Source organism: Triticum urartu, chromosome 3 (assembly GCF_003073215.2).
Source record: "Triticum urartu cultivar G1812 chromosome 3, Tu2.1, whole genome shotgun sequence".
Lineage (NCBI taxonomy): Eukaryota > Viridiplantae > Streptophyta > Magnoliopsida > Poales > Poaceae > Triticum > Triticum urartu.
Window position 1 is genome coordinate 326,385,657 of NC_053024.1, and position 71,830 is coordinate 326,457,486.

At 47.0% G+C, this 71,830-nt stretch overlaps 2 protein-coding genes across 9 annotated transcripts; one reads left to right on the forward strand and one right to left on the reverse strand.

The window, feature by feature from the left end:
* The first annotated feature begins 1,112 nt into the window (after positions 1-1,112).
* Positions 1,113-31,445, forward strand: LOC125543931 (metal transporter Nramp4-like). 4 transcript variants are annotated; one of them, XM_048707434.1, is made up of 13 exons: positions 1,116-1,521; positions 1,914-1,992; positions 2,197-2,237; positions 2,323-2,401; positions 2,653-2,757; positions 15,279-15,388; positions 15,878-16,059; positions 17,390-17,459; positions 17,892-18,062; positions 18,303-18,407; positions 19,215-19,340; positions 19,427-19,522; positions 30,888-31,445. In XM_048707434.1, the coding sequence occupies exons 1-13, from the start codon at positions 1,351-1,353 to the stop codon at positions 31,182-31,184; spliced, it is 1,632 nt and encodes a 543-aa protein (XP_048563391.1). In that variant the 5' UTR covers positions 1,116-1,350; the 3' UTR covers positions 31,185-31,445. The 4 variants fall into 4 exon arrangements, 3 of the variants coding, with proteins under 3 accessions (XP_048563394.1, XP_048563391.1, XP_048563392.1); XR_007299074.1 differs by lacking the exon at positions 30,888-31,445 and having other exon boundaries at positions 1,113-1,521; positions 19,225-19,340; positions 19,427-19,509; XM_048707437.1 differs by lacking the exon at positions 17,892-18,062 and having other exon boundaries at positions 1,114-1,521.
* On the reverse strand, positions 3,808-15,000 carry LOC125543932. Of its 5 annotated transcripts, none has more exons than XR_007299076.1 (5): positions 14,668-14,993; positions 14,434-14,595; positions 13,978-14,357; positions 13,668-13,758; positions 13,365-13,538 (listed from the first exon to the last, which is right to left on the reverse strand). XR_007299076.1 is itself a non-coding variant. In XM_048707438.1 (4 exons), exons 1-4 carry the CDS (start codon positions 14,456-14,458, stop codon positions 13,684-13,686), a joined length of 375 nt encoding a protein of 124 aa, XP_048563395.1. In that variant the 5' UTR covers positions 14,459-14,986; the 3' UTR covers positions 13,365-13,683. The 5 variants fall into 5 exon arrangements, 1 of the variants encoding a protein (XP_048563395.1); XR_007299078.1 differs by having other exon boundaries at positions 13,978-14,082; positions 14,182-14,357; positions 14,434-14,993; XR_007299077.1 differs by lacking the exon at positions 13,365-13,538 and adding an exon at positions 3,808-5,874 and having other exon boundaries at positions 14,434-15,000.
* Positions 31,446-71,830: the final 40,385 nt, after the last annotated feature.

Genomic DNA, 71,830 nt, shown 5'->3' on the forward strand with positions numbered 1-71,830 from the left:
ATTTGCTATGAAACATCAGCAACAACATCAAAAAAATGCACAACACTGCATTCAGTTGCTCAAACACACACCAAAATGCATCAGTTGCACACATCACTGCATCTCATGACCGAACAAAAAAACTCAAACCTATCAATCTTCATCATGGAAGCATGTTCTGAATAAATGCCTGGCATAACAGCCTACTATCCATCTACTATCATAACCTATGAAATGATCTCTGAACCATGATCTAAAAAAAGCATGCTAAATTAGATGTTGTATATACATGAAAAGAATTAAAACTACTATGTAGTGTGATGTTGCTGCATTGAATCATAACTACAAAAAGCTACACCATTTCTTGACAGTAGCACCACCCCTGAACCCACCCCCTCACCTGTCTTTGGCACACTGACAGCAGCACGAAACCTAAAAACACCCTCCAAAATCCATCCCACCCAAACACCATCAACCATATTGATGTTTCCTATGAAGCACGAAGAAACACCAACATCGTCCCCCTACTGATGCAAATGTATCAGCTCTCACTCCATCAACCCACCCTCGCAGCAGATCCGGACGAGCCTCACCGCACAAATCACACACCTCCCACCCCCCTCCCCCCACAACAGATCCAACGACACATGAGCTCAATCAACCACCATCATGCCCCAGAACCAAAAAACCTCCAAAAATCCCCTCTATGAACCCTAACGCAACACTATGGAGAGGAAAAATGGAGGGGCTTCGATTGCTTACTTCGCCGGAGGAGCAGTCCATCGCTTCTGTTGGGTCTGCGCGAGGGACTTCCCTCCCTGCAACCTTCGGCGCCGCCGCCTGCCCACCTTGCACCCGAGAAGATCGTCGCATCCAGTCTGAATCTCGTCCGACGCGCACGGAGAAGGAAAGGGAAGAAGGCCGAGAGAAGCAGACACAGATGCGAGATCGGGATGTTGCAATTATTGCTCAGGTGGGAGCTCAGGTACGACCTGGTCCACTCGCGTCCCACGCGCAACCAGAAGCGTTCGATCTGTCCCGATCGGACGGCGCGCGAGGCGGTTTTCTTTCGCCAGAAATCATCCGGATTAAGTTAAACGTTTTCCATGTCCGAAACAACAGCGATCACGGCATTATACTAGACTAGAGGAGCTGCCTGCCCGAGAGACGACCTTGATCTTAGATGCGTGCCCACCGAATTCATCCATATCGCATTATATATGTACATCTTTGTGTAAACAAAACGGAGAGTTGACCTTGAGTGCAGCTTGCATCTGGGATTGGAATGGATACAAAGCCAGCCTCGATGAGAAAAGTCAAAGTCAAGCCTATGTTAGCACACGGAGTGCATCCGAGAAGACGAGAAGAGAAATGGAAGAGAGGGGAAGCATCGGAAGGGACCGAGGGCAGCAGCAGGACGGGAATGGGAGGGCCGTGGCCATCGCCGACGGCGACGTGATAGAGATGGAGGCAGCGGCAGCGTCGACGGTCGCTTCTTCTGGGCAACAAGGCGATGATGCGGCCGGCGGCGTCCACGTCCAGGTACTGTTCGCTCCCCATCGCTCCCCTATGCGGTTTCTCTGACGGATAATTAGTGATTTTCTTTAGTTATTATCTGATGGATAATTCCTTTGGATTTGTAATGTTTTTCTTGCTGGCAGAGGCGCGCTAATTAGTGATCAATTAGTTCTCTGACGGATAGTTTATTCATTTTTGTGTAGTCTCATTTGACGATAGGCAGAAGGCCTTCGGTTTTGCGAATTTGAGTCGTTAGTTTTTTTATACCGAAAAGGCTTTCGCCCCGTTCTATATATAAAGCAACGATCAACAACATGGAAACTCTGCCGAATGTTTCAGGTGGAATTGAATTTAGACGTTAGTGATGCAGTACACAAAATAAACTAAACTTTGCGTTCACTTGTACTATTGAGCAGGGGCCTAGGTGGAAGAGATTTCTAGCATACGTTGGACCAGGATTTCTCATCTCCATGGCTTACCTGGATCCTAGCAACTGTAAGCCCAACCAGCCTTGTCTCCTTCCGTCGTCTCTCCATTGGACTTTAAAATGTTCTCATGTTTATGCCAACTTATCTTGCTAAAAAGATGATGAACAGATGTAATTCATCGCCACTAAACAATATGAAAACACTACTGTATATTTCCTTTCCATTGTTTGTTTATTGCATTCTGACAGTTTAAACTTTGCAAAACCAACAGTGCAAACTGATTTGCAGGCTGGATACAGTCACAGATATGAGGTATAAATAAATTATCCAAAATGTTAAAACTATTTCACCCGTCGTGCTGGAATAACTGGGGCCTGAACATTGTAATTTCTTTCAGTTATTATGGGTACTCTTATTAGGGTTCATCTTTGTGTTGATTATTCAGTCGTTGGCAGCAAAGCTTGGCATCGTTACAGGTGAGATAGTCAATGTGCTCTTGATGCAAAATATACTGTTTTGTACTCCCTCCGTTCCTAAATACTTGTCTTTCTAGACATTTCAAATGACTACTACATACGGATGTATGTAGACATATTTTAGAGTGTAGATTCACTCATTTTGCTCCGTATGTAGTCACTTGTTGAAATGCCTAGAAAGACAAGTATTTAGGAACGGAGGGAGTATTTAGTATGAAGCTTAGCATATATTTTCACATAATCTACTTTAGGAAGGCACCTCGCGGAGCTGTGTATGAGTGAATACCCCAAGCCTGTCAGGTACGGCCTATGGTTTTTCGCCGAGCTAGGTGTGATTGCTGCCACTATACCAGGAGGTATTGAATTTAGTGTTCCTAGTTTTTCCTTCTGTTTTTTAACTTGTAAAATTATATTTACTTACTGCCCCCTCATTTTCAGTTTATTAAGCTCATCGGTTTATGTTGACTTATAGGAGTAATTGTTAGGCGATAGTTCGAAAGCGATATTCCCCCTTTTGCATTCAATCCACACGGTAGGTACTCACGTGAAAGGGATAGGTAAACTATAGCATAAGGGCAACTCTAACCGACCCTAATAAAGGAGGATCCGGCCGAGTAAACCCTTACTGGAGTATTTTTACTCCACTAAGTTTTGGCAGGACCTAACCGATCCCCTATATATAACGGAGTAATTTTTGTTTTTTCTAAACTTTTGCAATTCTAGTATACATTGCAACTACATATTAGCACACGTATAGAAACTGAATGTTCAACCAAATCACGAATATAGTTTACAAACCAAATGCAAAGTTTACAAACCGAATTATTCAAATTTAAACACGTCGAATGGTCCAATGTAGCAAATAACATGTGACAGAACAACTAGGAAGCGCTATGACATTGCCAGTGATGTTCAATAATATCATCTTGGAGCTGAGCATGAACTTGTCGGTTCTCGATCTTGCGATGCTCTTCAAGGAATGTCAGGATCCTATTTGGATCATACTCTGGTTCAATCGGAGTCCCGTTGATGATGTACCGAAAGTTCTCAGGCATCTCCCTCTCGTCTTCGATGATCATGTTATGCAATATGATGCAACAAGTCATGATCTACCATAGAACCTTGAAGCTCCAGTACTTGGCAGGGCCACGAACAATTGCAAAGCGCTTCTGGAGCACACCTAAGGCTCTCTCCACATCTTTCCTAGCAGCCTCTTGACATTGGGTAAAGTGAATATTTTTGTTACCTTTTGGACGCGGAATTGTTTTGACTAATGCAGCCCATGGTGGATAGTTGCTATCCGCAAGGTAGTAATCCATCGAGTAGTTGTGCCCATTGACCGAGTAGTTGCAAGCAGGAGCATCTCTTGTAATAAGCCTAGAAAACAGTGCTGATCTTGAAAGTCATTGTGAGAGCCAGACAAACCAAAGAATGAATGCCATATCCAAAGATCCTTCGATGCAACTGCCTCAAGAATGATCGTTGGATCGTTGCAGTGGCCTTTGTACTGACCCTTCCACTCTGCAGGACAATTTTTCCATGTCCAGTGCATACAGTCAAGTGATCCAAGCATCCCTGGCCATCCTCTTTCTTCACTCTCGGTCATCAGCCTCTGGGTGTCTTCCTCGGTGGGTGCTCTCAAGTACTCGGGTCCAAAAACATCGATCACTGCTTTAGTGAACCTTCGAACAGCCTCCAAGATTGTGTCTTCAGCAATGCGGACATAGTCGCCAACGGCATCGGCTGAACACCCATATGCCAAGACTCAAACAACCGCAACACACTTCGTTAGAGGATTTGCACTCATCTCTCCACTTGCATTTCTCCGGAGCTTGAACCAGTCATCATACTTCTCAACGGCTTTTGCAATCGTTAGAAAAAGACTTCTGTGCGTCCGAAAGTGCCGACGAAAGTACTTCCCTGGATAGGTTGGCTTCGAAGTAAAATAGTCCCTCATGATCTTGGCATGACCCTCTGCTCTATCACGTTTGATGTGCATGCGGCCAAACCGCGATCCCCTCCTAGGGCGCCGAATATCATCATTGAAAATCATGCCTAAAAGGGTTTCAAAGTCTTCGTCGTCTTCTTCCTCTTCGGATGACGACGAGTCTTCGAAGACCATCTCCCTCAACCTCTTCATCTACAATTCAAACGGCTATGGCTCGGTTAAAAAAGAAACGAGCAAAAAAACTCACCTAGGCAATTCGTCGAACACTTGCGGTGCGGTGGTGATGCACTGGCCAGCCGCCGTCATTTCGGACAAACCGGTGGGTGGCGAAGCGTGAAAATGACCTGCAGCGGCGTGGAATCAAGGCCTGGAGCGGCGCCCGCCAAAGAGGAAGAAAAAACGAATCAATCCGACGAATCGGTTATGGCAAGGCGGTGGCGTTTCACCTGATTCCGGCGACGGTGGACGAACGGGCTTGGTTTCGGGCAGATGGGCGGCAAGGGCCAAGGGAGGCAACGCGATAGCAGCGGGGGTCGGCGAAGAGGTAGTGGTGAGGGAGAGGCCCAAGAGTTATGTTTTGTGCGGTAGCGGCGGAGTAAAAATAGGGGTGGGATAGGCGCCGGAGTATAATTTATCCTCTGCTAACGGTTAATGGGGATCGGCTAGGTGCACGTTAGAGGAGAAAAGCCGAAATTATCCTCCTCTAACGCCGGATAGGGGATCGGTTGGAGTTGCCCTAAGTAGAAAATTTGAATCATGTTACTAGAGAAATCAGTGCAGCTTTAGACCCATTGTATTACTGCTAGACGAGCAAGGTAGCAGAAGAATAAGGGGGAAATGCGTTGGAGCACCCGGGTACACACACCCCTATATGAAAATGCATTAAAAAATATTAGGAAATTTCAAAAAATTCTAAATTTTTGGGATATGAAACATGAGCGCCCATGGTACACCTGTGTTCATTTTTGTGGGGAATGGGTGCCTGTGGTATCCGCGGCACAGGAATTATGGTTGGACATACGTTACATCTAGTTATTTTCCACGCATATGAATTTTTTGTCTTCTTTCCTAATATGTCTTTTAATTCTATATTCATATAGGGTTGTGTGGCACTCGAGAGTCACAAATCCTCTTCCAAGAATCAGGGTACTACTGTAGTAGGACTATGAAATATGGCGTGTAGTCCATTTGGTCCGGCAGCGGCATCCACCGTCCCCGACACCATATGCTAGCAATGGATTCAGCTCAGCTCAGGCTACCTTGTGCTCTTCTCGAAATAGGCTCGCCCCGCTTTGTAGATAAAGCAAACATCCCAATACATAGTGACAAAGCAACACGTATGGCTGGCTAGGGCAACAACAAAATCATGCCCAAAGAAAGCATAAAAGAAATAAGAAAAAAGCCACCTAGTGGCAGTAGGCATATTGGCACTATGGAGAAGCGAGCCATCGCGTGGTAGTCAGCGCGCATCCAGCATGAGCCCAAGACAGACGTGGTCCCGCTATCTAGTGAGCGGGTGCCAGTGCTGCAAAAAAGCAAGGAATTAGAAGAACTAGTCAGAGGCCTGCCGTTGAAAGACCCGCTCAATCACCATTTTATTACGCGTCGTCCATAAAGTCCATGACATCGCTGCAAATATAAGCTAGGAATAGGATAGGCGGCATTTTCGCCCGGCCTGGTTAGCCCCGGCTTCAAGAAACTCCCCAAGGTCTAGGGCCTCACAATCAGGCCCCAGAGCCTCGCGGGCGAAACTCTAGAGACACGTGCTGCAGTGCACGAGAGCAGGATGTGGTACCCGGTCTTCGGGACGCCACACAAGGGGCATAAGCCATTGCCCGGCCAGTGCCGCTTAAGCACCTCCGTCCCAGAGGGCAGGCGGTCTCACAACAGTTGCCACACAAAGATCTTGATCTTTAGGGGCAACGAGGCCTTCCACAAAGGCTTAGTCCATGGAAGAATGGGCGCACGACATAAAGCCCGATAGACCGAGCTCATAGAGAATACCTCGAAAGGGGAAATACTCCAGGACACGGTATCCGGATAATCTAATAGCATTGGCGGGAGGGTAGCCCGCAATCTAGCCGACTCTACAGTCTCTGCCTGCCCAAAAGTGCGTCGGAACACAATGTTCCAATGTCCATTCTAGACGGCCAAGGAAACCAAGGGCAACGGATCCATCCAGGCACCATACTGACAGCTCACTGTCAAGTTCTTGGCAGAATCGATGTTGGACCGTCATATGCCCGGCGTGGTCTCTCCCCAACCAACTATTTGCCATGTAACTCACGGCATCAACATTGTGCTAGAACCCACAACGCTAATTTTGCACGAGTCTGGCCACCACCTGCACAACACGGGTGAGAACAAATGTTTTCCAAGACACGTTTGTTTCACTCGATCCAGATGAACTCAAGCCAAGGCCGATGATGATCACCGAGTTGATCTCCCCCAGGCGCCGACTCCCTGCCAGCTGACGGAATCCAAGCCCACGAGGCGGTGCCACACGCAGAATTTATCGAGAGGCTAAAATATGTGGCATTCCTCCGCCATACAAAACATGGCCCCGAGCACGTCCGCGATGAGGATGAATAGTGGTGCCCCCTGCGGTGACCCGAGGGCTCAACCCTAGCCACCGGGCACCCTCTCCCTCTTCTCTAGCCCCTCGCCTCCGCAGGCAACAGTCGTCGGGCTAAGACCGCGTGGCACTGGCGGCGGCGGGGGGCGGGGGGGCTTCTCTCCCTTTTGCTTGGTTTGGCGGCACACGGGCCACGAGAACTAGCGTAGGCCCGGCCGGCATGGCGCGCGATGGCTGCGGGGCTGAGCGGTGACGGGTCTGCCAGGTGCGGTGGCTCGCACGTGCTGCATGGGGTCTCCTCTCCTCTCCGTGGGCGTGTGGGGGCGGACAGGCTATGCGTGGCGTGTGCAGATCTGAGGTGACGGCCTTAGTCGATGAACGTGCCTCCCTCTCGGTGGCGGGTGGCCGATGCGGATGCTGGGGGCAGCCCTCCTTGGCTGTTCGAGCAGCAAGATGGCGGCGGACGTGGGGCTCGGTGATGGGGCTTCCCCGGTGGCCCGATGCATCGATCCGAAGACGGTGTCCTTTGCTCTAGTTCCACACTTGCCCTGCTAGCCCAAGATGACAACGACTTCCGGGTGTTGCTGTTGCTGCAGTGTGGGGCGATGGGGGGCTTTGGATTTGGATTGTGGGTATCTCTTGGCTGGCGACGGTGGCCACGATGTCGGCAATGTTTCGGGCATTGCTACCCTTCCTGAAGGCGCGTTGTGATCCTTCCCTTGCCCTCGACCTCTGTGGCCCGGGTGAAAGCCCAAAATCTCCTGTGTTGGTACTGAAACCGACATACCTCGGGGTAGGGAGTCCCGAGTTGTGGATCTCGGATCTATGGATAACAGGGGACGAAGGAGACAGTATTTACCCAGGTTCAGGCCCTCTCGAAGAGGTAATACCCTACGTCCTGCTTGATTATATTGATGATAATGTATCGAGTACAGCTGTACAGGCGTGATCTACCTCAAGATTGTAAGTAATGTTCTAACCCTAAGGCTAGGTGGTTGCAATTGTGATCCTCCCCCTATGGACAAGACCTCCCAGTTTATATAGACACTGGGGGTACCTAGGATTACACATGGTCGGTTGTCAATCTAGGGTTACATGCGCTGCCAAGCTGTTGCATGTCTTGGAGTACACTTCAAGTCTTTGGTAGAATCCTTCTTCATTACGCTGAGATATGAGGCTTTTGGAGTCCTTCTAGAGAAATGGTGGGGCTCATGGACTGTGGGTCGACTAGGTCGGTACCCCCTAGTCCAGGACACCGTCAGTAGCCCCCGAACTGGTCTTCAATGCCAAGGATAACATCAGACACGTGATTTCGGCTCCAGAGTCTTCGGCTTGACAGGTTAATTCCTTCAAATAATTTCGGTATGAGATCCTCTCCCGCCAACAGGCTCTAACCAGATTAATTCCCAAAGGGAACAACTCTTCAACCATGTGTTAGCCAATCCCCCTAGCATCCGAGGACGCGAGCTAACTTAGCCTCGAAGGCCATCCACCTAGGTGTGAATGGTGCCCGTAGCTTGACAACTTTTTCTGAAGCATCACTTCTTATAGCAAAGTGGGTCGGTAACTCCTTGCTCGATTCGCGGCCCGAGGCGATTTTTCATTGGCACGTCTTATCAAAACAGAGATCGTCCTCGTATTTTGGGGTATCATCAAGATTTTGTTTCACCCCACGCGCATAATGGCGTTTCTGTATTGAGGCATTGCGATTTTAACGGCGTAGTAAGGGGACTCTTGGCCTTTCACAGGCCTATAAGAGTGAAAAGGGAGCCCTTGACAATCCACGCTTCCATTCGTCCCTTGCCTACTGCCTCCTGAGCTCCAGCGCCCAGATCCAATCCTCAATCCACTCGCCTCTCTCACGTCCACAGCTTCCCTTTTCGGCCATGGCCGACGCCACCTTGAAGGGGCACCGGGCTGGCTCCATCGTCATGGATGGCACCATCCTGGAGCTGCGGAGTGCGCGGTACATCCCCACCAACGTTCCGACCCGGCCACCGGAGAAGGACCAGCGAGCACCCACCCCCAAGCCGTGGGAGAGGGTCGTTTTCGTTCCCCACCTCATCGGAGGTATGGGGTTCCCGTTGCACCCCTTTGTGCACGGGACCCTCTACTATTATGGGCTGGATTTCCACCATCTGGCCCCAAACTCCATCCTCCACCTCGCATCCTTCTTAATCGTTTGCGAGGCCTTCCTCCGCGTCGAGCCTTACTTCGGGCTGTGGCTGAAAACCTTCGGCATTAAGCCGAAGTCCAGTGGCTACAAGATCGTGGAGTGCGGGTGGCCATGATCAACAACAACCAGAAGGCCACCTGGTTCAAAGGAACCTTTGTCGAAACCATCAAGGAGTGGTAACGTGACTGGTTCTACGTCATCGAGCCAGTCGCCGGTGGTAAGGCCGAAGTCCCAGCCTTCTTGGCTGACCCTTCGAGGAGGCTGGTTTCCTGGAAGAGGAAGGGTATCGACTGGGGCAACTTCGATGACGTGACCTTGTTGCAGCAGAAGATCCAGTTTCTGGCAGACAAGAAGATCAAGCTGACGTCATGCTCCATCGCTGCATCTTGCCACTCCAACTTCGGGTGAGTCCGATGTGGGCTCACAAGTCCGCAGACAAGCCGCCCATGAAGTATTTTTTCGCACATCCCTATCTGGGATGTGGACGACGCTTTTCAGGCCGTCCGCAAACAATTAAACTTTGATTTGTTTAGATCCCCCCCCCCCAGCAGCTGGTTCCGTAAGATGAATAGGGTGAGATTATCAAGGTCAGGTAAACACTAGATAATGCCCCGCGCGTTGCTGCGGGAACTCTTAGTCCTATGAATGTGATAATACATAAATTGAATAATTTTGTTTGCACAGTAGATATATGATCTTAGGAGGATTCGCTTAGGTAGCTGGAACGTAGGGTCTCTGACAGGGAAGCTTCGGGAGCTAGTTGATGCAGCGGTGAGGAGAGGTGTTGATATCCTTTGCGTCCAAGAAACCAAATGGAGAGGACAGAAGGCGAAGGAGGTGGAGGATACCGGCTTCAAGCTGTGGTACACAGGGACGGCTGCAAACAGAAATGGCGTAGGCATCTTGATCAACAAGAGCCTCAAGTATGGAGTGGTAGACGTCAAGAGACGTGGGGACCGGATTATCCTGGTCAAGCTGGTAGTTGAGGACTTGGTTCTCAATGTTATCAGCGCGTATGCCCCGCAAGTAGGCCACACTGAGAACACCAAGAGGGAGTTCTGGGAAGGCCTGGAAGACATGGTTAGGAGTGTACCGATTGGTGAGAAGCTCTTCATAGGAGGAGACCTCAATGGCCACGTGGGTACATCTAACACAGGTTTTGAAGGGGCACACGGGGGCTTTGGCTATGGCATCAGGAATCAAGAAGGAGAAGATGTCTTAAGCTTTGCTCTAGCCTACAACATGATTGTAGCTAACACCCTCTTTAGAAAGAGAGAATCACATCTGGTGACTTTTAGTAGTGGCCAACACTCTAGCCAGATTGATTTCATCCTCTCGAGAAGAGAAGATAGGCGTGCGTGCCTAGACTGTAAGGTGATACCTGGAGAGAGTGTTGTACCCCAGCATAAGCCGGTGGTTGCTGACTTCCGCTTTCGGATTCGTGTCCAGCGGGATAAGCGTGCCAAAGTCGCTAGAACGAAGTGGTGGAAGCTCAAGGGGGAGGTAGCTCTAGCGTTCAAGGAAAGGGTCATTAAGGAGGGCCCTTGGGAGGAAGGAGGAGATGCGAACAATGTGTGGACGAAGATGGCGACTTGCATTCGTAAGGTGGCCTCGGAGGAGCTTGGAGTGTCCAGGGGAAGGAGAAGCGAAGATAAGGATACCTGGTGGTGGAATGATGATGTCCAGAAGGCGATTAAAGAGAAGAAAGATTGCTTCAAACGCCTATACCTGGATAGGAGTCCAGACAACATAGAGAAGTACAAGATGGCGAAGAAGGCCGCAAAGTGAGCTGTTGGTGAAGCAAGGGGTCGGGCATATGAGGACCTCTACCAACGGTTAGGCACGAAGGAAGGTGAAAGGGACATCTATAAGATGGCCAAACGAGGGATATTGGCCAAGTCAAATGCATCAAGGACGGAGCAGGCCAACTCTTGGTGAAGGACGAGGAGATTAAGCATAGATGGCGGGAGTACTTCGACAAGCTGTTCAATAGGGAGAATGAGAGTTCTACCATTGAACTGGACGACTCCTTTGATGAGACCAGCATGCGTTTTGTGCGGCGAATCCAGGAGTCTGAGGTCAAGGAGGCTTTAAAAAGGATGAAAGGAGGCAAGGCGATGGGCCCTGATTGTATCCCCATTGAGGTGTGGAAAGGTCTCGGGGACATAGCGATAGTATGGCTAACCAAGCTTTTCAACCTCATTTTTCGGGCAAACAAGATGCCAGAAGAATGGAGACGGAGTATATTAGTACCAATCTTCAAGAACAAGGGGGATGTTCAGAGTTGTACTAATTACCGTGGAATTAAGCTGATGAGCCATACAATGAAGCTATGGGAGAGAGTCATTGAGCACCGCTTAAGAAGAATGACAAGCGTGACCAAAAATCAGTTTGGTTTCATGCCTGGGAGGTCGACCATGGAAGCCATTTTCTTGGTACGACAACTTATGGAGAGATATAGGGAGCAAAAGAAGGACTTGCATATGGTGTTCATTGACTTGGAGAAGGCCTATGATAAGATACCGCAGAATGTCATGTGGTGGGCCTTGGAGAAACACAAAGTCCCAGCAAAGTACATTACCCTCATCAAGGACATGTACGATAATGTTGTGACAAGTGTTCGAACAAGTGATGTCGACACTGATGACTTCCCGATTAAGATAGGACTGCATCAGGGGTCAGCTTTGAGCCCTTATCTTTTCTGCATTGGTGATGGATGAGGTCACAAGGGATATACAAGGAGATATCCCATGGTGTATGCTCTTTGCGGATGATGTGGTGCTAGTTGACGATAGTCGGACGGGGGTAAATAGGAAGTTAGAGTTATGGAGACAAACCTTGGAATCGAAAGGGTTTAGGCTTAGTAGAACTAAAACCGAGTACATGATGTGCGGTTTCAGTACTACTAGGTGTGAGGAGGTTAGCCTTGATGGCCAGGTGGTACCTCAGAAGGACACCTTTCGGTATTTGGGGTCAATGCTGCAAAAGGATGGGGGTATTGATGAAGATGTGAACCATCGAATCAAAGCCGGATGGATGAAGTGGCGCCGAGCTTCTGGCATTCTCTGTGACAAGAGAGTGCCACAAAAGCTAAAAGGCAAGTTCTACAGGACGGCGGTTCGACCCGCAATGTTGTATGGCGCTGAGTGTTGGCCGACTAAAAGGCGACATGTTCAACAGTTAGGTGTGGCGGAGATGCGTATGTTGAGATGGATGTGTGGCCACACGAGGAAGGATCGAGTCCGGAATGATGATATACGAGATAGAGTTGGGGTAGCACCAATTGAAGAGAAGCTTGTCCAACATCGTCTGAGATGGTTTGGGCATATTCAGCGCAGGCCTCCAGAAGCTCTGGTGCATAGTGGACGGCTAAAGCGTGCGGAGAATGTCAAGAGAGGGCGGGGTAGACCGAATTTGACATGGGAGGAGTCCGTTAAGAGAGACCTGAAGGATTGGAGTATCACCAAAGAGCTAGCTATGGACAGGGGTGCGTGGAAGCTTGCTATCCATGTGCCAGAGCCATGAGTTGGTTGCGAGATCTTATGGTTTTCACCTCTAGCCTACCCCAACTTGTAGGGACTAAAGGCTTTGTTGTTGTTGTTGTTGTTGTAGTAGTAGATATATGATCTTAAGATGAAATAGCTGAAATGAACACAATTCTTGGAGTATAATTATAAAGATAGCAGAATGTGTATTATGTGATGTTTTTATTAAATATAGTGGCATGGCATAATTATCTCATCTGATTTACATATAAACCAATGCTATATATACACATCAAGAACCGAGATTCTAAAATGGAGACAACATGAAAGGTTATCTACAAATTGTAGTTTTTGAGATACTTATTGTGTATTGTTTGTGACTCTTGTTGTAAATCAATCTTCTGCATTTTAGTATATAAGTCCTACAATATATAGCCAGGTAGGTGTTACATAAGCAAATGCCAGCAAGTGTAGACATAGGTGTTACAACAGATAATTGTATCTACTCATCAACATAATATGAGATAACAAATGGTAGAAACGATGCTTAGGAAGCATCAATAGTAGGAGGTCCTTGTCTTTGTAAATCAAAGAACATCTACAATAATGTATAACTGACCATTAATGAGATCTCTGTACTTGCTCTGTCAAAGTGCAATAAGGGATATGTTCTGGGGCAAAGCTAATGCAAATAGTAGCGGCCAATACTTGGAAGGAAGGGATGATAGTGCCCTCATACTTAGTCATGCAAATGATAATATGTAAGCTATTAAAAAATATTGGAATGAGCTAATGAATCTGGGACTATGCAAGCTATACAAAATTCAAATGGCATACTGAGATTGGACACAAAACAGTACAATTGTGCCTGTAGAGGATAAGTAGAGAAGATGGCATTTCACAATTGAGAGATCCAATTTATATTGCAATTAAAAGAAGAAAGAAGAAGGTGCCTGCAAGATACGATGATCTAAGTGAGCAACATATCAATCACTTGCTACTTGAGCAGGAAGCATTAATAAAATCAGCAAGGGCGCCTTCAAAAATTTTTAAAGTCAAGTGGAAATAGGTTATAGGACCACCTTCACTATCAAATCCTTAATAGAGAAAACTAATTTGCACTCCTAGTTCCAATCCACAAAGCTTGTGTGGAGACATTTGGTAAGAACCTCCCTACAAAGCAACATGAGTACTATATTAGATAGCACAATTTGATAGCAATCCAAAAGAACAACCAATTGCCATGCATCATTGGGATAACAAATAATACAAACAATCATTCATTTATGTGCCTGGCCACAAAACAATCAGCAAACCATGTAGGATAACCTCACAGTTAGTACGATAGTAGAGAAGGATTATGAATGGAGCCATGGAGGAACCAGAAACAACCTGACATGAATCGGATGGCGTGAGCGTGGGAGGCACATAAGGAACTCCAAATTTCGCCCAATACTTAATAACTTGTAGGAACTCCAAATTTCGCCAATACTATAACTTGTATGAGAGGAAACATACATGCAGGAAGCGAAATTAACAGCCCCTCGAGGTAAATTTTAGATATTTAATTAGGGATTAAGGTAAACGATTAGTTACCGGCTCGTAGGCGAGGTCAACGGCGCCATCGAAGGAAAGGTCTTCCCGGACGACACCAAGATACGTGTCGGTGGATGATGAATTACTGCCCAACTCCATGGGGCGGATGGAGTACAACTGGGCCCCAAGACAGCCAGATTCTGGCCTGAGCGGTGGATCGGCGATGACTGCACGTTCTGCAACACGGCGTCGTTCAAGTTAACGGCGTTCCAGACGGGGCCGCGGCTGTTCCCAGGCAAGGGCTCAACGTACCTGCAGATGAAGATGGTGCTGCCATCCTGTGCAGGTTCTTCAGGTTTGGGCTTGTGGAGGGCCACTTCGTCAAGTAACCATGTTGACCATCCTCTCCATGGCGCAGGGCCTCAAGGTCTGCATCTCCAGGTTGTGTTTGTTTGGTGGAAGGATGGAGATAATCTGCCGTAGAAGATAAAGAGATCCATGAAAAATCAATTGGCAGGAGAGTTTATTGGGGAGATGATGACCTACCGTGGAAGATAAAGAGAGCCACGGCAAATCAATTAGTGGGAGAGTAAATTAGGGAGAGATAGGGACACCAAAACGCTGGGACTAAATTATGGTTGGCCGCGTGGAGCAAGGAGTAAGTAATCAATCGGTGATTATCATAAAAGAAAACTAAATATTTTTCTGAGCTGGCAAATACGTGGATGGTCTGCATGTGGTGAGACCTGAAGAGGTCAGCTATGTGGGACTGCATGAGGTGTCACGTAACTGGATGCTGATGTGTCTATGCTGCATGTTGAGATAAACCAAGTAGTGGGGGTGAACTTCTTAAGTACTCCTCTGTAAACTAATATAAGAGCGTTTAGATCACTAAAGTAGTGTTCTAAATGCTCTTATATTAGTTTACGGAGGGAGTATATAGGATGTGTATACGTCAGTCCAAATTACCTATAATCCAGCTTAGTTGTGTAAAATGACATAATTTCCGCACGTCATTAGTGTCCTTTTTTGTAGTGTTTAGGACGGGGATGGTAACTTTTGCTGGAGTACATAGTTGAAAAATTGAATGCTTTATCAGTTATTTTACTTTGATATATACTTAGGTCTTATTATTATTTTTCATTATGTTTATACAGTTCTTGGAACTGCTTTAGCATACAACATGGTGCTTGATCTTCCTTTCTGGGCTGGTGTACTGATTTGTGCAGCAACTGTTATACTGCTTCTCGGATTACAAAGCTATGGGGTAAGACATTTCATCCCGCTATAAAACAGAAGGGAAAAATATTTTTGGAACTTGCAGTAACCAAAATCTCGTCCCTTTCATAAGTATAACAGTAATAACTGAGAAAGTTTTGCTGTGAGAAATCATCAGAGACCTTGATCTCTGTTTATACACAGCTGTACATGGAATAGATACAAAGGTTGTTAGGGTTACAAAGGATGTGCTAGATCCACTTTGGACTATTTAGTACCAGGAGCTGAAATTTCGTAGATGAGACACTTACGAGCTGGGATTTCCCATTAGCCTTTATATCATAGAAAAAACTAATAAATAATTTTTTTGATGGTTATCTTCACTAATGGCCCACCCTGGCCCATTGTGCTAGATCCTTCACTGCTTGCAAGAGACTTCCTATGTAACAATACCTAAGATAGCAAGAACACATTCATTGTTTCGTATATATGATGTTAATAAATGCAGTGATATTTATAAAGTCCCTTTTCTCTTAAGGTCCGGAAATTGGAGTTCATGATTGCAGTGTTTATGCTCATCATGGCCTCTTGCTTCTTTATAGAGCTGAGCCATGTCAATCCTCCAATGAATGAGTTAATTGAAGGGTTATTTATCCCAAGACTTAAAGGACACTATGCTATCTCAGATGCAGTCGCACTGATCAGTGCCCTTGTTGTACCGTAAGTATGGCACATATTTGTTGCTTCGTTGGTCATCAACATGAACACTGTATTCTTATGGAAATATAAATAAGAACATGTATTTGCAATATTTATTCCTGATAGACATTCTATGTTTGCGAATTGCATGCTGATAATAAATTAAGGGCACATGAGAAACTAGTCGATTTGGTATTTATGGTTACAAATCAGCTATTCAGTTGTACATCATTGTTTCCGGCTACATAAATATTCTCGTTCACTCTTGCACCTATTAACAAGACTATCCACTAAGGTTATTTTATACTCTTGGATGATGGATGAGGTCACAAGGGATATACAAGGAGATATCCCATGGTGTATGCTCTTTGCGGATGATGTGGTGCTAGTTGACGATAGTCGGACGGGGGTAAATAGGAAGTTAGAGTTATGGAGACAAACCTTGGAATCGAAAGGGTTTAGGCTTAGTAGAACTAAGACCGAGTACATGATGTGCGGTTTCAGTACTACTAGGTGTGAGGAGGAGGAGGTTAGCCTTGATGGCCAGGTGGTACCTCGGAAGGACACCTTTCGGTATTTGGGGTCAATGTTGCAGGAGGATGGGGGTATTGATGAAGATGTGAACCATCGAATCAAAGCCGGATGGATGAAGTGGCGCCAAGCTTCTGGCATTCTCTGTGACAAGAGAGTGCCACAAAAGCTAAAAGGCAAGTTCTACAGGACGGCGGTTCGACCCGCAATGTTGTATGGCGCGGAGTGTTGGCCGACTAAAAGGCGACATGTTCAACAGTTAGGTGTGGCGGAGATGCGTATGTTGAGATGGATGTGTGGCCACACGAGGAAGGATCGAGTCCGGAATGATGATATATGAGATAGAGTTGGGGTAGCACCAATTGAAGAGAAGCTTGTCCAACATCGTCTGAGATGGTTTGGGCATATTCAGCGCAGGCCTCCAGAAGCTCCAGCGCATAGCGGACGGCTAAAGCGTGCGGAGAATGTCAAGAGGGCGGGGTAGACCGAATTTGACATGGGAGGAGTCCGTTAAGAGAGACCTGAAGGATTGGAGTATCACCAAAGAGCTAGCTATGGACAGGGGTGCGTGGAAGCTTGCTATCCATGTGCCAGAGCCATGAGTTGGTTGCGAGATCTTATGGGTTTCACCTCTAGCCTACCCCAACTTGTTTGGGACTAAAGGCTTTGTTGTTGTTGTTGTTGTTGATGATTGGTTGAAAACTTTCAGTCCCTATTCCACAAATGAACTTTTATCACCAAAAAGCATAGGGGGTTTTGTCTAGTGTGTAAACTAAAAAGAAATAGCTTCCACTAATTTCAATTGTTTTTGAAATACTAGGCACAATCTCTTCCTACATTCTTCTCTTGTTTCATCAAGAAAATTACCATCATCCTCTGAAGCAGTTAAGGTAAATATCCAAATTCAGTATTTTTGTTCTATTTTGAATATTCTACTTAGACTTCCTTTTTCTATGTGCTTACAATACTATATGTCCCCATACACAATATAGCCCTTAAATGCAGTTGGCCATAGTGATTAATATCTTATTGCTTTCAAGAAACATGCAACATTTGAAATAGTATCTGTAGTAAACCACAAAATACTAGGCTAGCAAAGTGTACGAATCGCCAAGATTTTTGGAAATAAAAGAAGCCAAAAGGGGGGAAAAGATCTACACAAACATAAGCTAATTACACCATGCATTAAAGCTGACATGATTGTACAACATATATATAACAAGGTCATAGTATTTGCAGCTATTGCTAGATCTATGGTACCCACTTCTTTGGTTCTAGTTGCAGAAGTACCAGCAGATATAATTTTAGTAAATTTTTTGCAGGATGCATCTGTGTTCTTCTTGCTAGAGAATGCATTCGCTTTGTTTCTTGCGCTCGTCATAAATGTTGCCATTGTATCACTCTCTGGAACTATATGTGCTGATAATCTTTCACTGGATGATACGAACACATGCAGCAGTCTCACTTTAAAGTCAGCATCCGTACTATTCAAGGTTAATATTTCCCCAAACATAATTGGGAGGTCATTCGCCTTACATTTCAGAAGTATAATACTCCCTCCGATCCATAATAAGTGTCGCAGTCTTGAACACTTGTTCAAAACTGCAACACTTATTATGGATCGGAGGGAGTAGGATTCACCATAAAGAATAGACCATACATATTATGTACTAAAAATTCATAGAAGTAAATTATCATGTATACTCTCAGTTGAAATCATTTTTATTTTATAGAATATTTTGGGACGGTCAAGATCAATTTTTTATGGTTTGGCATTATTAGCTTCTGGACAAAGCTGTGCAGTGGTTACCACCTACTCTGGGCAATACATTATGCAGGTAAAGTTGTAACATTGTTAACATTTTATTGGACTCACAAATTCGTGTTGTGCACGTTTAATTTATATTACATAATACAATGTTATTCTAAAATTGAACTTATTATAAGGGAGTAAAGGGGAAAACTTATATGCCAGCACTAATTCTCGCAGACTAGAAATTTTATTACCATACATGCTAAAGGGGAAAACTTATATAAGTCACATTACTAACATACTTACGGGAAATACAATGGTGCACATGGTTCCACGCGCACCCATTATTAATAGTAAAATCTAAAAATAAAAAAAATCAGACAATTCAAAAAATTTAGCTAATCAAACTTAGTTGACGGTTCTATTCATATATGAAGTTTTGCAAGGAAATGACACACGTCGTATTCTTAGCGAAGAAAATGAAATCTGATCTCCAAATTACTTCAAACATAGTCCTTTTTATAGCACCGATATTATTATTATTTTTGCCTAGAATACCACGGATGTCATTTCTTCATGAAACTTCACATGTAAGTAGAACAATCGATCATGTATGTTACAAAAAAAAACAACAGAATAGTCTATTTTTTCTGATTTTACTATTCATAATAGGCGCACATGGAGCATGTTCCAAAAATCCATGTCCCATGCTTGCTCATTATTAAATTACATTTTCCATTTTTTATATTAAAAAATCATCTATTAAATATTTCAAAATTTAGAATAACGTTCAAGCCCTAGTTTTGCATTAAAAGTACATACAGTGTTTTTTGTACATGATTCCCTCGCCCAATGCCCCTCGGTATAATTTATCTAACATGAACATTCACAGGGATTCTCAGGGATGAGGGTATTCATCATATACCTTTTTGCTCCTTGTCTCACCATGGTGCCTACTTTGATAATTTGCGGCATTGGTGGTGCTTTACGAGTTCGTCAACTTATCAATATAGCAGCGGTCACCTTTCCATCTCAATGCACCATAAAGTAAATGAGTATACAGGCTATGCGCATGTTTAATGACGATTTATTTGTGTGCTGCAGGTCATATTGTCGTTTGTGCTGCCATTTGCTCTCGTTCCTCTCCTCAAATTCAGTAGTTGTTGCTCAATGATAGGACCATACAAGAACTCAACATGGGTAAGCTCACTCATACTATGGTTATTACCATGATACATAATAACTTGTGAGGTGAGAATAACATAAAAATTGATATATATTTTAGTATTGTACAACCTAATAATTTCATAGTATTATCTCTCAACTGTCCTTCGATGAAATGGGAGAATCAACTCATCGAGGACTATTCCCTTGTGTAACATGAGAAACATTCCGAGTTTCTCCATGAGCTTACTCGAGTGTAGAGTGTGGGCCTACGTAGGCATCCTAAGATCTGAACCATCTACGCCCTGAGCAGGGAGGGGGCAGTGGCAAGGTCATCCCCCCCCCCCCCGGCGCGCACGGGGTGTCGACATCTAACTTGCTCGATCATCAAGGTCTAGCAAGGATTATTTTGTTGCAAAGGGTAACGAAAAGTTTGTATACCCCGAAACGACATACCCCCTGTCACAATTGCACACCCCTGACGCACCGTAGCTCCCCCTTGCGGCATCAGGATTGCATCGATGAGAAGAATGCATTCAGACAAAAAGGGGATTGAAGCATGCATCATGGAGGACGAATTTCGTCGTTCAATCTACACTGATCGCCACAAGCGTACATCGCGTGCACTGAGAAGTTTTCCATTAGTTGCACCCATCTACTCATATTGATGCCACCAACCGCCTAGACACTGTCACTTGTCCTATTATTGTCGTTGGCCGCCCGCACCATGATCTATGCCAATCCGGTTCATGCCCGCGGATAGTCATGTTCCGCGCAGCCAATGGCGGATTATGTTTAGGAGGTTGGCGGCATCTAGATGATTAGATGGGTGCGAGTAACTGGAGAAAAATTCACTGAGCGCGACGTACACTTGCGGTGGTTGGTGTAGACTGAACGACGAAATTCGTCCCCCACGATGCATGGTTCGAGCTCTTTTTTGTTTGAGCGGTTTTTTCTCGGTGATGTAGCCGTGATGGCGCGAGGGTTCGAGTAGGGGAACTACGGTGCCTCAAGGATGTGAAGTTGTGATGCTTTTGGTTGCCCATTGCAACTAACCTCTGTTGGTTGCCGTTACCAACAATAAGTATATTTTTTTAACAGGGTAGTACTTTTGCATTTTTTTAATTTAGAGATATAAATCTAATATTTCTTATAAAATATATATATTTTTAAGTATTCATAGTTTGGCGGTGTGTGCTCTGTCTCCTGTTTCTATGTATAGATGCAATCATATGGTACATGGTTTTTAGTAAAATGGTCAGATGAAGTTTACCGAAAAAGGCTTTCACCCCGCTTTATATATAAAGCAAACCACCGAGCCAAACATCCAACAAGGTTCAAACATCCACACACATAGGTCTTACACACAAATAAAAGGTGAGAGGGGTTAATGCTGAGGGCACAACTCAACAAGCCCTAGAAACAAAGAACACACATAGATCCTGCAACACGAGGAGCAGGTCTAGTCAGGCTCCGGTGGAGGTGGCGGAAGTAGAGGCGCCAAGCGGAAGGCCATCGATCGAAGGTCGGGGTGTTGATGACGTCCCGGTCCTATGGGCGGCTAAGCGGCCGCCAGAGCTGCAAATAGCCACACATTTTGAAGATCGCGTCAGTCGCACGTCGCAGAGGCACTTTTTGAATAACAAGTTTGTTGCGAATGGTCCATAGCGTCCAGGCGAGGACCCTGATGCACAACCATCTAATATGGCGGTAGCGAGGGGGGGGGTGTATCTCAGCGAGTAAGTCGGGGAAGTTGGTATTGCACCACTGTCCGCCGACCGTCTCTCGGAAGCAGGACCACAGGAACTGGGCTGTGGAGCAGGAGAAGAAAATGTGGTTTGAATCCTCCACCGTGTCGCATAGGGGACACATCCCGTCGCCGGGGCCATTGCGCTTGCGGACTTCAACCCCAGAGGGGAGGCGTCCCCGGATCCACTGCCACAGGAATATCCTGATCTTGAGGGGGAGGCGAATGTCCCAAATCAGGCTAAAAGGCTCAGGGTCCAGCGAAGGGGCAATGGCCGCATAGAGAGATTTCGTGGAGAAGCGGCCAGAGGGCTCCAGACGCCAAGAGATGGAGTCCGGGGCGCCCTCAACGTCCATCGGCAGGAGAGCGATATCCTGGAGAAGGGAGTCCCACTCATCCACCTCAAGGGGGCCAAAGGGGCGCCGGAAGGCGAGACACCCTAAGTCAATAAGGGCCGTCTCGACGGAGATCCAAGGGTCAGCCGCAATGGCAAAAAGGCCTGGGAAGCGGGCGGCCAAGGGGGAGTCCCCTAGCCAGCGGTTGAACCAAAACAGGGTTGAGGACCCGGAGCCCACAGAGATGGAGGTGCCAATACGGAGCACGGGGAGAAGCTGGATCACCGCCTGCCAGAACTAGGATCTACCCGAGCGCTGGCAAAAAGCAAGAGGCTGGCCCCGAAGGTACTTATTTCAGAGGATGGTGAGCCAGAGGCCGCCCTCCTCGTTGGCGATACGCCAGAGCCAACAGGTCAGGAGAGCGATGCTCATGCGCCGAGAAGACATGATCCCAAGACCGCCCTGGTCCTTGGGTTTGCAAATGTCGGGCCAGCTCACCATATGGTACTTCTGCTTGTCTCCCTCGCCTGCCCAGAAAAACTTGGACTGGTCCTTGGCGATCTCCTGATGGAGCATCTCATGCAAGCTGTAGAAGCTCATGAGGAACCAGAGGAGGCTGGCAAGCGAGGAGTTGATGAGCATTACCCTCGTCGCCTTCGAGAGCCACCGCCCCTTCCAGGGCTCAACCCGGTGTTGCATCCGGGTCACGGTTGGGCGGAGGTCCGCCACGGTGAGTCGCGAGTCACTAATGGGTATCCCCAAATATGTCGTGGGGAAAGTACCCAGGCGGCAATTAAGCCGGTCAGCAATGCCCAGGGCCTCGTCCGGTGTGTATCCCAGAACCATCACTTCGCTTTTGTCAAAGTTGATAGTGAGCCCTGACATCTGTTGGAAGCATAGGAGGAGAAACTTCAGGTTGGCAATATCGGACGCGGAGCCCTCGACCATTATTATGGTGTCGTCGGCATATTGTAGGAGGGAAACCCCTCCCCCTCCTACTAGGTGGGGAACCACGCCGTGGATATGGCCCGCCAACTTGGCCTTGTCTAGGATGGCCGCAAGGGCGTCCACCACCATGTTAAACAAGAATGGGGAGAATGGGTCGCCTTGTCGGACCCCACAAAGCGTGGGGAAGAAGGGACCAATCTCATCGTTAATGTTAACAGCGGTCCGGCCGCAGGAGACGAGCTGCATAACTTGGGTCACCCAGCGGTCATCGAAGCCCTTGCGGATCAAAACTTCTCGAAGGAAGGGCCAATGAACCGTGTCATAGGCTTTATGGAAGTCAAGCTTCAGGAAGACCGCCCGGTGGTGTTTGGAGCGGACTTCATGAAGGACCTCGTGGAAGACCAACACCTCATCCAAAATGAATCGCCCCTGAATGAAGGCCGATTGATTGGGATGGGTGATGGTGTCAGCTAAAAGGGTCACCCTATTGGCGTACCCTTTGGCCTGGATCCGGAATATCACATTGATCACGGTGATAGGTCGGAACTGGCGGATGTCAGCTGCGTCCGGGACTTTGGGGATGAGTGTGATGACCCCATAGTTAAGCCGCCCGAGGTCCATAGTCCCCAAGAAGAATTCGTCGAAGAGAGCCAAGAAATTGAATATTAAGACTACATACATCTGCCCTCACATGTAATTCCGAATCTTGGTTGGACCATGAAACATACAGAAAGTAAGAGTAGACAAGCTCCGATGTGAATAATAGGTAGTGACAATCACAAGAAAAGTCTTATTGATGGCATACTTTGTGTTCATTTTCTTATTTGAAGGTCGAATTTAACTTTAAAGTTATGTATCTTGTGTCCATACGTCAAAACAAATCTCATTTTGCTAAACATTTGGATCTCAATCAGATGTCATGTTGCTTGTGACTACCTAAACACAAACAAGATGGCATACAAGATGCTACATATCAAAGTAGTCGTTTACCAGGAAACTAGGAATCGGTTCCAGCACATGCATTTTGTTCAACAGAGAGTAATATTTTACCCAAAAGGCTTTCGCCCCGCTTTATAAATAAAGCAAACCACCACAGCCACAAAGTATCACAGAGGTTCACCCCCCCACACACACAGAAAGTCGCACAACATAGAGTAAAGAGGGTTCTGCTGAGGGCACAACTTAACAAGCCCTGAAAACGAAAACAAAGGTTGTTACACCGCAGCTAGAAGCTAATCCGGCTCAGGTGGCGGCGCCAAGCGAAGAGCCATCGCGCGAAGGTCAGCAATGATGATGTTGATGGCGTCCCAGTCCTGGTGGCGGCTAAGCGGCCGCCAGAGCTGCAAATAACCACACATTTTGAATACTGCGTCAGTGGCACGTCGAAGAGGCACTTACTGGATGACAAGCTTATTACGCACGATCCAGAGCGTCCAAGTAAGGACCCCAATGAGCAGTCACCTAATGTGGCGGCCCGACGGGGTAGATGCCTGGACCTCGGTGAGGAGGTCCGGGAAGTTGGTGTTGCACCAACTACCCCTGACTACCTCACAGAGGCAGCTCCAGAGGAACTGGGCGGAGACGCATGAGAAGAAAATGTGATTCAAGGTTTACTCAGTCCCACTAGGGGACACATCCCATCGCCCGGGCCATTCCATTTTAACACCTCTGCGCCGGAGGGAAGCCGACAACAGATCCATTGCGATAGGAAGATCCTGATCCTGAGGGGCACACGGATAGCCAAGATCAACTTGAGGAGCGCCAGGCCTGGGGTGGGGGCGATGGCCTGGTATAGGAACTTCGTGGAGAATCGGCCCGAGGGCTCTAGGCGCTAGGATAAGCGGTCATGAGGCTGCGCCAGATTAGGCTCGTGAAGCGCAACGGCCTCCAGGAGCTCATGCCAGGCGGCAATTTCTGGGGGCCCAAATGGCCACCGGAATGCGAGACGCCCTAAGTCAATAAGGGCCATCTCGACGGAGATCCTAGACTCCACCGCAATGGAGAAGAGATCCGGGAACCAGGCAGTGAAGGGGGAGTCCCCTGTCCACCAGTCGAACCAAAACAAAGTGGTTGTCCTAGAGCCGACCGTGATGGAGGTCCCGATGCGGAGAACCGGGAGCAGCTGGATGACGGACTGCCAAAACTGGGATCCCCCTGCCCTAAGGCAGAAGGCAAGAGGTTGGCCGCACAAGTATTTGTTTCAGATGATTTGCAACCACAGACCACCCTCGCCATTCGCAATGCGCCAGAGCCACCTCATCAGGAGTGCCGGGTTCATGTGTTTGGAGGACATGATGCCGATGCCGCCTTGGTCCCTAGGTTTGCAGATGTCGGTCCAACGAACGATATGGTATTTCTGCTTATCACCATCACCGACCCGGTAAAAGCGCGCCTGGACTGAACCGATCTCATGGTGCAACATTTCGGGCAGGCTGTAGAAACTCATGATGAACAGGAAGAGGCTGGACAAGGACGAGCTGATGAGGATCGTCTGAGCCGCCTTAGACAACCATCGCCCCTGCCATGGCTCGATACGGTGCTGAAGCTTGAGCACCGAGGGCCGCAGGTCCGCCACGGAGAGCCGAGAGTCGCTAATGGGGATCCCTAGGTCAGTGGTGGGGAAAGAACCAAGCCGACAGTTGAGTCGGTTAGCAATACTCTGGCTCTCGGAGGGGGATAGCCTAAAACCATTACCTCGCTCTTATCAAAGTTTATTTTGAGACGTGACAACTGCTGGAAGCACAACAACAGAAATTTCAGGTTCAGATATCGGTCGTCGAGCCTTCCACCATGATAATGGTGTCGTCGGCATATTGGAGGAGGGAGACACCACCTCCCTCCATTAGGTGCAGGACTATGCCGTGGATGTGGCCCACGGTCTTCGCCTTATCAAGGATCGTCGCCAGGGTGTCAACCACCATGTTGAACAGAAACGGAGAGAAGGGGTCACCCTGCCTAACCCCACATAAGGTGGGGAAATAGGGCCCGATCTCCCCATTAATGTTAACCGCGGTGTGCCCAGAGGCCACCATCTGCATGACTCGGGTGACCCAACGATCGTCGAACCCTTTCCTGAGCAACACTTCCCGAAGGAAGGACCAGCTAACCGTGTTGTAGGCTTTGTGGAAGTCAATTTTCAGGAAGACTGCTTTGAGGTTTTTGGACCAGACCTCATGCAGAACTTCATGGAAGACAAGGACCCCATCCAGAATATACCGGCCTTGGATGAAGGCGGACTGGTCAGGGTGGGTGATGTGGTCAGCCAAAGGGGCCACCCTATTGGCGTACCGCTTTGCCAGAATGCGGAAGATCACATTGATCACTGTGATTGGCCGGAACTGACGAATGTCCGAGGCTCCAGGCACCTTGGGAATCAATGTGATGATCCCGTAGTTAAGGCCCACATAGAACTCCTCAAAGAGGGCCATGACCTCTGGCTTGACGGCAGTCCAGAAGGTCTGGAAGAACTTCACCGGCAGATCGTCGGGGCTAGGGGCGGACGATGGATTCATTCCGTTAATCGCCTCCCAGACTTCCTCCTCAGTGAACGGAGCCGTGAGGGCAGCATTTTCCGCGAGCAAGATGCACTGTGGACCAACCCAGAAGTCCGTAGCTAGGGCCAAGCCTCCCCTAGGGGGCGGAAAAAAGGGCTTTATAGAAGCCATCGACATGAGCACGGATCTCGGCCAGGCGCTGCAGGAGGGTTTCCCCATCCCAAAGCAAGGGGATGTTATTTCGCCTCCTACGACCATTGGCGATGACCTGGAAATAGGCCGTATTGGCGTCACCCTTGAGGACCCACTTTTGGGTCCCCTAGAGTCGCCAATACGCCTCGTCGGTGTAAATGACCGTGAGCTGATCCTCAAGGTCATAACGAAGCAACCACTCATTGGGGGCTAGTCCCACCGAGTCAGCCTGGAGGTCCAGCGCTTGGATGGAGGCGAGGAGGGCCTTCTTGCGATCCCATAGGTCCCGTCCGAGGTTTGCGCCCCAACCCTTCATAAACTGACGAGAGCGCTTGGCACAGAAGTGCCAATCATCCACCGCCGAGATGGACCGGTGAGGGGCGAGCCGGGCCTCCATCCAGCAGTCCCGAACGGCCTCAGCGAAACAACGTCTCGAAGCAAAACCTAGGCGCAGTGGGTGGGCAATCATCCTGAGAAGACAGGAGCAGAGGGACATGGTCCGAGCCAATCCGGGTGATGGCACAGAGGGAGGCAAGGGGGCAGCGATGCTCCCACTCCGGCGAGACCAAGACGCGGTCCAGAACGGAGCGGGTCGGGTTTGCTTGGCGGTTGGTCTAGGTGAATCTGGCACCAACCCTGTCTAATTCCCGCAGACCGAGCTCGGCGATGCAATCATTGAACATCTACATCCGAGGAAAGTTTACTAGATCGTTGCTCTTATCCTCCACAAAACGGAGGAGGTTGAAGTCACCACCCACTACGACCGGCAAGCACGCGGCCGGCACCTTCGTCTTGAGTTCATCAAGGAAGGACGCAGATCGGTGGTGGTTAGCGGGGCCATAGACAATGATGATATCCCACTTGAAGTTGAGAGCACGCTCGAATAACTCCATTCTGACAAAGAACTCTCCCCTATCCATACCACCCACCTCAAAGCTGGCATCCTTGACACCTAGCAGGATGCCACCCGAGTGCCCGGTGATCCCACTACAAGGGAGACAATGTCAGGCAAACATGTGGGTGCTCAGCCACTCAAGCTGAGACAAGGAGAACTCTGTGCGCATGGTCTCTTGGATTGCCACGATGTCTATCCGCTCATCTCACTTGTACTCGATGAGTTGACGGCGCCGGCCTTGGCCGAAACCGTGAATGTTCCAAAAATGGGTCCGCATTAAGCTGCCATCGGGGGGCCGCTTGACCCCAGGACACGTGAGGTGCTTTGGGCACGGAGGGTGGCGGTGCGGGAGCGGGTGCGGCCACGGATCTCCAGGGCCGCTTGCGGGGCTTGGCTATCTGACTGGGTGGACGTGTGAGGTCCATTGGCCACGGGGGGAGGGGGCGTGGCCATGCGAGCACGAGCCTCAACCAACCTCAATCCAGGATTTCCCGGGCCCGGATTGCCTTGATCTGGACTAAGGAGGGAGTCACCTCCCCCCCCTGGAAACTATAGCGGAGTCGGCCGCGACCTTAGCTAAGTGCCCAAGCGGAGCCGACTCCAAGGCAGAAAACGGGCATGTAGAAGAACTAGCTGGGATGACTGGGGTACCTGGCTCGAGGTTGCGGGCCGCGGCCTAAAGCTCTGCCCGCTCCGGGATGGGCAGAGCAGGGCTGCCAGCCGGCCGAGCAGCATCGATCCAGGCGCTGCGCCATGAGGACGTTACCGGAGTCGAGGTCGAGTGCCCACGCCTAGAGTAGACAGCAATCCGTGGCGGGTGGGGAGGCGCAGCCACATGCATAGACAGGACAGAGGCCACCCCACTCCCCATGGCTGATAGGGGAGAGGTGGGGGTGGTGGGCAGGCGAGACTAGGCTGGAGGAGACACGTCGGTCCTCACCCCAGTCGGCGGAGCACACACCAGCAGCTCGAGCCGGGGCAGTGGGGGGCCGCGGCCAGAGCAGCGGCAGGGGGAGTCCTCCGGGCTGGGAGCATCGATGGGACCGGTGGCGAGGAGCCGAGGGGAGGCATCAGGACCGTCACCGGGGTCGGGGAGGTGGAGGAAAGCGGCGTCCAAGGTGGGGGAGCGCGGAGATGTCATCGGAAGGACAAGCATTCCTACACTGGAAGTGCCGGAGGAGTCGGCCGGACCGGCAGGAGAAATAGTGCCCAACGGAACCAGAGAGCCGGCCCCAAGGGTGTCGCGCGCACTCGGCATGGGGGAGGCCGACGGGTCCCCGAAGAGGGGCATAAGCCCATGGGAACGACCGGTTGAAGCTCCTCTCCGAGCAGTCATGGGAGCAGGAGGATCAAGCGGAGGGGATGGGGAGCGGCAGTTGTCTGAGCCCTCCTCATCGTCGGAGCGGTGAGAGCGCCGATGGCGACCACGGTAGTCATCATCACCACCCGGACCGCCACCCAAGTGCGAGTCGTCGGAGAAGTGGGGGCAGCCCACATGTTTGGGTGGCATAGGTGCAATCTTGAGGTCGAAGCCTTTGTCGTTGAAGAACACGCGGACCGTGGCGCGAAGTTTGGAGGACTCGAGGGCCTTGACTTTGACGCGGACCTCCTCCTCCTTGCGGAGCAAGAGCTCATCCACCATGACCACCTTGCCCAGGATCCTGGACATGTTGCGAATCACTCGCTCCGACCTTGCAATATTGGGCAGGCCGGAGATGAGGATCCACGCCGTGTTAAGGGTCGCTACTGGCTTATGGTCACGTATCAACGCAGAGATGTTCACCACGAGCTTGTTGAGGGCGAGGGTGATGTTGGCGCTCCGGGTGACGTAGCCCTGGCCCCGCCTTTTCTTCTTCTTTGTCGTGCCCTGACGGCCTCGGGATGGACCGGCGCCATTGCCTGTGCCGGCCGCCGGGGGAGCTATGGGTTGATCTGAGGCAGCTGGTAGCGACGCGGAGGAGCCGGGGATGGCAGGGGCTGGGACCGGCGGGGCAACGTCCGACTAGTGCGGCCCAGGGACAAGCTGCAGTCGCGCCTGCGAGGCAGGGAGGGGGAACGGCGGCGCGCCCCGCACCAGTCTTGAGGCGGTAGGGGGGAGGGCGATCGGCCCCGGCGGTCGGAGCGGCCAGACAAGCGCTGGTCGGGGGAGCGGCGACCGACGACCGTCCCACGCGGACAGCTGGCGACAGAGGGCGTCTTCGTGCCGGAGAGCGTCAAGAGAGGGCGCGGGGGGTCGCGGTAGTCGTCGAGGCGACGCTTGCCGCGGGCGCAGTCGTCCTCCCACTCCCGAGTCATCACGGGATCCGCTGTCAGAGGGGGCGGGGCCAGAGGAGGTAGGGATCGGGGCGGCGGCGGCGCTGTTCGGGGAGAGGGGAGGGAGTTCGAGAGCAGACGAGGGGGACTGGAGACGCGATGAGGATGGGAGCGACAACAAAGCCCCAAGGGGTCTAGATTGATTCCCCCACGGCGGCGGTCTAGGTCGAGGTTGGGCCTGGGAAACCCTAGGCAGGGTGGGCCGGCCCAATGCCCGAAGGCCCACGTGGGGCGAGCGGCCGCAGCCGAAGGGCACATGCGGGGCCAGCCCAGATGCGCGCGGCCCAGGGGCGGAGATGGGAGCCATCCCGAGGGGAAACCTCCTCCCGAGCGGGCGCTGCCGCTGCCGATGATGCCAATGGGGGCAGAGCCAGGGCCAACCACGGGTGGCGCAGGTGCAGGGACGTGTGGACTTGGAGGCTAGATGAACAGAGCGACGCGATGAACAGACGGAAGGGGAGCGGTGGGCGACGGCAGGCCGGAGCAGCATGGGGGAGCCGGTGGTCAACGCCGGCGCCGGAGCATGTGCGGAAGGGAATCCTGTTGGAGCGCCACAACGACCTGGCGGAGCCTATGTCGGAATGGCCGGCCACACCCCAAGAGTGGCGACGGCGACCCCCACCCCTCTGTAAGGACGGGCCTTGTCCCACTGGCGGCCGAGCAGGGCTCGGTGGCCGAGCGCTCCGGCGAGACCGCGAGACGGCGACGGAGCCGCCATCCACACTGGTTAGCACCGGGAGGCTACGGGGAGGAGGTGGGGCGCGGTCGCGGCGTTGGATGGGGAGGCCAGCCGCCCGATCCGCATCCTCGGCGAGGACGGCCCAGCGAGCCGGCATGGGCAGCGACGAGGCCTCCAGAGGAGTCGGTGGGCGGAGGGCGACGCTAGGGGGCTCGCCGGCGGGCGCCGGGGCGGCGGAGGGGCAGTCGCCTGGGTCGTCGCCAGATCCCGATTCAAACGCCATCGCCTCTTGGTTTCTCATTCTCCTCGGAGTAATATTTTCGTATCAAAATGATGTCAAATTACACCTGGCCTTCGGAATGACACAATATCAAGACCATCAAGATTTTGAGGATGCAGAAAGTCAGAAAGATTAAGGAGGAAAAACAAAGAGAGACGACGCGGCCAAAGACTTGCAACAGATAAGCAGCATCACCATCCACCGTACCTGAAAGCACATGAACTACAAGAAAGGTTCTCCGAAAGCAACGCCTTGGAAAAGGAAATGATGCGCAGGCTCCACCGTTGTCGGGTCCAACCACTGAGGGTCGGATCTTGGGTTTCACCCCTAGAGCACGTCTAAGAGAGACTACAAACCAATGCCTTCAGCAAATTCATACAAGGCCCTTTTCTTATTCATCGATGATGCCATAAAATAATTCGTTTGTTTAGGTTGTGCTATTTCTATTTGTTTTAAAATAAACTTTTGCAACATGGATTTGAATTTATTCGTTCTTGTTGCACCTTAAATTTGTGCAGATCACGAGAATATCATGGATCCTGTCGTTGGTGATCATCGGCATCAATACTTATTTCTTTTGTACTAGCTTCGTCAGTTGGCTTGTATATAGTGACCTACCAAGATTTGCTAAAGCAATAATTAGCACCCTCGTCTTCCCTTTCATGGCGGCCTATATTGCAGCGGTCATTTACTTGGCTTTCAGAAAAGTTAGTACTAATGCCGTACTCCCCTCCAGTTCAGTTTCTTGTGAGATTGAAGTGGCAGAGGTGCCAAGACAAGACAACAAGGATGAAGTTTTGGCTCTACATTGCTAGATTGAAAGATTGGATCCAGACCTTGTTTTGGAGACGGTAATATCTCGATTTCTTCAAGAATGAAGCCGTTTTCGGTGCAATTAGTGCGATCCAAAAAGTCCCTTGTAACTCTTCGATGAACAAAGCATCAACTAGTTCATGTATAGCATATCATCACTCAATGGATGGCATATATAGTGGGAAATCATTTACTGGTCTTTTAGTTACTCAATTGTTTGTCATGCACGTTCAAATAGGCACCTAATATAAGGTATTTCTTGTAATGGCCTACTTGTGCATATATTGTATACTGAAAACTGCTATATGGTCTCTTCAGAAATATTTATATTGTGGAGAAATGCTACCTTCCAGCTGGTCTGTTTTTTCAGAAAACTTACTAGATAGATAGCCACTAGAATAGAAGAGCTTGCCTCACCCATGAGTAAATATTTCATTGTAGCCTCATTAGACCGTAGATCTCTCTTGGTATATCCATACAATAGATAGGTAGGAACATAAGCTGAAACATTCTAGAGCTATAAAGATAGTTATTAAATGTTAGCACCACATAAAAACATTTCCCCTAGAGTAGTTGTTAATATGAATAAGAGAAACTCTGTTATAGCCATTTCTGTACATCCAATGTACTCTAAAGATAGAGGAATACATAAGTTGAACATAATAAAATGAGAAATTGAAAGATTTTGTTGAAATTGTTTGTTTGGAATTTTTTTGAAAAGCTAATTGTAGGTTCTTCTCTCAATCGGAACAATAGGGCCGTTGTGCTTTTTACTCCCTCCTTTCCAAAATATAAGGCGTCAATTGACTTTCTTGGTCTTCATTGCACAACTTCGACTATGATTTTCACGTATTGTATATCTATAGAATTAAAATACATGTATATGAAAAAAGCTGTTTTGCAAGACAAATATGATGATGCCATTTATACATGTTCAATCTAGGTACTTTGACATATATTAGTGGTCAAAGTCGTGCATCAAAGACCGTGCAAAGTCAATCACGCCTTATATTTGGGAAGGAGGGAGTACTAAACTTGTTTTTTTCTGCGGGGGTATTACTAAATTTGGTTGAAGAGATGAAATAGAACCAAGGTCTATCTTTTCTATGAGAGGTTGAATTGATCATCAGAAGAAAGTTAATTGCAAAAAAAGACATCACAACAACCAGAATAATTTCAAAACCTCTCGCCGTTTTCGTTTTTCTTTAAAGAAATTGAAACTGATCTTATGTAATGCATTTTTGAAATAGCACGGACCGGCAGCTATATGGCCACCTAGTATATATCTAATAATAGCCCATCAACCCGTTGTATGGAGTTGTGATGTTACTTATAATCAACCTAATAGCCTATTCATATAATAGTACTCCCTCCGTCCGAAAATACTTGTCATCAAAATGGATAAGATGGGATGTATCCAGAACTAAAATACATCTAGATACATCTTCTTTGATCCATTTTGATGACAAGTATTTTCGAATGGAGGGAATAAGTCATATTTTGTGCTATGTCATTAATATATGAATCATAGGGATTAGGGAACTGAACGTAGTTCAGATTATTAGGTTCCTGCTGGTGGAGCCAATCCATCGGGGTTCAAGCCCTAGACTTGGCACTGGTACTTGTATTATTTGGATTTATTTCAGATCTTTCGACGATATTCGTTCAACTTCTAGACTTGGAACTCATGCTCTCATTTTTTGATTTATTTCAGACTTTACGGTGACATTTGTTTAGTGAGGGAGTTGTGGTGCTCATAGGAGCATGGTGGGTGTAGGGATGAGTCTATGTAAGCATCTGCGACTGTATTTGAACCCATTACATGTGAAGTGAATCATATTTTTCTCTTAGGAAGGATGTTGAAGCCCGTGTTACCATCAACTATAAATATATAGCCTGCTTCTCTTCTCTTCTCTCAAGTCTGATGTGGCATCTCTTAGAGCATCTACAACCCGGCTTCTCAAATGCCCATGTACGTCCGAGGGACGGCCCAGTGAGTGACTTATCACGAAGTTGTGACCAGTCGACCCCTTCAAACCGGACCTATTCGTCTGGGCTGACCGACGCCGCTCATATCCAACCCATATCTGGGGCGGATATGGGGAGGTCGAACACGCCCGTGTGCGTCCACCACACCGGACCAGACAGGCCGGACCCACCCCAAATTCCACCAAATTGACCAAGTCCACCAAAACGTCTGCCTTCCTCTCGCATCCGTCATCTATTATCCGTGTCCGGGCCATCGTCATCCTCCACCCTTGCTCCCCCATACGCGACGCCACCCTTGTCCGCCGTCGTAGATATCATCGCTGAGTACTCCGTCCCCCACCGCCAAGATGGATGATGCCTCAGCGGAGTCCATTTCCGCCCTGCATGTGGCAGTCAGCTGGAAGGCGAAGAATGTCGACCGGAGGGAGCGGCATGCCCACCAACGCGAGATGCAGTGGAAGTTGTCCAAGGAGGTGGTCAACATCGACATCGATGTGTCCCCTCCGCTGCGGCCGCCCGCCTCGCACGCATCCGCCCTGCTGCCGACAAGGAACCCACCACCCACCCCGCCCATGACCGATAATAGTCTACCGCCTAAAGTGGCTTAAGGCGATGAAGAAGGAGATCAACCTGCGCAGGGAGTACAAAGGGGCGAAGGCGGCCATAGCAGCAGCAAACGCTACTCGGTTAGTGCCTGACGAGTGATTCATCATGTTGGCCAGACGTGACCCGAATGTTGAATTTCATTTTGGCGTGTTTGAATTGTGGTTTATTTTGCTTTGTGCTATGCGACCGACATCAACGTGCATGGATTTGCAAAGAATTTTGACATGAGCAGTTTGGTTATCCAACAAGGATTTTGAGGGGCCATCCCACGCTCTCCTAGGTCACGCTTGGATGCGTCCGCGGGCGTTAGGGGGGGGCGCTGATTTTCCAAATCATAGATGCTCTTACAACCTGCCTAATGTAAGACCCAACTGCAAATTACAATATGGCATAAGTTTTAACATGGCAAGGAAATACAACCTGCCTAATGTCACTTACTATACTTCCTCTAAGCATGAGTTGACACTACTTGACCAATAAGACCCAGCTGCAAATTATGATATGGCAAAAGTTTTAACATGGCAAGGAGCCAACGTTAAAGATGGACAAACTTGAACGTTGAGGCTTCATTTGGTTGCTAAGGCATCTCCAACGCCGATCGTAAAAGCAAAGACGCTATTTGTCAGTGGACTGATCCGGACTCGTCTGTGGACATAGATATGGGAGCCGGCCATCCAACCCTATCCCCTAAACGTCTGCCCCTGTTTTTTTTCTGAAGTCCGCGACACTCAAAATAATAGTATATCAAATCTTCGAGTGAAAATATTAAAATGCGACAGTAGTTCAAATGCAAATATTAGAATCCAACTAGGTTTTGAAATAAAATAGTTCAATCTTGAATTCAACTCGCACATATGTTCTACTTGTTCTCTTTTAGGATCCACAGATGCTCGATTAGATCTTTCTTAAGTTGTTCATGAGTTGCTCAATGCCGAATTTGTTGATGCATTTCGACAAAATCATCAAACATGGACGGATTCTAATTTGGAAGTTGGATAGGATCACACATGTTCTTGAATTCTAGACCTCCGGTGGCATCTTCACCCTCATTCTCCACGATCATGTTGCGCATGATCACACAACATGTCATCACCTCCCAAAAGGTCTATGGTTCCCATTGTTTAGCGGGTTCACAGACAATAGCAAAATGGGCTTGGAGCACTCCAAATGCCCTCTCCACAATTTGTTAATGCTTTCGACAAAATCATCAAACATGGACGGATTCTGATTTGGAAGTTGGATAGGACCGCACATGTTCTTGAATTCTAGACCTCCGGTGACATCTTCACCCTCATCCTCCATGATCATGTTGTGCACGATCACACAACATGTCATCACCTTCCAAAAGGTCTATGGATCCCATTGTTTAGCGGGTCCACAAACAACAGCAAAATGGGCTTGGAGCACTCCAAATGCCCTCTCCACATCCATTCTAGCTCCTTGATGTCTTTGGGAAAAGTGAGTTCTTTTCTGACCAACTGGCTTGGAGATAGTCTTGACGAAGGTCATCCATGAGGATGGATACCGTCAATTAGATAGTATTCCATCTTGTAGTCATGCCCATTGACAATATAGTTGCACGGAAGAGCTTGTCCTTAAGTCAACCTAGCAAGCAATGGAGATCGGTGTAGCACATTGATGTCATTATGAGACCCGGGCATGCCAAACAAAGTGTGCCCAATCCAGAGATCATGTGATCCAATAGGTTCAAGAATGATGGTGGTAACATGGCCCTGATATTGCCCTTGTAAATATTTTGGGCAATTCTTCCATCTCCAGTGCATGCAATCAAGAGATCCGGGGATACCTGGTCACCCTCTTGCTTCAGACATTGTCATGAGGCTTTTGGTGTTTGCGGCAATTGGTGCTCTCAAGTAATGAGGTCCAAACACCTTGACCACTATAATAGCAAACCTTAGCATGGCATCTCCACATGTGTGCTCTTAGACATCTGGATGTACTCTGTCGGTGTACAAAAGTAGGGGCTCCCCTTTTGCACCCCTTTACTTGTGCACGGGCAGTTAGAGCCGCGCCCACGGCTACACTAAGCAAGGCAGAGGAGGGAAGTCGGAGCACAAGACGACCAAAGCAACGCCAAGACCAGAGACGCAAAGAGAGCAAGAGGGCGAGGTGGACTCCCGCGGCAAGACCCTTGCCGGGGTGGCTTCCGCAGCCTTGGCAAGATCCTTACCGGGGCAACTTGCCTGACACTAGCAGGGCGCGCCACCCTTGAGCCCAAGGGGTTCCAACACCATCAACCATATTGGAACCAAGGCTCGGGAGGCACCTCCGTGCTGGCATGCAGATCTTTGTAGAGATTATAGATACACAAGATCAGATGAGAACTAGAAGACGATGATCCTTGGCGAGATCCTTGCCGAGGAAATCCACGAGACCCCCGGCAAGATCCTTGCCGGGGACGACCGCGGTGCCGCAGCGAGACCCTTGCCGGGCCCTCGGCAAGACCCTTGTCGAGGACGCCTGCGGGGCCGCAGCCAGGCCCGCGTCTTCCAAGACTCCGCCGCCGCTCCCATACAGCTGCCAGCTCGACCAGCTGGGCAGGCATCTGCATGACAGCGCGCGGCCTCTACACCAACTCAACAAGCACCTGCGTGGTGGCATGTAGATCTTCGTGAAGGCTCCATCACCGCGCCAGCCCAGCAGCCAGCCAACGTGGCGCTACAACGCCTCGTCATCTTGGACGCGCGTCGGAGGCAGGCGAGGCAACGACAGCTGGGACGAGCTTCTTTGCCGTCCCCAATAAAGCAAGAGGGGCACGTCAGCAGCGCATTAAATGCGTTTGTCAGACGATGCCAGGGGATAGACTCAGCCCCTGTACACCTTTCCACCTCCTGTGTGCCACTGTGGCGACCCCTTTTTGTCTATAAAAGGAGGCCCGAGGCGTACTGGAGGGGGATTCGGATCTTTTGGACTAGAGAGCCACCGCAGCTAGTTCAAGAACACAAGAACACCGAAATATACATTAAAGCAGGACTAGGGTTTTACACATCTCCGCAGCCCGAACTTGGGTAAACGATTTGTGTGTTGACCGCCAGACCCGCTCTTTGCACAACCCCGCATACGCCAACCGTAGAAGGGATCCCAGTGACCCCATAGGTGTTGTTTCCCACCGACATCTCTGGCGCGTCAGGTAGGGGGTGCGCAGTTGTGAGAATCCGGTCTAGCAGTTAGTTTAGCAGTTCTTCATCGCCATGGCTCCCAAGAAGAAGACGATCATAGCGGTCGGTTCGTCGAGGGCCGAACGGCCCGTACTAGTACGGGCGAGTGGTGGGGCGGTCACGGACGGAAGCCGAGACGCGGCTCGCGAACACCCGCATCGCTCTAGCAGCCAAAGCCTGGCGAGCGGCGTCGTTCGTGCACGAGACGACGGGCCACACACCACCAAATCCAAAGACGGAGCCAGGCCTCCCTGGCGGCGCGGGGCCCTCCAGGGGAGGCGTCGTGCCACCCATGGGTGGCGAGGCGACTTTCGAGGCGCCTACGCCGGTGCCCCCGACGCGCTCTTCCCAGGTTGTGCGCGACGAGCAGCGTCACCACACTGGTGACCCTGGGCACCATCGTGGGAAGAGTCATGTGCATCATTCGCGGGACGTAGAAGGCCAGCACGCGCGCCGCGGTGCTGGCGAAAACGGCGTACAGCCGCCAGGCCGTGATAGAGCTCCTTCTAACATGTTAGAAGTCGAAGCGCATCACGGTCCACGTAGCTTTCGCCACCACCCACGCCAGTAGAAGCTTTGGCACGTGTAGTTGCTCCTCGACTTTCCTCCTGCTGCGGAAAAACTCGATGAGTGGAGAGCCACCATCCGAAGCCTCGTCGGCGTTGCCAACAAAGATGAGCCACGACCAGCGGGGCCCTCTGGTCGGCGCTCCATCGAGCCGCCACATGCCAGTGGTGGAAGGATCGGGGGCACTGCGGCCACAGTGCACTCTCCTCCTCCATGCTAGCCACCATGGGTGTCGATCCGTCGTGACGACGCTTGTGATAACATTTCCATAGTGTCGTCCGACCCACGGACCCACCGCGATCAGCGCCAAGTTCTTCGGGAGCGCCCCCGTGAAGACGCTCGAACCACCATCGAGCACCGGCGCGATGCACGCCACCAGTCAAATAGGTGGGCGGGGCCTACTATGGACCACCCAACACCGGGGGGCTCTGGCGACCTACCCTATGAGGTGGGTTGCCTGGCCTTTACCCGTGAGCTGCGGCAGTTCCAGTGGCCCTCCCACCGCCCGTTCAAGCAAGACATTGGCGATAAGTAGAACGACAAGACCCACCCATCATAGTTCCTCAGCATCTACACCATTGCGATGCAAGCTGCTGGAGCCCGCGATGACAAGGTGCTTGCCAATTACTTCCCGCTCGCACTCAAACCCAATGTCATGTCATGGCTGATGCACTTGCCGGCGGATTCTATTTCTTCTTGGTCAGACTTGTGCCATGAGTTCGTTGGCGCCTTTACCGGAGGCCACCAGGCTCATGGCCAGGCGAGCGATTTGCATATCATCCCTCAGAAGGAAGGTGAAACCCTACGCAAGTACATACAGAGGTTCAGCCGAGTGCAGTACAACATCCTAGATGTTCATCCTGTCGCCGTGATCAGCGCATTCCATCAGAATGTGCGCAACCGCAAGATGCGTGAAGAGCTGGCAATGAACAAGGTCAAAGATGTGTCCGAACTTTATGTTCTGGCCGATAGGAGCGCTCGAGCAGAAGATGGGAGGAAGTACCCCGGCGAGGACGCCGGCACGGAAACCGACTCCACAGACGAAGACACGGCCACCCCGACGAAGAAGGGCCGACGCCGCAACAGGAAGCGCAAGGGCAAGACCATGCTTGCCGTTGAGGGATCCGAGGACACCGACGCTTCCAAGAAGGTCAAGGCAGACGACCCTGGCAAGGAAATTGCTGGATGCGCCGCTTGCCGGGCCTTGGCGGTTGCCGACAAGCCGGGAGCCTCCGACAAGCAATATTGCAAGATCCACCGCACCAAGGGCCACGACCTCCAGAACTGCCGGCAAGTCGAGCTGCTTGCTGAGAAGCAAAAAGCTGAGTATGAGAGGCGGGACAAGGAGAAGGGCCAGGATGGTGCCGAGGGTTCTGGCAAGAAGCGTGGCGGCCAAGGAGGCCGTCGCGGAAAGGATAATCAGCAAGAGAGGCCCGCTCGGGGCCGCGACAAGAAGCAAGGAGATGATGACCATGACGAAGATGACGAGTCCGGCGAGCATGAGTTCCAGAAGGCTATGGAGGCCATGTACGTCGATGGTGGCGCCTCGTTGCACACTTCTCAGCACCAGCTCAAGCAGTGGGTGCGTGAGATCACAGCAACTGAACCATCACTAGATACTCAAAGGCCACTGAAATGGTCCAACACGCCTATCATTTTCGACGTCGAGGACCACCCTGATCGCACAACTGCGGTCGGGTGTTTGCCGTTGTTGGTCTCCCCAACAATACGCAACATCAAGGTGACGAAGATGCTAGTTGACGGCGGGGCTGGTCTGAACTTGATCTCGCCCATCGTGATCAAAAGGCTGCAAATTCCTGATGGAGACCTCGAAGAGACGAGCACGTTTCAAGGGGTCAACCCGGGGAGGAGTCAGCTGATACGTCTCCAACGTATCTATAATTTTTGATTGTTCCATGCTATTATATTATCTATTTTGGATGTTAATGGGCTTTATTTTAGACTTTTATATTATTTTTGGGACTAAACTATTAACCGGAGGCCCAGCCTAAATTGCTGTTTTTTGTCTATTTCAGTGTTTCGTACAAAAGGAATATCAAACGGAGTCCAAACGGAATGAAACCTTCGGGAACGTGATTTTTGGAACAAACATGATCCAGAGGACTTGGAGTGGATGTCAAGCAATCAACAAGGTGGCCACGAGGTAGGGGGGCGCGCCCACCCCCTGGGCGCGCCCTCCACCCTCGTGGGCCCCTTGTTGCTCCACCGACCTACTTCTTCCTCCTATATATATCCACGTACCCCGCAAACATCCAAGAGCACCACGAAACCCTATTTCCACCGCCTCAACCTTCTGTACCCAAGAGATCCCATCTTGGGGCCTTTTCCGGAGCTCCGCCGGAGGGGGCATTGATCATGGAGGGCCTCTACATCAACTCCATGGCCCCTCCGATGATGTGTGAGTAGTTTACCTCAGACCTTCAGGTCCATAGCTGGTAGCTAGATGGCTTCTTCTCTCTCTTTGGATCTCAATACAAGGTTCTCCTCGATTCTCTTGGAGATCTATTCGATGTAACCTTCTTTTGCGGTGTGTTTGTCGAGATCCGATGAATTGCGGGTTTATGATCAAGTCTATCTATGAACAAATTTGAATCTTCTCTGAATCCTTTTATGTATGATTAGTTTATCTTTGCAAGTCTCTTCGAATTATCAGTTTGGTTTGGCCTACTAGATTGATCTTTCTTGCAATGGGAGAAGTGCTTAGCTTTGGGTTCAATCTTGCGGTGCTCGATCCCAGTGACAGAAAGGGAAACGACACGTATTGTATTGTTGCCATCGAGGATAAAAAGATGGGGTTTATATCATATTGCATGAGTTTATCCCTCTACATCATGTCATCTTGCTTAAGGCATTACTCTGTTCTTATGAACTTAATACTCTAGATGCATGCTGGATAGCGGTTGATGTGTGGAGTAATAGTAGTAGATGCAGAATCGTTTCGGTCTACTTGTCTCGGACGTGATGCCTATATACATGATCATGCCTAGATATTCTCATAATTATTTGATTTTCTATCAATTGCTCGACAGTAATTTGTTCACCCACCGTAATACTTATGCTATCTTGAGAGAAGCCACTAGTGAAACCTATGGCCCCCGGGTCTATTTTCCATCATACAAGTTTCCAATCTATTTTATTTTGCAATATTTACTTTCAATCTATATCATAAAAATACCAAAAATACTTATCTTATTATTATCATCTCTATCAGATCTCACTCTTGCAAGTGGCCGTGAAGGGATTGACAACCCCTTTATCGCATTGGTTGCGAGGTTCTTATTTGTTTGTGTAGGTATGAGGTGACTCGCGCGTGGTCTCCTACTGGATTGATACCTTGGTTCTCAAAAACTGAGGGAAATACTTACGCTGCTTTACTGCACCACCCTTTCCTCTTCAAGGGAAAACCAACGCAGTGCTCAAGAGGTAGCAAGAAGGATTTCTGGCGCCGTTGCCGGGGAGATCTATGCCAAGTCAAGACATACCAAGTACCCATCACAACTCTTATCCTTCGCATTACATTATTTGCCATTTGCCTCTCGTTTTCCTCTCCCCCACTTCACCCTTACCGTTTTATTCTCCCACTCTTTTCTGTTCGCCTCTTTTTCGTTTGCCTCTTTTGCCTGTTTCTTGTTTGCTTGTGTGTTGGGTTGCTTGCTTGTCACGATGGCTCAAGATAATAGTAAATTGTGTGACTTTGCCAATACCAACAATAATGATTTTATTAGCACTCCGATTGCTCCTCTTACCGATGCTGAATCTTGTGAATTAATACTGCTTTGCTGAATCTTGTCATGAAAGATCCCTTTTCTGGCCTTCCTAGTGAAGATGCCGCTACCCATCTAAACAACTTTGTTGATTCGTGTGACATGCAAAAGAAGAAAGATGTGGACAACGATATTGTTAAACTTAAGCTATTTCCGTTTTCGCTTAGAGATCGTGCTAAAGCTTGGTTTTCGTCTGTGCCTAAAAATAGTATTGATTCATGGAAGAAGTGCAAAGATGCTTTTATCTCTAAGTATTTTCCTCCGCTAAGATCATCTCTTTTAGAAACGATATTATGAATTTTAAGCAACTTGATCATGAACATGTTGCACAATCTTGGGAGAGAATGAAATTAATGATACATAATTGCCCTGCACATGGTTTGAATTTATGGATGATTATACAAATTTTTTATGCCGGATTGAATTTTGCTTCTAGAAATCTTTTAGATTCGGCCGCGGGAGGCACTTTTATGGAAATCACTTTAGGAGAAGCTACCAAACTCCTAGATAATATTATGGTTAGTTATTCTCAATGGCACACTGAAAGATCTACTAGTAAAAAGGTGCATGCAATTGAAGGGACTAATGTTTTGAGTGCAAAGATGAATGAACTTATGAAATTGTTTGCTAATAAGAGTGCTCCTACTGATCCTAATGATATGCCTTTGTCTACTTTGATTGCGAATAATACTGAATCTATGGATGTGAATTTTGTTGGTAGGAACAATTTTGGTAATAACGCGTATAGAGGTAATTTTAATTCTAGGCCGTTTCCTAGTAATTTCTCTAATAATTATGGTAATTCCTACAACAATTTTTATGGAAATTATAATAAGATGCCCTCTAATTTTGAATCTAGTATTAAAGAATTTATTACTTCTCAAAAGAGTTTCAATGCTTTGATTGAATTTTTTTTTGCTTAAGATTGATGAGTTGGCTAGGAACGTGGATAAAATTTCTCCTGATGTTGATTCTTTGAAACTTAGATCTATCCCACCTAAGCATGATATCAATGAGTCTCTCAAAGCCATGAGAATTTCCATTGATGAGTGCAAAGAAAGAACCGCTAGGATGCGTGCTAAGAAAGATTGCTTTGTGCAAGCGTGTTCTTCTAGTTTTCATGACAATAAAGATCAAGATCTAAAAGTTATTGATGTGACCTCAAACAGTCTGATCTCTGTGCTCCGGTGTCATCCCTGGATCAGTAATGCTGACACCACACAGTACTCGGAGGATTTATAGCAGAGTAGCAATCACACACTTATTACATCGAATGTCTCAAAAGAGAACTTATTACAATAAATATGGCTTAAGGCCATCTAATAACGATAACAGTGGAAGGCTTGGAAGATAAGTGAGTCCATCAACTCCAACGGCATCACTGAGTATAGAACCACGACCTAAAACTCCTTAATCGTCGTCTGAAAAGTCTGCAACATTAACGTTGTAGCCCGAGAACGGGTCAGCACATGGAATATGCTGGCAAGGTAACACATAGAGAGTAATGAAATGCAACATCTATACTATATGCATATTTGGCTGGTGTAAAGCTCTATGGTTACAGTTTTGCGTAAAGCCAATTTTTCCCTACTTCAAAGGAATAAATTTAATTACTATTATGGTGGTTGTTAAACATTGAGAATGGTTGACAGCATTCTCAATCCCAATTAAGCATCATCATTAAACAAACCCATCAAACTTAACTTTAGAGTAACATGTTGAGATTCACATGATAATCCAGGTACTAGATACTCAAGATGTCCACAACCGGGGACACGGCTAACCATGATTAGTTTATTACACTCTGCAGAGGTTTGCGCACTTTTCCCCACAAGACTCGATCGCCTCCGTTTGTTTTCTCGCACTACATGGTGTTTGAGAAGACGGATGACCGAGACATAGTCTTTCAGAAGCGCTAGCACCTTACGATCGGGTAGACCGTACCACCTACATCCCCTACATCTGCTAGTCTACCACCGTAAGAGTTTGCACAACTTAGTCAACTATGCTAGAGCCCATAATAGCTTGCGGCTGCACACGGAAGTTTCTAGTATGAATAATCTCATGATCCCTTTGAGCCTGGGTGGCGGTCCAAAAGAAAAACAGGCAAGTCCTGATAGAAACCAGGTGCCTCAATCCACCCAGATGTGTATTTAAGTTGCCACCTTAAGTAAACCATTAAAATTATCAAACTCACATCTGTCATGGATATCACTCACCCAATCCACGTCTACTAGCATAGCATGGCATAATAAGCAAACGTAGAAGTAACTCCCAAAGGTTTCATAATAAACAAGTAATAGGTACTACCTCATCTACTTCCCATCCCACAATTTAATTAGATCCTAATCATGCAATGTGTGAGGGTGGATCTAATGCAATAAAACTGGGTAGTAGAAAAGGTATGATCAAAGTGTTACTTGCCTTGCTGATGATCCGCGAAACCTAGAGATTCGAAGTAACAAGCGGCGCACTCCGGGTATTCTATCGCAGACAAACAAACAAGCATACAATAAGTACTCATCTAATACATAGGTAAAACTCAAATCGAAGATCTAACCAGAAAGTTCAACTTAAGAACCCTGGTTTGCAAAAAGAATCAAATCGAACGAAGCAAAATAAATCAAACGGCGAAAGAAAACAACTTCGTTCTAGTAATCTGGATCTATGTCAAATTTTACAGTAGCAAAAACTTGCTTAAGTTTGATTATTCGGAAAGAGGGTTTCGAGACGAAACTCCAGGCGCTTGAATCGCCTGATTCCGATAAACAAGCGAAAAGTTATACTAAAACGAAAATCGGATCAGAAATCGCGATCAGAAAATAACCGCGGAAAATCCGACGAAAAAGACGCACGACGAACAGAGAAGGGAATTTTTTTCCTCTCTTTTTTTCGGCACGGAAATCGAGGCGCGTCGGCGAACCTCGAAAGGCGCGAACTCCGGCGAGTCGGCGGCGGCGGTGGGGCTGGGGCTAGGGTTAGGGTTCGGTGGGGTGGGCTGGCTTCTCGGGCCCCCGGGGTGGCGGCTTATAAAGGCGCCCCGGGCGGAGTCCCGCTCGGGTACGGCCCAGAGTCGGTTTCCGTTTTTTTAAAATAATTCCGCTCGGAAGAAAAATAAAAAGAAATACTAAACGGACTCCAAAAATCCCGAAATAATTTTTGCCGGATTCCTAAAATCAAGCCCGATAAAGTGAACATTTATCTAGGCCCAAACTACAACTTTGGAAAACGCGCATTTTTCCTAAATTCAAATAAAATACCGAAAAACTCCGAAATAAAACTTATTTGATTTTTTTATTAAATCCTCAATATTTCTATATTTTGGGAAAGTCATTTTATTCCCTCTCTCATATTTTTGTAATAGAAATAATTGACGATAAAATAAATAAAATCAAATGATCCTGTTTACACAATTTGAGAAAACTCAAATATGTAAATAACGAAATCCCCAACTCTCTCCGTGGGTCCTTGAGTAGCTTAGGATTTTCTAGGATCAAAACCAAAAGCAAAAATAAAATATGATATGCATGATGATCTAATGTATAACATTCCAAATTGAAAATTTGGGATGTTACATTTGAGTGCAAAGATGAATGAACTTATGAAATTGTTTGCTAATAAGAGTGCTCCTACTGATCCTAATGATATGCCTTTGTCTACTTTGATTGCGAATAATACTGAATCTATGGATGTGAATTTTGTTGGTAGGAACAATTTTGGTAATAACACGTATAGAGGTAATTTTAATTCTAGGCCGTTTCCTAGTAATTTCTCTAATAATTATGGTAATTCCTACAACAATTCTTATGGAAATTATAATAAGATGCCCTCTAATTTTGAATCTAGTATTAAAGACTTTATTACTTCTCAAAAGAGTTTCAATGCTTTGATTGAATTTTTTTTGCTTAAGATTGATGAGTTGGCTAGGAACGTGGATAAAATTTCTCTTGATGTTGATTCTTTGAAACTTAGATCTATCCCACCTAAGCATGATATCAATGAGTCTCTCAAAGCCATGAGAATTTCCATTGATGAGTGCAAAGAAAGAACCGCTAGGATGCGTGCTAAGAAAGATTGCTTTGTGCAAGCGTGTTCTTCTAGTTTTCATGACAATAAAGATCAAGATCTAAAAGTTATTGATGTGTCCCCTATTAAATCCTTGTTTTGCAATATGAATCTTGATAATGATGGGACTGGAGATGAGTCAACTTTAGTTAGAAGGCGTCCCAAAAATTCGGAGTTTTTAGATCTTGATGCAAAAGTTGATAAAAGTGGGATTGAAGAGGTCAAAACTTTAGATAGCAATGAACCCACTATCTTGGATTTCAATGAATTTAATTATGATAATTGCTCTTTGATAGATTGTATTTTCTTTTTGCAATCCATGCTAAATTCTCCTCATGCTTATAGTCAAAATAAAGCTTTTACTAAACATATCGTTGATGCTTTGATGCAATCTTATGAAGAAAAACTTGAGTTGGAAGTTTCTATCCCTAGAAAACTTTATGATGAATGGGAACCTACAATTAAAATTAAAATTAAAGATCATGAGTGCTATGCTTTGTGTGACTTGGGTGCTAGTGTTTCCACGATTCTAAAAACTTTGTGTGATTTGCTAGGTTTCCATGAATTTGATGATTGTTCTTTAAACTTGCACCTTGCGGATTCCACTATTAAGAAACCTATGGGAAAGATTAATGATGTTCTTATTGTTGCAAATAGGAATTATGTGTTCATAGATTTCATTGTTCTTGATATAGATTGCAATCCTTCATGTCCTATTATTCTTGGTAGGCCTTTCCTTAGAACGATTGGTGCAATTATTGATATGAAGGAAGGGAATATTAAATTCCAATTTCTGTTAAGGAAAGGCATGGAACACTTCCGTAGAAACAAAATTAAATTACCATATGAATCTATTATGAGAGCCACTTATGGATTGCCTACCAAAGATGGCAATACCTAGATCTATCTTCGCTTTTATGCCTAGCTAGGGGCGTTAAACGATAGCGCTTGTTGGGAGGCAACCCAAATTTATTTTTATTCCTTGCTTTTTGCTCCTGTTTAGTAATAAATAATTTATCTAGCCTCTGTTTTGATTGTGTTTTTTGTGTTTAATTAGTGTTTGCGCCAAGTAGAACTGTTGGAAAGACTTGGGGAAAGTCTTTTTGATCTTGCTGTAAAAAACAGAAACTTTAGCGCTCACGAGAATTGCTGCCAATTTTTATTGGAGAGTGCTATTTAGTTAATTATTTTTGAAGATGATTAATAGATAAATTCCTCACGTCCATCAATTTATTTTAGAATTTTTGGGGCTCCAGAAGTGGTAGAAACCTACAGATTACTACAGACTGTTCTGTTTTTGACAGATTCTGTTTTTCGTGTGTTCTTTGCTTATTTTGATGAATCTATGGCTAGTAATAGAGTTTATGAACCATATAAAAGTTGGAACACAGTAGGTTTAACACCAATACAAATCAAGAATGAGTTCATTACAGTACCTTGAAGTGGTGGTTTGTTTTCTTTTACTAACGGAGCTCACGAAGATTTTCTTTTAAGTTTTGTGTTGTAAAGTTTTCATGTTTTGGGTAAGGATTTGATGGATTATGGAACAAGGAGTGGCAAGAGCCTAAGTTTGGGGATGCCCAAGGTAACCCAAGGTAAAATTCAAGGACACCAAAAAGCCTAATCTTGGGGATGCCCCGGAAGGCATCCCCTCTTTCGTCTTCGTCTATCGGTAACTTTACTTGGAGCTATATTTTTATTCGCCAGATGATATCTGTTTTGCTTGGAGCATCTTGTATGATTTGAGTCTTTGCTTTCTAGTTTACCACAATCATACTTTCTGTACACACCTTTTGGGAGAGACACACATGAATTGGAATTTATTAGAATACTCTATGTGCTTCACTTATATCTTTTGAGCTATATAGTTTTTGCTCTAGTGCTTCGCTTATATATTTTAGAGCACGGCGGTGGTTTTGTTTTATAGAAATAATTGATCTCTCATGCTTCACTTATATCATTCTGAGAGTCCTTTAGAACAACATGGTAATTCACTTTGGTTATAAATTTTAAATGCTAAGAGAAGTTGGATGCTTGATAGATGGTTTTGAGATATAAAGGTGGTAATATTAGAAGTGTGCTAGTTGAGTAATTGTGAAATTGATGAATACTTGTGTTGAAGTTGGCAAGTCCCGTAGCATGCACGTATGGTGAACGTTATGTGACAAATTTAAAGCATGGAGTGTTCTTTGATTGCTTTCCTTATGAGTGGCGGTCGGGGACGAGCGATGGTCTTTTCCTACCAATCTATCCCCCTAGGAGCATGCGCGTAGTGCTTGGTTTTGATGACTTGTAGATTTTTGCAATAAGTATGTGAGTTCTTTATAACTAATGTTGAGTCCATGGATTATACGCACTCTCACCCTTCCAGCATTGCTAGCCTCTTCGGTACCATGCATTGTCCTTTCTCACCTTGAGAGTTGGTGCAAACTTCGCCGGTGCATTCAAACCTCATGATATGATACGCTCTATCATACATAAGCCTCCTTATATCTTCCTCAAAACAGCCACCGTACCTACCTATTATGGCATTTCCATAGCCATTCTGAGATATATTGCCATGCAACTTTCCACCGTTCCATTTATTATGACACGCATCATCATTGTCATATTGCTTTGCATGATCATGTAGTTGACATCGTATTTGTGGCAAAGCCACCGTTCATAATTTTTTCATACATGTCACTCTTGATTCATCGCAATCCCGGTACACCGCCGGAGGCATTCACATAGAGTCATATTTTGTTCTAAGTATCAAGTTCTAATTCTTGAGTTGTAAGAAAATAAAAGTGTGATGATCATCATTAGAGCATTGTCCCATGTGAGGAAAGGATGATGGAGACTATGATTCCCCCACAAGTCGGGATGAGACTCCGGACAAAAAAAGAAAGAAAAGAGGCAAAAAAAGAAAAAAGAAAGAAGGCCCAAATAAATTAATAATAATAATAAATCAGAGAAAAAGAGAGAAGGGACAATGTTACTATCCTTTTTCCACACTTGTGCTTCAAAGTAGCACCATGATCTTCATGATAGAGAGTCTCTTATTTTGTCACTTCCATATACTAGTGGGAATTTTTCATTATAGAACTTGGCTTGTATATTCCAATGATGAGCTTCCTCAAATGCCCTAGGTCTTCATGAGCAAGCGAGTTGGATGCACACCCACTTAGTTTCATTATGAGTTTTCATATAATTATAGATCTAGTGCATCCGTTGCATGGCAATCCCTACTCCTTGCATTGACATCAATCGGTGGGCATCTCCATAGCCCATTGATTATCCACATCAATGTGAGACTTTCTCCCTTTTTGTCTTCTCACACAACCTCAATCATCATATTCTATTCCACCCATAGTGCTATGTCCATGGCTCACACTCATATATTGCGTAAAAGTTAAAAGAGTTTGAAAAGACTAAGTATGAAACAATTGCTTGGCTTGTCATCGGGGTTGTGCATGATGAGAGCATTTTGTGTGATGAAAATGAAGCATGGCCAAACTATATGACTTTGTAGGGATAAGTTTTCTTTGGCTATGGTATTTTGATAAGACATAATTGCTTGACTATCATACTTGGAGTATTACTATTTTTATGTCAACAATAAACTTTTATCTTGAATCTTTCGGATCTAAACATCCATGCCACAATAGAGAAAAATTACATTAAGAAATATGTTAGGAAGCATTCCATATCAAAAATTCTGTTTTTATCATTTACCTACTCAAGGACAAGCAGGAATTAAGCTTGGGGATGCTGATACGTCTCCAATGCATCTATAATTTTTGATTGTTCCATGCTATTATATTATCTGTTTTGGATGTTAATGGGCTTTATTTTACACTTTTATATTATTTTTGGGACTAACCTATTAACCGGAGGCCCAGCCCAAATTGCTGTTTTTTGCCTATTTCAGTGTTTCGTAGGAAAGGAATATCAAACGGAGTCCAAACGGAATGAAACCTTCGGGAACATGATTTTTGGAACAAACATGATCCAGAGGACTTGGAGTGGACATCAAGCAATTAATGAGGCGGCCACGAGGCAGGGGGCGCGTCCACCCCCTGGGCGCGCCCTCCACCCTCGTGGGCCCCTCGTTGCTCCACCGACCTACTTCTTCCTCCTATATATATCCACGTACCCCGCAAACATCCAAGAGCACCACAAAACCCTATTTCCACCGCGGCAACCTTCTGTACCCAAGAGATCCCATCTTGGGGCCTTTTCCGGAGCTCCGTCGGAGGGGGCATTGATCACGGAGGGCCTCTACATCAACTCCATGGCCCCTCCGATGATGTGTGAGTAGTTTACCTCAGACCTTTGGGTCCATAGATGGTAGCTAGATGGCTTCCTCTCTCTCTTTGGATCTCAATACAAGGTTCTCCTCGATTCTCTTGGAGATCTATTCGATGTAACCTTCTTTTGCGGTGTGTTTGTGGAGATCCGATGAATTGTGGGTTTATGATCAAGTCTATCTATGAAAAAATTGAATCTTCTCTGAATTCTTTTATGTATGATTGGTTTATCTTTGCAAGTCTCTTTGAATTATCAGTTTGGTTTGGCCTACTAGATTGATCTTTCTTGCAATGGGAGAAGTGCTTAGTTTTGGGTTCAATCTTGCGGTGCTCGATCCCAGTGACAGAAAGGGAAACGACACGTATTGTATTGTTGCCATCGAGGATAAAAAGATGGGGTTAATATCATATTGCATGAGTTTATCCCTCTACATCATGTCATCTTTCTTAAGGCGTTACTTTGTTCTTATGAACTTAATACTCTAGATGCATGCTGGATAGCGGTCGATGTGTGGAGTAATAGTAGTAGATGCAGAATCGTTTCGGTCTACTTGTCTCAGATGTGATGCCTATATACATGATCATGCCTAGATATTCTCATAATTATTCGCTTTTCTATCAATTGCTCGACAGTAATTTGTTCACCCACCATAATACTTATGCTATCCTGAGAGAAGTCAGTAGTGAAACCTATGGCCCCCGGGTCTATTTTCCAGCATAGAAGTTTCCAATCTATTTTGTTTTGTAATCTTTACTTTCAATCTATATCATAAAAATACCAAAAATACTCATCTTATTATTATCATCTCTATCAGATCTCACTCTTGCAAGTGGCTGTGAAGGGATTGACAACCCCTTTATCGCGTTGGTTGCGAGGTTCTTATTTGTTTGTGTAGGTACGAGGTGACTCGCGCGTGGTCTCCTACTGGATTGATACCTTGGTTCTCAAAAACTGAGGGAAATACTTACGCTGCTTTACTGCACCACCCTTTCCTCTTCAAGGGAAAACCAACGCAGTGCTCAAGAGGTAGCATCAGCCGAAGGGTAGGTCACACTGCGCGTGACGTTTGGAGGCAAGTTAAACTACAGGACGGAGATGATTGTTTTCGATGTAGCTGAGATCCCCTTGCCCTACAACGGGATTCTCGGCCGCCCGGCACTAGCCAAGTTCATGGCGGCGTCGCATTACGCCTACAATACGCTGAAGATGCCGGGGCCGATGACCATCATCACCGTCCCCTCCGACAAGAAGGATGCACTGATCTGCGCCGACCAACTCTACCGGGAAGCAGTTGCGGTGACTGCCGCCAAGGCACCCGCTCCTGCCGCTGGAGCCCTGACAGAGAAGAAGACCAGCAAGACCTCTCGCACCCACTCCAGCAAGCGCACCTCTTCGGAGTGTTGTGCTCCCATCGAGGACGTGCCAGAGAGTTCCACCGGCAAGAGCAAGAAATACAGAGCTGCGGCACCAGAGACCAAGAGGGTGTCCGTCGAGGAGGATGGCACGGGAGGGGCTTTCACCATAAGCTCCACCCTAGACAGCAAATAGGAAAGCGCGCTCATCACCTTCCTGCGGGTGAATGTCGACGTGTTTGCATGGCAAGCATCCGACATCCCGGGCGTTCCCAGGGAGGTGATTGAGCACCATCTTGCTGTCTGTCCTCGTGCGCGACCCATCAAGAAGAAGGTCAGGAAGCAAGCTTTGGAACGACATGAGTTCATTACGGAGGAGATCAGGAAGTTGGAAGCGGCAGGCTTGGTGAGAGGAGTACTCCATCCGACATGGTTGGCCAATCCGTGGTGGTGTGCAAGGCGAATGTGAAGTGGAGGCTGTGTATTGATTACACAGATATCAATAAGGCTTGTGCCAAGGACCCTTTCCCGTTGTCGCGCATTGGCCAAATTTTTGACTCCACAGCCGGGTGTGATCTGTTATCATTCCTTGATGCCTACTCGGGGTACCACCAAATCTTCATGGCGAGAGAAGACGAAGAGAAGATAGCGTTCATCACCCCATGTGGCACGTATTGCTTTTTAGGGATGCCTTTCGGGTTGAAGAGTGCTGGCTCGACATTTGCGAGGGCAGTCCAGATTGGTTTTGAGCCCTAGCTACATAGAAATATGGAAGCTTATATAGATGACATAGTGGTCAAAACCAAAGACAAGGCGACACTTGTACAAGATTTGGAAGAGACGTTTGCGAATCTGCGCAAGATCAACCTCAAGTTGAACCCTGAGAAGTGTGTATTCGGTGTTCCGTCTGGCAAACTTCTCGGGTTCTTTGTGTCACAGCATGGGATCGAGGCGAATCCAGACAAGATCAATGCTATTGAGCAGATTAGGGCACCCAAGCGAATCAAGGACGTGCGTCGGCTCATTGGTTGCGTTGCCGCCATGAGCAGATTCATCTCCAGGTCTGCTGAGCATGCCCTTCCCTTTTTCAAAATATTGAAAAAGGCGGGCCCCATGGAATGGACCCCAGAGGCCGAAGCAGCACTGCAGGATTTGAAGAAATACCTCTCCTCTACACTGATACTGGTTGCGCCCAAACCACAATAACCGTTGCTGCTATACCTGGCGGCAACGAACCAAGTGGTCAGTGCCGCACTAGTGGCGTAGAGGGAGGTCGACGAAGAGGCAAGGCCCCCGGCAGGGTCCGACGCTGGCGGGGTAGGGCCTGCACAACCAGACGAAGTGCTGTAGAAGAAGAAAATGATGCAGCACCCGGTTTACTTTGTCAGCTCCCTCTTGCAGGGGGCTAGATCAAGGTACTCCGGTGTGCAGAAATTGCTCTTCGACCTCCTTATGGCCTCGAGGAAGCTGCGTCATTACTTCCAAGCACACAAGATCACCGTTGTCACCCGCCTCCCGTTGCAACGGATATTGCATAACCCAGACGCAACCGGGAGGATTGTGGAGTGGGCCATGGAGGTGTCGAGCTTTGGTTTGAAGTTTGAAAGCACTTCGACAATACAGAGCGGAGTCTTGGCAGAGTTCATTGCCGAGTGGACCTCAACGCCAGGCGAAGAGATCCAGGAGACCACCCTCCCTGGCAAGGAGGCAAGTCGCAACTGGATTATGTACTTTGACAGGGCTTTCTCGCTGCAAGGTGCCGGTGCTGGTGTGCTGCTCGTCGCACCCACCGGAGAGCACCTCAAGTATGTAATCCAGATGCACTTTCCCAGGGAGATGTCCACAAACAACACTGCTGAATACGAGGGGTTGCTTGCCGGTCTTAGGATCGCGGCAGACCTCGGGATCAAGAAGCTCATCGTCAGGGGTGATTCGCAGCTTGTTGTCAGGCAAGTCAACAAAGATTATCAAAGCCCATTGATGGAGGCCTACATGGATGAGGTGAGGAAGCTGGAGGAGCGCTTTGACGGTATACAGGCGGAGCATGTTCCCCGAGTGGAGAACGACATCGCCGACTACCTATCGAAGCGCGCTACCTTCAAACTACCTATGGAACCAGGTACTTTTGTGCTTCAGCTGACTCAACCATCTGTTGAACCATCAACAAAGTAGAACAAGCGAAGGAAATCAGGCCCCGGCAAGTACTTTCCCGCCGAGCTCCCAGGAGCCACCGGCAAGGATGTTGCCATGGACACTGAGCCAGCCATGGGGCAACCGACTCCGACGGGGCGTCAAGTCCTAGCTGTAGAGAGAGCTACTCCCATGGTAGGGGAAGTGCCTTTAGTCCTTGTCATCGAGCCTCCGGCTCCGGCATGGGCACAACATACCGTCCGATTCCTCCAAACAGGGGAACTCCCTAAGGAGCAGGAAGAAGAGGAGAAAGTAGGCCGTCGGTTTGCCATGTATCAGTTCGTCGACGACGTCCTGTACAGAAAAATACCAAACAGTGTGAAATTGAAGTGCATTCTCCGGGAGGAAGGACTGGAGTTGTTGGCAAAGATACACGGAGGCATATGTGGCTCCCACATAGGGTCAAGGGCCCTTGCCGGCAAGGCATTCTGGCAAGGTTTCTTCTGGCCCACTACCCTCCAGGATGCAACATCACTAGTAACCAAGTGTGAAGCGTGTCAGTTCCATTCGAAGAAGCTTCATCAACCAGCTCACGCGCTCCAAACAATCCCTCTCTCTTGGCCATTCTCGGTCTGGGGGCTTGACATACTGGACCCTTTCCCCGTGCTGTCGGGGGCTTTGAGTACTTGTATGCTGCAATCGACAAGTTCACAAAGTGGCCGGAGGTGGAGACAGTGAGAAAGATGACAGCACAATCAGCCGTCAAATTCTTCAAGGGGCTAGTCTGCCGTTTCGGTGTGCCAAACAGAATCATCACCGACAACGGCACACAGTTCACGAGCCACGCCTTCATGTAGTACGTCCAGGACCTCGGCAGCAAGGTCTGTTTTGCTTCTGTTGCACATCCACGGAGCAACGGCCAGGCTGAGAGGGCAAATGCTAAAGTATTGCGAGGCCTCTGGACAAGGACTTTCGACAGGCTACGTAGGTGTGGACGATGCTGGATTGATGAATTGCTGGCGGTTCTTTGGTCAATCAGAACGACGCCAAATAGAAACACCGGTCAGACACCCTTCTCCCTCGTTTACGGGGCAGAAGCAGTTCTCCCCATGGAACTCACACATGGGTCACCTGGAGTGCTTGATAACCCACAAGTGTAGGGAATCGCAACAGCTTTCGAGGGTAGAGTATTCAACCCAAATTTATTGATTCGACACAAGGGGAGCCAAAGAATATTCTCAAGTATTAGCAACCGAGTTGTCAATTCAACCACACCTGGAAACTTAGTATCTGCAGCAAAGTGTTTAGTAGCAAAGTAATATGATAGTGGTGGTAACAGTAACAAAATAGCAATGCAAGCAAAAGTAAATATTTTTGGTATTTTGTAGTGATTGTAATAGTAGCAGCGGAAAAGTAAATAAGCGTAAACCGGTATATGGAAAACTCGTAGGCACCAGATCGGTGATGGGTAATTATGCCGGATGCGGTTCATCATGTTACAGTCATAACATAGGGTGACTCAGAACTATCTCCAATTCATCAATGTAATGTAGGCATGTATTCCGTATATAGTCATACGTGCTTATGGAAAAGAACTTGCATGACATCTTTTGTCCTACCCTCCCGTGGCAGCGGGGTCCTATTGGAAACTAAGGGATATTAAGGCCTCCTTTTAATAGAGAACCGGAACAAAGCATTAGCACATAGTGAATACATGAACTCCTCAAACTATGGTCATCACCGGGAGTGGTCCCGATTATTGTCACTTCGGGGTTGCCGGATCATAACACATAGTAGGTGACTATAGACTTGTAAGATAGGATCAAGAACTCACATATATTCATGAAAACATAATTGGTTCAGATCTGAAATCATGGCATTCGGGCCCTAGTGATAAGCATTAGGCATAGCAAAGTCATAGCAACATCAATCTCAGAACATAATGGATACTAGGGATCAAACCCTAACAAAACTAACTCGATTACATGATAAATCTCATCCAACCCATCACTGTCCAGCAAGCCTACGATGGAATTACTCACGCACGGCAGCGAGCATCATGAAATTGGTGATGGAGGATGATTGATGATGACGACGGCGACGAATCCCCCTCTCCGGAGCCCCGAACGGACTCCAAATCAGCCCTCCCGAGAGGTTTTTAGGGCTTGGCGGCGGCTCCGTCTCGTAAAACACGATGATTTCTTCTCCCTTATTTTTTTCTCTCCGAAAGCAAATATATAGAGTTGGAGTTGGCCTGGGAGGGTCTCCAGGGGGCCCACGAGGTAGGGGGCGCGCCCTAGGGGGGGGGGCGCCCCCCACCCTTGTGAGAAGGGTGTGGGCCCCCTGGTCTTCATCTTTGGCGAGGATTTTTTATTGTTTTTTCTAAGATGTTCCGTGGAGTTTCAGGTCATTCCGAGAATATTTGTTTTCTGCACATAAAACAACACCACGGCAATTCTGCTGAAAACAGCGTCAGTCCGGGTTAGTTCCATTCAAATCATTCAAATTAGAGTCCAAAACAAGGGCAAAAGTGTTTGGAAAGGTAGATACGACGGAGATGTATCAACTCCCCCAAGCTTAAACCCTTGCTTGTCGTCAAGCAATGCAGTTGACAAACTGAAAGAAAGAAAAACTTATACAAACTCTGTTTGCTCTTGTTGTTGTAACTATGTCAAGCCAGCATTCAAGTATTCAGCATAGATCATAACTAACCACATTTGCAATAATTCTCAGGTCTCATAATTACTCATATCAATAGCATAATCAACTAGCAAGTCATAATAATAAATCTCGGATGACAACACTTTCTCAAAACAATCATAATATGATATAACAAGATGGTATCTCGCTAGCCCTTTCTGAGACCGCAAAACATAAATGCAGAGCACCTTTAAAGCTCAAGGACTGACTAGACATTGTAATTCATGGTAAAAGAGATCCAATCATAGTCACACCCAACATAAATTAATAGTGATGAATGCAAATGACAACTGTGCTCTCTAGCTAGTGCTTTTTAATAAGAGGGTGATGACTCAACATAAAAGTAAATGGATAGGCCCTTCGCAGAGGGAAGCAGGGATTTGTAGAGGTGCCAGAGCTCGGTTTTGAAATAGAGATAAATTGTATTTTGAGCGGTATACTTTCATTGTCAACGTAACAACTAAGAGATGGCGATATCTTCCATGCTAAACACATTATAGGCGGTTCCCAAACAGAATGGTAAAGTTTATACTCCCCCTCCACCGACAAACATCAATCCATGGCTTGCTCGAAACAACGAGTGCCTCCAACATACATCAGGTCCCAGGGGGAGTTTTGTTTGCAATTAATTTTGATTTAATTTGCATAAAGCATGGGACTGGGCATCCCGGTGACCAGCCATTTTCTCGTGAGTGAGGAGCGGAGTCCACTCCTCTTGAGAATAACCCGCCTAACACGGAAGATAAGGACAACCTTGGTTGATACATGAGCTACTCGAGCATACAAAACATAATGTTTATTTGAAGGTTTAGAGTTTGGCACATACAAATTTACTTGGAACGACAGGTAGATACCGCATATAGGAAGGTGTAGTGGACTCATCTGAAATAACTTTGGGGTTTAAGGGATTGGATGCACAAGAAGTATTCCCGCTTAGTACAGGTGAAGGCTAGCAAAAGATTGGGAAGCGACCAACTAGAGAGCGACAACAACCATTCACATGCATTAAAATTAATAAACATTGGATGCAAGTATGAGTAGGATATAATCCACCATGAACATAAATATCGTGAAGGCTATGTTGATTTGTTTCAACTACATGCGTGAACATGTGCCAAGTCAAGTCACTTAAATCATTCAAAGGAGGATACCACCCCATCATACCACATCATAATAATCTCAATAGCATGTTGGCACACAAGGTAAATCATTATAACTCATAGCTAATCAAGCATGGCACAAGCAACTACGATCTCTAATTGTCATTGCAAATATGTTTATTCACAATAAGCTGAATCAAGAACGTGTGACTCATCATATTTACAAAAACAAAAGAGGTCGAGTTCATACCAGCTTTTCTCATCTCAGTCAGTCCATCATATATCATCATAATTGCCTTTCACTTGCACGACCGAACGGTGTGAATAATAATAAGAGTGCACGTGCATTGAACTAAGCTGGAATCTGCGAGCATTCAATAAACAGGAGAAGACAAGGCAATACGGGCTCTTGGTTAAATTAACAATAATGCATATAAGAGCCACTTCAACAATTTAATTATGGTCTTCTCCTACTGACCCCCAAAGGAAAGAAAAGAAATAAAAATATTTACACGGGAAAGCTCCCAACAAGCAAAAGAAGAATGGGAAATATTTTTGGGGTTTCTTTTTAATTATTACTACTACAGCAGAAAAATAAACTACTACTATTTTTTTGGTTTTCTTAAGGTTTAACAAACACACAAGAGGAAAGCAGGAAAAAGAAAATAAACTAGCATGGATATTACAGTGAAAAAGTATGAGCACCGACATCTAGCAATGAGTGTGTATGAACATAAATGTAATGTCGGTGAGAAATACGTACTCCCCCAAGCTTAGGCTTTTGGCCTAAGTTGGTCTATGGCCACGGTTGGCCTGGCGGATATCCATAATAATAGTTGTTGGGGTCGTACTGTGATGAGGAAGAAGAAGGCTCCGATTGCCACTGGCTGGCAATCATCTCCGAATCCCACTGATAGTTAGACTATCGTGAAGGATCAAATTGTGGTTCCGGTTCTGGCTCCTCGGCTGGTGCAGGGTTCCGGTAGGCATGAATAGCCGTCAACAGAACAAGATACGTGCCTATAGTAAAATCAAACAAAGAAGGAGCAGGCAAGGTAATAGTCTCAGGATGATGTTTATTAAAGAACAATTGATATTTAAGCTCCCCTGCCCTATTCTTAACATTAAAATCATGTGCCACCATACTTTTATGATCTAGATAAACACGGGGAAGCACCTTTTCTTCCTTCTCAGCATGCCTAATAGGTATGTTAAAATGTGCGGCTAGGCGTGTAGCATAGATGCCTCCAAAGATGGGCCCCTTAGTATGGTTCATATTTAACCGTCTAGCAATAATACCGCCCATACTAAAAGTGTTATCACTGTATAAACCTTGGAGTAGAATAATTATATCAGGGATACTAAGGTTTCCACAGTTTCCGCGTCCAATTAAACAATGACTAGCAAATAATGCAAAGTAACGTAAAACAGGAAAATGTATGCTAGTGATTCGTGCATCGGAAACCTTCCTGGTTTCTCCTACAGTGATATTATTAATAAATCCCTCCACATCATCATGATGTGGTTCTTCTGTCTTGCCCTCAAAAGGGACTAAACAGATCCGATAGAAATCATAAAGTGACATCTCCTTATGCTCATCATATAAATGAAACTCCACCGTAGGTGGTGAGTTTCTAGAATGAAAATGAAAGTTTTGCACAAAGGTATTTGTGAGTAAGAGATACTGATCGCATTGGTCGTGGAGGAAAGTGGTGAGGCCTGCATTGTGAGCCAATTCATGAAAAATCTTCATAGATACCGGCTGCTCTCAAGAAATCCTTGGAGGGCCATTCACACGCCCGAACCTCCACGGTGCGAGGCAGATTATACTTAGGCTTGGGTGCCTTTTCCTTCGAGCTTTGGCTCGATGAGCCCCTCAAGAATCTCCTCATTATATTCTGAAAAATTCTGAAATTTTTAGTAACTTCAAAATAAAAGTAAACCAACTCAATAATATTGATAGCAACTACTCCTACAAGTGCCTAGAGCCTATATCAAGCATTAGAACTACTTGGAACCATATAAATTTGACATGCAAGCTCAAGAACATGGTCACCTATGCAGCACAAATTTGCAAAGAATAAATCTCTATAACAAAAACTAATTGGACCAATGGAGGAGTCACATACCAAGGCACAATCTCCCCAAGCAGTTTTGTGAGAGGTGCTTTGAGCAAGGAGATCGAAAATCACAACAAAAGTGGCCGGAACTCGTGCTTGAGTTGGTTTTTCAGGTTTGTGTGAGAAAGAGGAAGAAGATGGGTGCTGGGATAATTGGAGGAGGGCCACTATGGGCCCACGAGGCAGGGGGCGCGCCCTAGAGGGGGGGGGGCACCACCCTCGTGGCCAGGTGGCAGCTCCTCCCGCGGTGATTTTTGCACAGTAAATCCTCAAATATTCCCAAAAAAATCATATTAAATTGGCATGTCATTCTGAGGACTTTTATTTTCAGGATATTTTTATATTGCACCGATAAGCCAGGAAACAGACAGAAAAATACTATTTTTACTTTATTTCTACTAATTAACAGAAAGTATAGAGAGGGCACAGAAGTTTGTGCTTCTAGTTTCATCCATCTCATGCTCATCAAAAAGAATCCACTAACAAGGTTGATCAAGTCTTGTTAACAAACTCATTCCGATAATCATGAAACCGGAGAAATTTCGAATAACACTAAGTTACCTCAACGGGGATATGCACATCCCCTATAATAAGTATATCATATTTCTTCTTGACAGTAGGAAGAGGAAATTCAAAACCTCCAATTATAATCGATGGAGTTTTTCCACTGGAGTTGATACTATGAACTTGAGGTTGTTTCCTTGGAAAGTGTACCGTATGCTCATTACCATTAACATGAAAAGTGACATTGCCTTTGTTGCAATCAATAACAACCCCTACAGAATTAAGAAAAGGTCTTCCAAGAATAATAGACATACTATCATCCTCGGGAATATCAAGTATAACAAAGTCCGTTAAAATAGTAACGTTTGCAACCACAACAGGCACATCCTCACAAATACCGACAGGTATAGCGGTTGATTTATCAGTCATTTGCAAAGATATTTCGGTAGGTGTCAGCTTATTCAATTCAAGTCTACGATATAAAGAGAGAGGCATAACACTAACACCGGCTCCAAGATCACATAAAGCAGTTTTAATATAATTTCTTTTAATGGAGCAAGGTATAGTAGGTACTCCGGGATCTCGAAGTTTCTTTGGTATTCCACCCTTAAAAGTATAATTAGCAAGCATAGTGGAAATCTCAGCTTCCGGTATCTTTCTTTTATTAGTAATGATATCCTTCATATATTTAGCATAAGGATTTGTTTTTAGCACATCAGTTAATCGCATACGCAAAAAGATAGGCCTAATCATTTCAGCAAAGCACTCAAAATCCTCATCATCCTTTTTCTTGGATGGTTTTGGAGGAAAAGGCATGGGTTTCTGAACCCAAGGTTCCCTTTCTTTACCATGTTTCATAGCAACAAAGTCTCTTTTATCATAACGTTGATTCTTTGATTGTGGGTTATCAAGATCAACAGCAGGTTCAGTTTCTACATCATTTTTATTACTAGGTTGAGCATCATCATGAACATCAGCATTAATATTTTCACTAGGTTCATGTTCATTACCAGATTGTGTTTCAGCATCAGACATAGATATATCATTTGGATTATCGGGTGGTTCAGCAATAGGTTCACTAGAAGTTTGCACAGTTCTATCATTTTTCGTTTTCTTCTTTTTACAAGAACTAGGAACATCAATATTATTTCTTTGAGAATCTTGCTCGATTCTCTTAGGGTGGCCTTCAGGATACAAAGGTTCCTGAGTCATTCTACCAGTTCTAGTAGCCACTCTAACAACATAATCATTTTTCTTACTATTCATTTCATCAAGCACTTCTTTTTGAGCTTTAAGCACTTGTTGTACTTGCGTGGTAACCATAGAAGCATGTTTGCTAACAAGTTTAAGTTCACCTTTAATATTGGCCATATAATCACCCAAGCGTCTAATCATATAAGCATTTTCTTTTAATTGTCTACCAAAATAAGCATTGAAGTCGTCTTGCTTAAACATAAAGTTATCAAACTCATCCAAGAACTGACTAGCAATTTTAGTAGGAGGGACTTCAGCTTTATCATATCTATAGCGAGAATTTACCTTTACTACCTGTGTCGGGATATCGGGGTCAGGAGGTTCTTCAATAAATAAAGAATTGAGACCATAAGTTTCTTCAACAGGCGGTGAATTAAGACCATGTATTTCTTCAATAGGAGGTAAATTCTTAACGTCTTCAGCTTTAATACCTTTCTCTTTCATAGATTTCTTTGCCTCTTGCATATCTTCAGGACTGAGAAATAAAACACCTCTCTTCTTCGGAGTTGGTTTAGGAATAGGCTTAGTAATTGGAGCAGGAGCTGGCTCAGGAGGTGCCCAATTATTTTCATTTATTAACATATTATTCAATAGAATTTCAGCTTCATCCGGTGTTCTTTCCCTGAAAAGAGAACCAGCACAACTATCCAGGTAATCTCTGGAAGCATCGATTAGTCCATTATAAAAGATATTAAGTATTTCGGGTTTCTTAAGAGGATGATCAGGCAAAGCATTAAGTAACTTGAGAAGCCTCCCCCAAGCTTGTGGGAGACTCTCTTCTTTAATTTGCACAAAGTTGTATATTTCCCTCAAAGCAGCTTGTTTCTTATGAGCAAGGAAATATTTAGCAGAGAAGTAATAAATCATATCCTGGGGACTACGCACACAATCAGGATCAAGAGAATTAAACCATATCTTAGCATCACCCTTTAATGAGAATGGAAATATTTTGAGTATATAGAAGTAACACAATCTCTCATCATTAGTAAACAGGGCGGCTATATCATTTAACTTAGTAAGATGTGCCACAGTAGTTTCAGATTCATAGCCATAAAACGGATCAGATTCAACCAAAGTAATTATATCAGGATCAACAGAGAATTCATAATCCTTATCAGGAACACATATAGGTGAAGTAGCAAAAGCAGGGTTGGGTTTCATTTTATCTCTAAGTGATTCTTTGTTCCATTTAATTAATAACCTCTTAAGCTCATATCTATCTTTGCAAGTGAAAATAGCGGCAGAAGATTCCATATCAAAAAGATAACCCTCAGGGATAACAAGCATATTTTCATCATCACTATCATCATCGTATTCAGATTTAATAATTTCTTTTTCTCTAGCCCTAGCAATTTGTTCATAAAGAAATTCACCAAGGGGCACAGTATATCAGACATAGAAGCACTTTCATCATAAGTATCATGCATAGCAGAAGTGGCATCATCAATAACATGCGACATATCAGAACGAATAGCAGAAGCAGGTGTAGGTGTCGCTAGCTTACTCATAACAGAAGGTGAATCAAGTGCAGAGCTAGATGGTAGTTCCTTACCTCCCCTCGTAGTTGACGGATAGATCTCAGTTTCTGGATCTCTCAAGTTCTTCATAATGATAAGCAGATATAAATCCCAAGTGACTCAAAGAATAGAGCTATGCTCCCCGGCAACGGCGCCAGAAATTGTTCTTGATAACCCACAAGTGTAGGGAATCACAACAGCTTTCGAGGGTAGAGTATTCAATCCAAATTTATTGATTCGACACAAGGGGAGCCAAAGAATATTCTCAAGTATTAGCAGCTGAGTTGTCAATTCAACCAAACCTGAAAACTTAGTATCTGCAGCAAAGTGTTTAGTAGCAAAGTAATATGATAGTGGTGGTAACGGTAACAAAAGAGAAATGCAAGCAAAAGTAAATATTTTTGGTATTTTGTAGTGATTGTAACAGTAGCAGCGGAAAAGTAAATAAGCGTAAACCAGTATATGGAAAACTCGTAGGCACCGGATCAGTGATGGACAATTATGCCGGATGCGGTTCATCATGTAACAGTCATAACATAGGGTGACACAGAACTAGCTCCAATTCATCAATGTAATGTAGGCATGTATTCCGTATATAGTCATACGTGCTTATGGAAAAGAACTTGCATGACATCTTTTGTCCTACCCTCCCGTGGCAGCGGGGTCCTATTGGAAACTAGGGGATATTAAGGCCTCCTTTTAATAGAGAACCAGAACAAAGCATTAGCACATAGTGAATACATAAACTCCTCAAACTATGGTCATCACCGGGAGTGGTCCCGATTATTGTCACTTCGGGGTTGCCGGATCATAACACATAGTAGGTGACTATAGACTTGCAAGATAGGATCAAGAACTCACATATATTCATGAAAACATAATAGGTTCAGATCTGAAATCATGGCACTCGGGCCCTAGTGACAAGCATTAGGCATAGCAAAGTCATAGCAACATCAATCTCAGAACATAATGGATACTAGGGATCAAACCCTAACAAAACTAACTCGATTACATGATAAATCTCATCCAACCCATCACCGTCAAGCAAGCCTACGATGGAATTACTCACGCACGGCGGCGAGCATCATGAAATTGGTGATGGAGGATGATTGATGATGACGACGGCGATGAATCCCCCTCTCCGGAGCCCCGAACGGACTCCAGATCAGCCCTCCCGAGAGGTTTTTAGGGCTTGGCGGTGGCTCCGTATCGTAAAACGCGATGATTTCTTCTCCCTTATTTTTTTCTCTCCGAAAGCAAATATATAGAGTTGGAGTTGGCGTCGGAGGGTCTCCAGGGGGCCCACGAGGTAGGGGCGCGCGCCCTAGGGGGGGGGGGCGCCCCCACCCTCGTGAGAAGGGTGTGGCCCCCCTGGTCTTCATCTTTGGCGAGGATTTTTTATTGTTTTTTCTAAGATGTTCCGTGGAGTTTCAGGTCATTCCGAGAATATTTCTTTTCTGCACATAAAACAACACCATGGTAATTCTGCTGAAAACAGCGTCAGTTCGGGTTAGTTCCATTCAAATCATACAAATTAGAGTCCAAAACAAGGGCAAAAGTGTTTGGAAAAGTAGATACGACGGAGATGTATCAGTGCTCGCTTATGATGAGCTTGAGCAAGAGCAGTTGCTGCAAGATGACGCAACGCTCCTTGAGGAAGATCGTCTTCGGGCGCCTGTACGAGAAGCACGCTTCCAGCAAGCCTTGCGCTGCTACCATAACCGCAAGGTTCATGCCCGAAGCTTTGAGGAAGGAGACCTTGTTCTTCGACACGTTCAGTTGGCCAAGAATTCCAACCAGTTGACGCCGAAGTGGGAAGGCCCTTATCGGGTAATACGAGTCACCAGGTCTGGCACAGTCCACCTGGAGACCGAAGATGGCCTTCCAGTGAGCAACTCCTAGAACATCGAACATCTTCGCAAGTTCTACCCATAAGGCGCGGTTGCCGGGCCCTCCGGAAAACCACCTTTTGTACAAGCCTTGCTAGCAAGGCATGTAACCCTTTGTACAAAGCCAGGCGCAGACCCTGAGCATAAATAAATGAAGCGCTGGCGCCCTAAGTTTTAGCATGCATGCTAGGTTGAGTCTCTCCCTCGGTTAGGGTTGATAGTGCTTAGCGGCGGCTAACCCCTAGCATAGAGGTCGAGTGTGCATCACTCTGTTCCTTTCCGTCTTCTTTGGTTCGCAGGGTACATGTACATTTCTGCTGAGCTATTGGGAAGAGAAAGAACGAGTCGCCGCTCCGGCCCCGGCAAACCAAGGTTTCTGGGGGCTGCAGACACAAGGATCTAACCGCGGCAAGCCAAGGTTGCCGTGGGCTGCAACATCAGATAAGTTTTTCTCCCCCACTCCGTGTGCCCGTATGAACCCTAAACGTATAAGGCTTCGCTCTCTCTCGTACCATCTTTCCCCCTCCGTCTCGTGTCCGAAAGCTCTACTTTGGACCGGAACTTGGTTGTAGTGCGGTGGGAAGAGGGCGAGCGAAAGGCCTAATCCTACTCGTCCCCTACCTCCGCCAAAAGTGTGAGCGTAGTCGGGCCATAGAGCAGGAGGACGACAAGGCCTGTTGCCGGGATACCATGTTTATCTTAAGATAACGAGGACGCGTTCCTCGGTGTGGCCCTCGCCCACGTGCAAACGAAACCCGGCAAACACCCTTTCTTTCATTCATACGTTGCAAACAAGTACAATTCATACGGAATGGGTACACGAGCAAGGGGATTAGAAATTTTGAAATATAACGAGTGCCCGCAGGCTTACAAACTAGAAAAGATAAGTGCCCCATGATCCCCGTTCTTGCCCTTTTCCTCCCAAGTGCGACATGTGAAGGCAAAAAGGAGGAGACGGGGAACGCGCCGATGGAGAGCTTGACGAGGAAGTCCCTTGGCAGAGCGCACGACGGAGGGAGGGGCGACGCGGTCAGTCGGAGACGAGGTCGACGTGCCCTCGCTCGACGCTCTCGTCGTTGCTATCGCTGTCCTCCTCATCATTCCCGCTTGAAGAGGAGTCTTCATCATCGGAGGAGCTCTCCACGCACCACTTCAGGCGAGTTCCAGAGTCTCCAAAGACCTTGACAAAGAGCAGGCCGTTCTCCATTAATTTCAAATGGAGAATGAGCCCCGCCGTCAGGCTATGGATGCGAGCAAAGATCTTCCATCCGCGGCGAAGATACTTGACCTGGGGGGCGGGAAAGTCAACGTCGACCCGCGTGCCGCCGTTCCCGCAGCCCCTCATATGCAACCTCAGGGTCTGGGGCGGATAGAGCTCCATCTCCTGAGCGAATGGCGCAGGAGGACGAAGGCGACGGCGCAGTGGCCGACGCAGCCTGATGAAGAACTCATGAGGCTGGTCCCCGACGTGGCCCTCCATTGGGGGAGGCATCGCTGGCGGAGGCAAGGCCGGTGCGCCGCCCCGTCCCCCTTTGCCCCGAGCGCCATACCCCCTCCCCCTTCCTCTCATGGCCGGCTCCGCCGCCGCGGGCTCTTGGGAAGGAGGGACGCACTGTCGAGCAGAGACCCTCGCCGCCACCATCGAAGGACCGACACCCCCTCTCGCCATGGTAGATGAAAGAGTGGAGCCGAGGTGGAAGGAGAGGTATGATGAAAGATTTTGGGCTGCCATCCCCCTCCCCCTTCTTATAAAGGGGCGAGGTCGGGACTCGGCCGCGCCACTCAGCCAATCCGACCATCAGGGGCGCAGAGAATCGAGGCCGACCGCTGCCCCAATCAGCAGCGGCCCATTTACCCGCCTCGCCATTCAGGGATCGCACCCACCGCCTACCATCTTTAGAGCATGGGGGACACATGGTGGGCAAGCAGAAATCAAGGGGACGGATGAGACGGTCGTTCTCCGCCCTGTGGTCATGGGGCACGGGCGCTTTGAAGACCACGAGCCGAGCCCACTCAGTAAATGAGCCGCGCCTCTGCGTTTTCCTCTTTTTATGGGGAAGGCGCGAGCCGCCTCTTTACCACGATGTGACGCATGCGTGCAGAAACCGCCCCACGGACGACCCCCACGTCACGAATGACCCCCACGTCGTGCGTTCAACGCAGGTCATGGGGAAGTGCAGCGGACGGAGGAGTTACCGCGGTAAAAATCCGCCCACCTGCCCGTGCACCGTTCTGGGCCTAGCCAAACAACACGTCATGCTTATGTGTGGTCTAGGCCCGGGGGCTCCTGTCGGTCTATAAAAGTAGGGGCTCCCCTTTTGCACCCCTTTACTTGTGCACGGGTAGTCAGAGCCGCGCCCACGGCCACACTAAGCAGGGCAGAGGAGGGAAGCTGGAGCACAAGACGACCAAAGCAACACCAAGACCTGCGACACAAAGAGAGCAAGAGGGCGAGGTGGACTCCCCCGGGAAGACCATTGCCGGGGTGGCTTCCGCAGCCTTGGCAAGATCCTTGCCGGGGCAACTTGCCTGACGCCAGCACAGCGCGCCACCTTTGAGCCCAAGGGGTTCCAACACCATCAACCATATTGGAACCAAGGCTCGGGAGGCACCTCCGTGGTGGCATGCAGATCTTTGTAGAGATTATAGATACACAAGATCAGATGAGAACCAGAAGACAACGATCCTTGGCGAGATCCTTGCCAAGGAAATCCATGAGACCGCGGTGCCGCAGCGAGACCCTTGCCAGGCCCTCGGCAAGACCCTTGTCGAGGACGCCTGCGGGGCCGCAGCCAGGCCCGCGTCTGCCAAGACTCCACCGCTGCTCCCATACAACTACTAGCTCGACCAGCTGGGTAGGCATTTGCGTGGCAGCGCGCGGCCTCTACATCAACTCAGCAAGCACCTGCATGGTGGCATGCAGATCTTCGTGAAGGCTCCACCACCACGCCAGCCCAGCAGCCAGCCAACGTGGCGCTACAACGCCTCGTTAGCTTGGACATGCGTCGGAGCCAGGCGAGGCAACGACATCTGGGACGAGCTTCTTTGCTGTCCCCAATAAAGCAAGAGGGGCACGTCGGAAGCGCATTAAATGCATTTGTCCGACGATGCCAGGGGATAGACTCAGCCCCTGTACACCTTTCCACCTCCTGTGTGCCACTGTGGCGACCCCTTTTTGTCTATAAAAGGAGGCCCGAGGCGTACTGGAGGGGGATTCGGATCTTTTGGACTAGAGAGCCACCGCAGCTAGTTCAAGAACACAAGAACACCGAAATATACATCAAAGCAGGACTAGGGTTTTACGCATCTCCGCAGCCCGAACCTGTGTAAACGATTTGTGTGCTGACCGCCAGACCCGCTCTTTGCACCCCGCACCCGCCAACCGTAGAAGGGATCCCAGTGACCCCATAGGTGTCGTTTCCCACCGACATACTCATCCCCCGAATCTGCGATCATGCCATAGGCAAGCGTTTGCAATGCAATCATGCACTTTTGGTAATAAGAGAATCCAGTCCTTCCTATTGCATCCTTCTTCAAGATGAAGTAGTCATCATAGGCCCGGTCGATATTGTAGAGGCGATCAGACACATTATTCTGCAAGCCAAAGCCCTGACGAAAATTATTCGTGAACACTGCATCAAGGGCAATGTAGTCACCCATCAACGTCAAATGCCCCCGTACGTTGTCAGTCATGGTGACCCCCCACGGAGGGCATCCGCACGGGTGGATGATACCTGCATGGCGGACACGCGAGAGGTGTGGAACAGTGGCGTAGGCAAAGAGGTGTGGCAACCAGGTGGAGCGGCGGAGGTCGCGGAGGTCCGACAAGGGCTTGATGGGCGGCCGGGGTGGTATAGTGGTAGCATCTGCCAAGGAGGAAGTGGATGTAGAGAAAGGGGGAAGGGATGGGACGCGGGGTTTGGGTGTGGTTTTGGTTGGGCGGGGTGGGTGTCAGAGTCCTACATGGTTTGCTTCCAGTTTGCAGCAAAACGAAGGTGGGGACTGATCCGTGGACCGATGCGGGCGACGTTGGATGACAAACTACATCCAGATAGCACGATCCAAACGTTTTGCTGGTGATTTAAGGGTCTTATTTGGAGATGCCATGAGAACCACCAAATACGTCGGCAGGCTTCTCAGGGCAGATTTTTAGCCTGTGGCACTGATAGGGATCCCGTACGAAATGATCCCTAAGGCTTTGTTGGTAGGAGGGGATAATTTGGGATTACAAGGGATTATCCCCTCAGGGATTTAGTGAAGCCCGTGCTGTCACCCAATCCCCTTTTTTCCACCTCAAACCTCCTGTGTCTGGGGGGGCGTGCGAGCCGCGAGGAGTACCTCGATGGTCAGAAACCCCGTGGAACCGAGGGGAAAGTGAGGGGATTGTAGTGGCTGACCCGTTCAAGCCCTCTATACAAAAGGCCACTCTAGGGATCTTCTGGGCTTGTTGGCCAACAAGGAATATCCTTTGAAAGCCCCTCAAAGCCCTGTCTACCAAACAAGGCCTATTGGGAGCCACTAGTTAACGAGCGCTCCTTCAGAAACCTCGCAACGATCAGTGCCACTTGACGTGCTCTCAGCCATTTCACACGTGTCGCGCTCTGGGCGCTTCCTCTGGATTTTTTTTATTTTTCAGCACGCATTTTCAGCTATTTAAACGGTTTTTTCTCAGGTTTTTTCGACGTTTTGGTTTTCCACTGGTCTTCCTTAGCTTTTCGAAAAAAAATTTGCACGAAAAATGCGTTTGTTTCCTTTCAGGAGAGTCACAGTTTTGCTTTCGCGAGAGGCATGACCGTGCCTCCCGGGAACAAAAAAACGCGTTTTCTGTGTTTTTCCAGTTTCACGGTTTCGCTTCCCCGAAAGGCACGGTTGTGCTTTCGCGAAAGTCATGGGCGTGCCTCTCGGAAATGAAAAAAAACACGTTTTCTGCTTTTTCTTTTGCGAGAGTCACGGTTTTGCTTCCGTGAGAGGCACGGTTGTGCTTTTGCGAGAGTCACAGCGAGAGTCACGGTTTTGCTTCTGCGAGAGGCATGGGTGTGCTTTCGCGAGAGTCACGGCCGTGCCTCCTCGAAAACGAAAAAAACGTGTTTTCTCTATTTTTTCCTTTCGCGAGAGTCACGGTTTTGCTTCCACATGAGGTACGGTTGTGATTTCGTGAGAGGCACGGGCATGCCTCTTTCGCAAATGGAAAAAAACCCATGCTCCCGGTTCGGTTTCTTCGTCCGGTTTTTTCACGCCACTTGTCGCAACCTATGAAGTTGGAGTGATCTTTGTAACGAGTATTTTTCAACTAGTGATTTCATAATATGGATATATGGTCCATCCGTGCATCCTCAAGCTCGAGCACCGAGTTCCCCACCGTGTATTTAACGGGAGCTCCTGCCGCTCATTGCGGCACATAGGCGGGGCTTCGCGTAGGGGCGCTCCTGACTGTGGCTGGCCTAGCAGTGAGTGCAGTACTGTAGCGAGTGAAAATCACCAAAAAGTTGTGCACTTTCCAGGGATCTAGCCAGAGCCCTCCCGCTGGCATAGTGCATTGCGAGCCACAAGCTAGAGCTAGTGACCTTTGACTAAAAGTAGAGCGAAACATTAAGATGAACGATCAGCGGCAAATCTGTTTTTTTTTTCTCAAATTTTAAACACCATTTTTTCAAAAAACATGCATTTTTGGAAACACGAGTATTTTTAGGATTTATGAAAAAATTCAAAAAACTTTAACATTTTTTAATATCCCAAACAACTTTTGGAAATAGGAAGATTCTTTAAATTCCAGACAAAGAATGAAAAACACGAACGTTTTTTTGAATCTGTGATCATTTTCTGAAACTCTGAACCAAATTTGAACACCCAATTTTTTTAATTTGTGAACAATATTTGAAAACAAGAACATTATCTGAAACTCTGAACAAAAATTGAAAATGTGATTGTTTTTCCAATTTGTTAACATCTTTTAAAAAACGAGAACATTTTTTGAAAACAGATTAAAAAAATTCTAAACTTTTTGCATTTCTGAACTAAATTTGGAAAGTGGATTTATTTAATTTTGGATTTTTTAAAAAACATTCAACGTTTTTAAAATTATTAAACTTAAAAAAAGGAAAATAAACCTGAAAAGTAAAAAAGAAATGGAAAAAGGGAAAACCGAAAAGGAAAGAAAACATAAAAAGAAACCTATAAAACAAAAAAATGGGTTGGCCCAATCATGGGCGCCCCTGTTCGAAGCCCCGACTATTTATCACATCGTACGACAAATAGGGTATTTCGTATATAAATTCATGTTGTGTGAACGCTTCTGGCGAGGAGGCTCGGAGTGCTGCCACATAGCTTCCCCATGGCGAGATCAACTAGAGGAGCGGTTTGCACACGCCCAAGCACGACTGCATCGGCTACCTGGATGCACCCGGAGGCAAAGTCGCCACTCCACGAATTCTGGAGAGTGGTTTCTCCTCACGACGTCTACCAGCGCCGCCGCGTGCGAGCTCACGCCAAAATATCTCTATTGTTATTACTCGAGTTACTAAGGCAGCACGTACAACAATGCACGATAACTTACTGTTCGCCGAAAATGTTCCTGTTTTCAAATTTGGTTTAGAAATCCAAACAGAAACATGGCCTAAACATTTTCTAAATGTTTTTTTTTCAAAACTTCTGCCGAAGCTACCCCATTTCACTGTTCACCATGATGTAGTCGTTGTGGTGGTTCTTCTTGTCAATCAATGTGTTGCCAGAGTACATGGTTGATCTGCTGATAGCTGTGCTTCTCATGTTATGCACTTCACCTGTTAGATGAATTGAAATAGCCAGCGCTAGGCGCCAACCGGAGGAAGCAAAAATTAGCCACCTCCCAAATGTTGGATGCAATGCCCTCACACTGTGTGATGATCAAGTTTCTCTCCCATCCCCCACAGCGCTGCTCGCACGGACACAAAATCCTAGCAGCACTTGCACAAAGTCATTTTGTGGGGTTGTGTTAGGTACCGGTATATCTAAGACCACACACTTCTTCTAAGATTCATGAGAATATATGGCCCATCTAGATGCATAGCATTAGTATATTTTTTGTACCTTTTTTAGTCAAATTAGTGTCAGCTTAATGGGCCCAAAGTACACTTTTTGCCAGTGAAGGTATGCATGCATGTCTCTCCTCTCACTCTACATGAAGAATAAATCCCTAGCCTTTATTTCATCTTAGACAATTTAAATCAACCACATCTTTTAAACTATATACTCGTTTTTGAAGATTTTTATGTATTTGGACTCCTAGCGTCAAGAACTTTGGAACTAGACCAATTTTGGATATATATCAAACACATTTAAATTTCGATGTTTCACATTTCATATGTGAAAAACTCCATTTCACTAGAAAAATCTGAACAAACTTATTTCACTAGACATATGTAAAATAACATTTGTCACATAAACCTATTTAACCCAAATATGAAACTGAAATGTCAACTTGTGAAACTGATTGTTTTGAGTGTAACATTTTATTTCAAAAGAGTAAACATGTTATTTCAAAAACATGCAATTGAAATATATGTGATTTTTGTGAAACAATCCAATGAAAAGTGAAATGCACCATCCAAAAGTGAAAAAAA

Excerpts from the sequence above, each read along its gene's own strand:
- LOC125543932 (XM_048707438.1), bottom strand. The coding sequence starts at position 14,458 with ATGGCAGCACCATCTTCATCTGCAG. Across the intron at positions 14,358-14,433 it reads AGCACCATCTTCATCTGCAG|AACGTGCAGTCATCGCCGAT; the intron begins GTACGTTGAGCC and ends GCCGTGTTGCAG. Across the intron at positions 14,077-14,181 it reads TTGACCTCGCCTACGAGCCG|TATTGGCGAAATTTGGAGTT; the intron begins GTAACTAATCGT and ends TACAAGTTATAG.
- LOC125543931 (XM_048707434.1), top strand. The coding sequence starts at position 1,351 with ATGGAAGAGAGGGGAAGCATCGGAAGGGACCGAGGGCAGCAGCAGGAC. Across the intron at positions 2,402-2,652 it reads AAAGCTTGGCATCGTTACAG|GAAGGCACCTCGCGGAGCTG; the intron begins GTGAGATAGTCA and ends AATCTACTTTAG. Across the intron at positions 19,341-19,426 it reads AACTTATCAATATAGCAGCG|GTCATATTGTCGTTTGTGCT; the intron begins GTCACCTTTCCA and ends TGTGTGCTGCAG.